The 72,089-nt window shown below is 37.2% G+C and overlaps 1 protein-coding gene across 3 annotated transcripts; it reads right to left on the reverse strand.

The window, feature by feature from the left end:
• Positions 1-783: 783 nt before the first annotated feature.
• Tmem33 (transmembrane protein 33) lies at positions 784-36,177 on the reverse strand. 3 transcript variants are annotated; one of them, XR_013344398.1, is made up of 9 exons: positions 35,984-36,177; positions 35,723-35,792; positions 32,447-32,541; positions 31,755-31,942; positions 27,183-27,250; positions 25,435-25,568; positions 17,725-17,808; positions 11,566-12,704; positions 784-1,763 (listed from the first exon to the last, which is right to left on the reverse strand). XR_013344398.1 is itself a non-coding variant. In XM_026385860.2 (9 exons), the coding sequence occupies exons 2-9, from the start codon at positions 35,765-35,767 to the stop codon at positions 11,730-11,732; spliced, it is 741 nt and encodes a 246-aa protein (XP_026241645.1). In that variant the 5' UTR covers positions 35,768-35,792; positions 35,984-36,176; the 3' UTR covers positions 7,380-11,729. The 3 variants fall into 3 exon arrangements, 2 of the variants coding, with proteins under 2 accessions (XP_026241645.1, XP_026241640.1); XM_026385860.2 differs by lacking the exon at positions 784-1,763 and having other exon boundaries at positions 7,380-11,735; positions 12,584-12,704; positions 35,984-36,176; XM_026385855.2 differs by lacking the exon at positions 784-1,763 and having other exon boundaries at positions 7,380-12,704.
• Positions 36,178-72,089: the final 35,912 nt, after the last annotated feature.

Raw genomic sequence — 72,089 nt, forward strand, 5'->3', positions numbered from 1 at the left:
TTGTTGCTGTTGGAAACAAAATCTGAATTATGTTTAGTCCTTGAGCTGCAAGTTTTATTTTTAATGACAGAACTTGGTGCTATGGAGGGCATTTATCTGATTTCATGCCTGCTGGTATATTTTGAACATAACTTTCAATATCTGGGAATTTTCCTATCTTCCTCCTCAAGGTAGAATGCTGGATCTTGCTTTCTGGGCTCCTTTGCAGCTAGGGCCCATGCATTGTGACAGAGGCTCCAACTAATTATCAGAACATCTTTTGAGAGGTTTCAATTTGAAAGTAATGAAAAAAAGCAAGGCATCTCGTGGAGTATACTCTGGTGAAGGGTTATGAAATAAATTATACCCAGGTCTCAGGGATGGTAAGGATAGAAGACTAGGGGAGTGCCCCAGCAATAGCAATGACTGTTCCCAATGGAATCTGTATCATTCTCAATTATACAGTTTCCAATCCTGATTCTACACTCTTTCCAACTTTTAATCACCAATATCTTTCTAAGAATTCCTCTTATTTAACTGACAGGGAGGGTTTCAAACATTGAGCTTGTATTTAGTGCCTGCTGTGTTCTAGCAAGTGGTTTTTACAATGAGGAAAACAAAATGATTCTTATTCTAATGAAGCTTAAACTCTGGTGAGGAAGACATGATTAAAAAAAAACGTGTATGATAATTGTTATCTGTAAGTGCTGTAAGACTATGAAAAGTACTAGAGAAAAAAATAAAACAAGAAGAAAGACTACTGTAGAGGTAAGAACAATATATTTAGATAGATCAGTCCAGAAAAGTCTCACCAGGTGACATTTGAATAAAGATTTGAAGCAAGTAAAGGAATGAGTGAAATGGATATCAACTACAACATTCTAGACTGGAGTAATTGTGTGCTCAAAGCAGGAGTCTACTTGGCTTATTCAGAGCAGAGCAAGAAACCAGTGTGGCTAGAATGCACCGAATGAGGGGGAAAATAGGAGATGATCAAGAGGAGCTTGGAGATCTGGGGATGGAATTCAGTGTTAAAGTGCTTTCCTAGCATGTGTATGACCCTGGATTTGAATCCTGGGGGCACATAAGCACTGCAAGGACTCTTGAGAGTAGAAGCCACTTGAAGTTGTTGTTGTTTTCCTTCAGGAGACAGATTCTGATGTGTGATTTCACAGAATGATTGTGGTTGCTACAACAAAAATAAAAACTAGGAAGAAGGGAGACTGTTGAGAGCCACAGCCAAAGGGGCCCCAGCAAACTTCCAGCTGCCAGCAAACTTCCAGCTGCCGGCTGATGATTGGCTCACAGTGGCCCCAGCAACATCTAGCTGATTGGCTCCTCCACGGAGCTGCTCATTGGGCTGTTTCCCTGCCCTTCAGACTGCCAGCTGATGATTGGCTCACAGCGGCCCCAGCAACATCTAGCTGCCCTACCCTTCAGACTGCCAGCTGATGATTGGCTCACAGCGGCCCCAGCAACATCTAGCTGATTGGCTCCTCCACGGAGCTGCTCATTGGGCTGTTTCCCTGCCCTTTCAGACCACAGAGCTGCTCATTGGGGGACTTCTTTGGCTCCGCCCACGCGACCCAGCCAATCGGCCTCAAGAGCAGGAGGATTGTGGGAGGTGGTGAGGTTTGTGTGGGTGAGAGGCTTGTGGAAGCTGGTGGTGGCAGTTGGGCTCTGAGGGTTTCTTTTCCTGAGGAGCTGTTTTGCTTGGCGTTTGTAGTTCTAAAAATAAAGTTAGTTTCTTTTGACAAGTGGCTCCTGAATTGTGCCCAGCCAGACTGCAGCAGGAGACAAAAGCAGAAGAAAGGGTAAACTAAGGAAGCTGTTGCAATAATCTAGGTGAGAAATGAAGATAGTTTATTCCATGGTAAGAACTGAAGCAGGCAAAAATGGTCTGATACTGAATATATTTTGAAGGTATAACTGACACAATTTGTAAACAGATTGATTTTGAGACATTCTGATGACTTAATGCTTCTGACAACTGGATTAGCATACGTGTTCTCCCTCAGTAATGACAGAAACCCTCTTAAAAGCTCACATTATCTGATGCATGTAATAAAATATATTATCACTGTGTTGAAATCATTTAAAAATATTTTCAGTGCCTACTATGTGCAAGTCACAGTAATGTGGCAACACCAAACATTTTAAATAGCAAGTTTAAAAAGCACTTTAATATTCATTATTTAACTCACAACAACCCTGAGGTTAAGTATAGCTTTTTATAGAAAAGGAGACTGAGAGCCACAGAAGTAGGTAACTTGCCTCAATTCACCTACTAGTAGTAGTGAGTACAAGACCAAGGTTTGAACACCACTGGATCCTTTAACTCACAGATCAAAGGACCATTTATTACAGATACACTCAGAAGTGGCATTCCATTATCTCCTAAATTTCTTTTTTTTTCTAGTTATATTTTCTACACATGTCTACATATGAACACTAAAGCTCACACTATAAACTGAATTATGGACACACCCCAAAAGTATATGTTGAAACCCTAACGAATATGACTGTATACAAGATGGAGTCTTTAGGAGGTAATTAAGGTTAAGTCAGATTATAATGGTATCTTAACAGGACTGGTGGCCTTAGAAGAAAACAATCTCTCTCTCCATGCATAGTCATTAAAAAAAAAAAAAAAGGCCACATGAGCGTATAATGAGATGGTAGCTGCCTGCAAACTAAGAGGCCTCAAAATGAAACGTCTCTCACCACTGTAAAGGTAAAATTTCTAAGCTGATTCTAAGCTGCAAAAGTCTGAGTTAAAGTGTAAAAGACCGGGCATTGTAAGGTTTCTAAATTACAAGGCCTGGGCTAAAAAGTAAAAGACCAGGTAATGTTAAAATTCCTCTGCTACCCCCGGAACCTGTAATCCCTGTAGCTGTTAGGACAATACCTGAACTGCCCAGTAAATATTTCTCCTGGTCCCCTGGTTGTTTAATAGCTAAGGGCTCCAAGTAGCTCGGCACGTAAACATCCAGGCCACAAATCAATCAGTTTAAATGTGTACCCCGCTTAAGAGTGACCAATCACCCCTGCCTAGACTGTTCCCGCCAATGAATGTACTAATCCTGTCTCAGAGTTGTTGTTCAATTTTCCCACGCCTCATGATGATTTGTTCTGATGTATGCAAAGCCCCCCCTCCAAAAAGTGTACTTAAGCTCTGCTTGACCTCTGCTCTGGGTTCTGGGCTGCTCTATCTTCCTGAGTGAGCCTGGAACCTCAGCATGCTTAATTAATAAATCCCCTTTTGCCAATTGCATGGAGCCAGTCTCTTGTGTGGTCTCTTTCTCCGATGCTCCGCCGGACCCTTACACCACCACCCTGATCTTGTACTTCCCAAGTTCTAGACTGAGGGAGAATTAATTTCTGTTGTTCAAGTCACCCAGGCTGTTAGATTTTGTTATGGCACCACAAATGGAAGAGAAAGGTAGTTTAATCTATAGCGAAACAGTCTTAATTTGGCCAATTAAATACACACACAAAATCCCAAAAATGTTTAAAAATTTCATTTTCAGGTCATATCATTCAAACCACACAGTGTCCACTAGCCAGTGAGATTAAATCACTTTTTAATCTATTCAACTTGTTCTAAGTGTTATTTAGAGCAATGAATGGAACTTAGCTCTAGGCTCTGTGGAACAACAAGTGGTAGTTATACCATGCTCACCAGAGAATCACTGATGGTTTCTTTCATATGAGATGTGCCACAAAAATAAAATCCGTGCCAGATTTCAAACACTGTACTAAAAAAAATAAATTCATTAATAACTTATATACTGTTGAAATAATATTTTGGATATGTTGAATTAAATACCTCACAAAAATAATTTCATCTGTTTCTTTGTACTATGTTTTGGCTTCTTGTTTTGTCAAAAGGAATTGAACTCAGGTCCTTATGCATGCTAGGCACATGCTTTATTACTGATTTACATCTTGAGTCCCTTTTTTTACTGTTTTTATCTGGCTACTAGAAAATTTGAAATCTCATAGGTGGTTGTCATTTGTGCCTTGCATTTTATTCCCACTGGACAATGCTGCTATACAGTCTCTTGGTCCTTTTAATATACTCTATCCTTAAAATGTCAGTCCAACTCCCCTTGGATCTTGCCTCCAAAGGATGCTTTCTACCTTTTTGTGCTCTATCTGGTTGACAGTGGGGAGGTTTCAAAACTTGCCAAATGTGCCATGAGGCAGAGGGGGAAAGTCCTCATGGGATCTGACTACTTGGTAAAATATCTAATGCAGGGCTGGGGTTGTGGCTCAGTGGTAGAGTGCTTGCCTCACATGTGTGATGCACTAGGTTTGATTCCCAGCACCACATACAGATAAATGAATAAAATAAAGGTCTATCAACAACTGAAAAAAAATTTCTTAAATATTTAATGCAGTTAGATTTCTCATTACACTGATACCTTACGTAACATTTTAAAACCATCCTTCTATTAAGGTAGTCTTCAGAGATTCAACATTTTAGAAAATAGGAGTGGCAAGGAAGAAAACACCATCCCATCATCCATGCAATTAATGATTTGGGTCCTGTATCTCCCTATTTTCCAAGTGAAAGCAGATGTTCCTAGTGGTTAAAAAATGTTACCCAAGGTCACAGACCCTACATAGTTACTACTTAAGTCTGAGTGCTAATCCCTATTTAACGCTCTTACCATTAAATCACAATATCTTGTATGTAACCTCTAAAATTTTAAACTTTCTCTGACAATTCAAAAATTTAAAACTCCTGTATAGGGTAAAATGATGGGCAGTCATCATTAAAAGTATCAATTATTACTATACTATACGTCATTTGGAGAATCATTATAGTTGTTTTCTCTTTGGTATATAAGGACATGGGAAATTATGTTACTCAATTTAGTCAATGAAGCAATCCACAGAACTGTTTTAAATTATTAATGATGATGATGACTGCCAGAATATACTGAGTCTTTATATGCAAAGCACTATGATAATATGTACCTTAGGTCATTTTACACAGGGTGCTGATATTTTGTCGTTTTACAGAAGAGAAACGGGCCACACAACTAAAAAACTGAAGCCAGGCCTGCCAGACTTCAGAGCCCTAGAGACAGGCCAGGTTTTACTGCTTTGAGATGATAAGGTTTTATCTGTGCTTCCTAGAAGCTTCATTTAGGATAAAAATCAGGGAACTCTCAATTTCTGGCATATTCTCTAATGAAGACAGAATTGTAATCCTGGGCCACATTTTCTACACATTACACATAAATTGAGCTTTGAGTATTTCATAGACTATTTTTTACCTCCTTATGTATTAATTTGGGATAGTTTAAAAAGAGTATATTTTGGAGAGGACTTCTAAATCATTTGCTGATCTTGAAGATGTACTTCTGGAGAAAACTTCTAAAATTATAGAGGTGGATCTGATTTTGATAAGTAATAGCACTTTTACTTGTCTCCTGCATAAGCTCTGGAACTTTGATGATAAAGAAAATCCAAATGTTGACATAAGGCTTTTGTATTTTTTGGTCTTGACAGGTCCAAAGTTTCATTTCTTTGTTTCTGTACCAGGGATTAAACCTAGGGGTGCTTAACCACTAGGACCCATCCCCAGCCCTTTTTATCTTTTAGACAGGGTCTTGCTAAGTTACTTAGGACCTAAATTGCTGAGGATAGCTTTAAACTTGGTGATCCGCCTGCCTGAGCCTCCCTAACCTCTGAGATTACAGGCAAGCACCACCAGGCCAGGCTAATTTTTTTTTTCTTTGTTTGGTGTTGAGGACTGAAACCAGGGCCTCCTACACACTAAATATACACTTTACCACTAAGCTACATTCCCAGGCTTCAATGTTTTCATTCTTTCTCAGAAAGGTAGTAACTTACAACATAGTGTCACAAAATTTAACTGACACTGACTCATTAAGTATGACTTTGGGTTGAGGACTACCATCAGGAAATGAACATACAATGTTCATACAAAAACCATTAATTCAAAATGAGTAAAATAGCTTGAAAAAGTTTAGTCTTCTAGGTAAAGTAGTAAAACAGTAATTTCTAAATATTTCAGGAGATGAATGACAGTAAAAAATGTTTATTACTATACTTAACTGCTAAATATGAACCTGATACTTCAAAATATCAAGAACCATTATTTCAGATCACAGAATCCCTATTACATGATTGTGTCTTTCATCAGTTAATGATAAAAGACAGACCTATTTTATTCTAGATCACTGCCAGTTTTATTTGTCCTGAGACACCTTGGTATCTATCACTTCTAGAATAGTAACAATTATAGAGCTTCAAAGAATTTAAAGAAAAATTAAAATTCTACAAATTAGTTTTTTAAAAAATTAAATACATTTAAAAAGTAAAATTGGTAATAAATTTCCCTAAATTCTACAATCGAATAATTTGAAAATATTTGTTTTAAAGGCAATTTAATTTAGTAAGAATAATGCTTCTAATACTAAATTCTTAATGGAGTGGCAGAGTCCCAAATTACCCCCTTGTTTGGTTAGCGGCACTTCCTTCCTTTTGCAGAACTGACCTGCTCATTATTCTATTTTTAGTGAGACTGCCAATCAAAGTTCCACATTCACGTTTTCAAAGAAAAATAACTGGATATCCTATCTCCTTTAGAATCAAAATGGGCCTGGCACAGTGGTGCACGCCTACAATCACAGCAACTCAGGAGACTGAGGCAGGAGTATCCCAAGTTCAAAGCTAGACTCAGCAATTTAACAAGGCTCTAAGCAACTTGGCAGGACCCTGTCTCAAAATAAAAAGGGCTAGGGATGTAGCTCAGTGTAAAGTACCCACAGGTTCAATCTCTGGTATCAAAATAAAAAGGTATTAAAATGGAAAAACAGAATTTCCCTACCACTTCCCCAAGAGGGTACAACTATTGGTCTTTGTCCTCCTCTGAGGCTAGCAATATAGGTGAAGAAGTCCTCCTAATTATTATTTTCTCTTTCCATCCTAATATTGTTATAAAGTCACATAAGCCTTCTATAAGGATATTACTCTTAATCACTTCTAGTCATTAACCTAAAATCTAAAAGGCATGTTGATTGTTTATTAATTTTTTATACTGATCTTAAAAAGGATCCTTCTCTTTTAGAGACACAGAAGGGAATATTACTGATAAGCAATGTAAAATGTGAAATGCTTTAAACCAGGAGAAGGGAAAGTGAATGGGGATGAGAATGAAATTTTTTCCCTCCAGTTTTGTTTCACACCTTATTTTTCCAGTTTCTTGTTAGACCTCAAAATCACAGCGTTTCTATTATTTGTAATGGACTGAGGATAAAAGTGCTGTAACAATAAGGCAATTAGGCTCAAAGGAAAGCTGAATTCTAACTGTAAATGTATTTTTGCAACATAACATTTTAAAATCTGCTTAAATCCAGAGAGATTTTTATTATACAATTTGATTTTTACATCAATAAAATCTTAGATATAACAATATAGGTGAAGAAACAATTTAATTTGTACTGAAATAAATATTGGACATACAAAGCACACAGAGTGAAAAAGGGTCACAATATATTACAAGTGGAGACATTACTTTGCTCAATCACCAAAGAAAGCCCTTGATACTTCCAATTTCACACCATCAAATTTATCATTCTTGCTGATTTAAGCAGAACACAAAACAAATATGGATCCCAGGGCTTACTTTCACAGGTACCAGCATGGATAATTTACTACAGTGATCCAATTTGGAAATCAGTAGGGACCAGTAAATCGATGCATAAAAGAAAGAGTGAATGAGGTCCTTTTTCCTTAGTGTCAGCAGGCTATGATTATTATGTTTATTAGATTTTCTTGAAAGAACTTCACATTTTCTCAAATATGCAGGAGACCTATATTTCCCCTCTGAGCCCTACATTAGCATTATGTGTTTTGGTCCTGAATACAGAGGAATGATGAATTTTTCAATTTATTTTATAAATTTCTACAGTGTGGATAGTATTGGCCTGAAGAGCTTAACTCCCCAACCAGTACAATATTAGATATTAAAAATAGATTCAAGAAGTTACTAAGAAATGCTGACATACTATATATACAAAATTTTAATTCAATATATCCCATTATATAGAGCACCAAAAGTAATGCATTTATAAATCAAGCAGTTTTTTATGACTCTGTTTCTAACTTTCGTGACCTTTTCACATTTGTTCCAATATAAACACATCATAAATGTTACCTGTCCAAGACTTTGCTCATTTGGTCTCCAACTTATAAACACATATAGGTAAAAATTAATGTCAAAAGGAATTGTTCTATCTTAAAGTTACAACAGAAAAATAGTAACAATTTAGAATTAAGCTATCATAAACAAAAAAAAAGAAAAAAAAAGGTTAGTTCCAAAGTGATGAACATATCAAAAAGTGGCTGTAAATGGCTATAAAATAAGTAAAATGATTCATGGGCCCTTCTTTTTCCTAAGATATGAGATAATTCCAGCAAAAACATCAATCCGTAACTTTTCTTATTGTTTTCAAAGAAAAACAATCAGCTTTATATTAAAAAATACTGTACTTTTCTTTCTCTTGTCATATCAACTCAAACTCAGTGCAGATCAATTTCTTATATGAACTTCACAAGAGGGAAAAGAAATACCTCACATGGGAACATGTTCCTCCTATTATAAAAATTTCGTAGATTAATTTCTATCAAAAAGCCTCCCAAACTAAGCAGCTCCTTTTTTTATCTTTAATACCAGATCTAATAACTTCCCACTAGAATATAAAAGAGGAGTGCTCACTAAAACAATCTCTAGTAATAACTCCTGGATTTTTAAAGGAATGCCTTTGGTATGCTATCTGTTGAACTATACTATCATATAGTCTCACTAGAATTCTCTAGGATTAGAATTTCAGTGAAGTGCTACAAAAAACTAGTAGTGTCTCTACAACTCACACTTAATTTTCAAATATAGGTACCACTCCTGATATAACATCCCAGAAGTTCAATATGTTTTATTACAATGAAAAGTCTAAATTTTAAGAGGTTTAATTAGCTGTATCTAAGTGTACCTACAAAATGGCGATGAAAATTTTTAAGTTGCATATTTCTACGCATCTGAAAATGAAGAACAATTATTTAACTGATTTAGGCACTTTGAATGGAAAAGAAAAAAAAGAGACGAGGATTTGTATGCGACTTCCAATTGTGGCCTATTTTCCTAAAAAGCACATGTTTGACAGGGTACTTCTGACATTTAGGGATATTTAAAATGTTCACATAGGCTCAATGATAGAACATGAGGCTCTGGGATTAAGAACCAGCACTTAAAGTACTCATGGTAAATGCTCACTAAGTATTTATTCAATATTGAATTAATACACATTAAAAAGGGTCATGGAATTCAGATCCTTAGTTTTATGGCTGACTCAGCACTGTTCCAGTGGCATTTAACCTTCCAATATAACGTGAAAATGGGAGGCAACTTTAGGAAAGAGTGACACCTACTGTTATAAACATAACTGTCTGTGGCTACTTTCTCCCTTGAGGTTTTCATTCTATCAAAACTAAGTGACAGCTCTGAGGCTTTAGAACAGCTATATTAATAGCTGTTGAGGATGTTTATCACAATCCCTTAAAATTAATTTACTCACTGTCACCTGAATGCTTTAAAAATGGAATCTTTCAGTTCCATTTGTCTCATTACATATTCATTTTCCTTTCCAGAATAAATAATATCCATGCCTTAAATTTACAAACCCTAATCTGAATTTTTGATCCTGATTCTTACAACGTAAAGTACTAATAGTTTTTCAATTCCTACTTAGATGACAGAATGTATTAATCTTTCATAACTTCTGGTTTATTATGAGCTTGGCCTGATGTTCTCTGTAAGGGACATTCTTAAATACGAAAACTTAATAATAATAATAATAATGATGATGATGATGATGATGATAATGTTAGCTTCTTCCTTGCTTCCTCCCAGAAGCACTAATCTTGGTGAATTTTATTCCAAGAAAATTTAAATATAAACTATACCTGAGACTTTTTAAATTAATGAGAAACCAAGTATACAAAACAAATGTAATATAGAATGCTTGCTAGAATAATGTATTTTGTATGAGGTGTCCACCTGTCCAAGAGGTTCTAATAAATAATGGCACTATACAATTTCCTAAACAATGAGATATTCTGGATGTTAAATCAACTTCTTTTACACCTGTAAGAAAAAATTAGTTCAGTTACGCAGTAAGATTTAATTTTCCTACTGCATTCATTCTATATACTGTTTTTAGATTTTCTTAATTTTAGAGGTCTACACGTAACACTATAATTTCAGATACCAAATAAGCTATACTTGTACACATTCATTATGCAGAATTTCTAGCAAATCAAATATCTGGTAATGCTCAAACTGTAAAATTAAGTTTCTCATAAATTTGACTATTATTTATATATTAAGTCTTCCTTTAAGAAATAAATCTATTCTTTCCATTCAAACATGAGCATATCAGAAATATTATAATCCTACTATGTGATTTAAAAGCCTTGATTTAAAGCACAAGTATCTGAAATTACAGAAGTTTTAAGTTTAAAAATTTTTTAAAACCACTGTGGATTACTTCCTTTAGGGACATCTTTTTGACCACTGTTAATTTTTAAAATAAAGAAGAAAAATTCAAAATTAATACTTATAGACATTTAAAAGTAAAAGGCAATCAAGGTAAAAATAGAATGCAAGCACACAACAAATGGAAAAACTGGTGCCATCCAAATAAGTTTTAAACTTTAGTTAACAATGGTCCAGGATTAATTTCTAACTCTGGATAAATATTCTACTAGTTACATAAGATGCTGACATAAGAGGAAGCTAAGTAATAGGTATAAATGAACTCTCACAGCACTACTTCTCAAATTCTTCTAACAATTAAAAAAAAAAACAAGGAAAATTTTTTTCAAATAAATTATGCTTTCAGCTGCCAAAATTTCTTGATATAACAAGATAATATTTTAAAACACATTAGAAATCAGTGTGTTTACTTAACATTATAGTCACTTTATTGCTCTAGAAAGTTAGTTTTCAAAACCATCAGATTACACATACAGTGATGAGGCTAGTTGCACACACACAAAATCAACTGTATATTATGAGGTTGCTTCTCCAACATAGTGGATAAATATTACAAAATTACAAAAATAGCTGGTTACAGTTAAGCTATCAAAGTAGAATTTTTCTGGCAATCTAGCCTAAGAATTTCATCTTTCTATAGATTAGAAAGTTGAACAAAAGGAAAACTGATATTACTGATAAATCACTAATGAATGTATTTGAGAAATCCATATTACATGCAGACAGAAGAAAACAGGATACAAAAACATTTATATTATTCTATACTAAAATTGTGCTACGTTTTTGAACATTCCCAATCATGCAACAATAATAAGGATCAGAATGAATTTTATAAAGTAGTTGATGGGAGTTCAATGAACAGGACTTAACACATTATACAACTCAAATCACAGTTGCATAACACAGCCAATTTCTTCATATATATCTATGCATTACAAGACTGAAATGCATACTATTCCCGATTCCTCTCCCAGGCCCATTACATATTACCTTACCTAAAAAACTTTCCACTTAACCTTTCAAATCAGATTTGATGGATAAATATGTAATCTACAGGATATTCTTCATTATTATTTCAGACATGAGTATAGCCATATGCTCAATCTTCAGTTACATTCCTTTCAAAAGGCATCTGACTGCTGCAATTTTCTAGGAAAATTCAAGCCTAAGAAACCAAGAAAACTGAAGTCAAGAACCTGAACTAGGTAATTTTACAAACTATAATACTAATAAACCTATCTGTCCACATTTGTAAAAGGATTTCCTATTTAAGAAATATTTCTCAATGGGTCTTTGAAAGCAAAGTTGTGTCACTACTACTTTCTGATATAAAGTGGTTATGTGACCCCAAATATTTATCCAATTGACTAACAGGCTTACAGTTGAGTTAAAAAAAAAAAAAAAAATCAAAGCCACAGAATTCTTATGGAAATAAAAATTCAGAAGCTCCTAGCATAAGACATAAACTGCCTTTTATAATGATACATCCAAAATAAATCTGTCCTAGCAAAGTAGCACAAAATCAATAACAATTTGAAATAGAATTACAGTGCTTCTGTTAAAATCATCAACCAAAATTACTGAATGGCAAAAGAATACTGTCTTAAAATATACTAAATTCACATGTTATTACCATAATGAATTCATGCCAGATTAGGTTACAAATTAGGTAGAAACAAATTTCAGAACTATTTTTTCAAAAAATAAATGTACTTCATGATACAGGCACAGCAGCATCTAAAAAAATTGATACATTTATCACTAGATACAAACTTCCTTAACCATTAGCAACAGAGCACAGTAAAATTTTTCTCATCAACTTTTGAAAAGGCTTGATTTAACATGCCGGGAAAATGACTATTTTTCCATTGAGATGCATTTACTATGTAAATTATGTAAGTTGAATTGAGGTCAGTGTTAACACCTGGAATTTAGGATACCCTAGAAGTAGTACCAGCTGCTAATAATGCTTATATTATATACATAGCTTAACTAGAAGTTAAACTACGCAACTGTTGGTGCCAGTCTGCTTATAAAGGCAATGCTTTGGAGACAAAGTCTTCTCACGAACAGTGGACAAGCAGGCTTCATTATTATGTGTTCAACAACAATTCTCAGTTCGTTAAACAAGTTCCTGCAAGATAAAATAGTTTTTTTCAAAAACACAAGAAAAAAGCAATATAGTGTTACAAAATGCTGATGAAGATGTTACCCAGTCAACAAAGAATTTGAGGAATGATTAACATAGAATGAATCATAGGGAACACACAAATATATACATCGCCAGGGTGGCATGTAACTGTTGTCCCAGCACTCAAGGAGGACTGCTTGAACCAAGGAATTCAAGACCAGTGGTGGTAACACAGTGAGACCCATCTCAAAAAAACAAACACATCCACAAAAAAACAAAAACAAAAACAACATATATATCCACAATGAAATTCTCAAAATCTGCATTCATATCTTTTTTTCAGCAAAAAAGTTCAAATAACAAACGCATTCTAAAAAATAGCTATTTTGGGCTGGGGATATAGCTCAGTTGGTAGAGTGCTTCCCTTGCACGCACAAGGCGCCACCAAAATAAAAACTATCTCTGAGGACTGAGATTAGGAAAGACTTTCATTCTTTTCTTTGGTAGAGTCAGGTAATATTCACATTTAACTTCGGCAAATTCAACTTGTTCTTAAAAAGAGCAAAAAAAAAAAAATTATGGGTAATTCACACACTACTAAAGAACATATTCTCTCAGAGTTTTCCTCTTCTGTAAATTAAAAGCATGTATTTAACAGAGTTGTAGTGAAGTTTAAATAAGGCAACAAAGATGGTCAATAGAATTTACTTCCCAGAGCTTCTTTCTATTGATAGAACTGGCTCTTTATATTCAGACTAAAGCCCATAAATACACTATATGATCTTATCTCAATCTAACTATCGGCTCATCTCTCGCCACAACTTCTAATTGAGTTATGTTGCATAGATATGCCTTAAACACAGTGTGGACTTTGCCTTTGCCCCACTGTGCTCACTGCCTACAAAGTACCCTTTATTACACATGGTACATGTTACATGTATACTATTTGGCAGGTATATACAAAATCACATATATTGTATTGTAAAATTTGTAAGTGATTTGAAAGAGCAAGAGTATTTTACTATTTGTGAGTTTGACCTTATATGTTGACTCATCCTGCATGAAGATGCGACTCTTGTTTTACTTTTCTGTATCCGTTTTGTGACATCTATGGTTTGAACTTTTTAAAAGTATTTAATATGCTCTCACACAAAGACAGGAATACAATTTGAAAAGATGCACATTCAACCAAAGGCCAGTATTTTCGTTGTTACAGAACCATTATTCACAGTCTCTTTAGCTACCAGACCCAAAACCTGGAGATGGAGGCATTCTATCTCATTCTTCTTCCCACACTCTAAGATGCTACATCCTGAGTATCTTTCTGACATTTTAGCTTTTCCACTAGTGCAGGCTCTGTACTATTCTAATGGGTTTGCACGGGTCATCTTCTCTTCTTGGTAAGTTTATAATACATCTTTTGAAATAACTCTAAATCGGGGGCTGGGACTATGGCTCAGTGGCGGGGTGCTTGCCTAGCACATGTGAGGCACTTGGTTCAATCATTAGCACCACAAAAAATAAGTAAAAGAAAGGCATGCTGTCCATCTAATTAAACTACAAATACATATACATATATGTAAATATATATGTGTAAAAATCAGATCAAACAGATGTTCCCAATCCTTCCATGTACAAACCTCAAAGGCTCCCCGACCTCGAAATAAAATCCACACCCTTTCATGATCTAGTCCTTTCTACCATATATCGTTCTGGGCAAAGACCTTTACCACTTCCCTATGTATCTTCTGAGCTCAGACATCAAATGTTGGTATGGCAAGCACTTTCAGGCACCCTTGTTCCAGGACTCAGGTTCATTCTTTAAAAGACTTGGTTTATAATCCCACTTCCTCAGTGAATTCTCACTTATCTCCTATTCTCTATGCTTTCACAGCACCTTATCATCATACTAACTTAGGAGTCTAATTAACTTGTAAATCCCACAAGGCAGATATTTAATTCTACATGCACCTGTTATAATCATACATTATCAATGTTTTCTGAATAATTCAGTCAAATGAATAAAGCTAGAAAGTACCCTAAAAAATACTGTGGTCATAAAAAAGAAAGAAAAGAGTCATGGTGTTCAGCAGAATCTTCAGTGATGATGAAAATACCAGGTATCTGGGCTGTCCAATACAGTGGCCACCAGTGACATGTGGTTTTTAAGTACCTAAATGAGAGTTTATTGTGACTCAGGAGCTGAGTTTAAAATGTATAAATAATAAATATTATGACAGGTAAAAATGGTATTAACTGAACTGATGTGATACAGCAATCTGTATATGGGGTAAAATTGGGAGTTCATAACCCACTTGAATCAAACTGTGAAATATGATGTATTAAGAACTATGTAATGTTTTGAACGACCAACAATAAAAAAAAAAAAGAAAAAAAAATGGTATTAACTGTCAGTACAGACAGCCTCAAAACCTTTAACAAAAAATAGTGTAGTTCAGAAAATGTAGCTTTATTCCATTTTTATTGATATTTTCCATTACCTTTCCACTGTTATGATTAAAATGTATACTTATAAGCAATCTTTGAAGACATTTATTAGCACATATTTGTGGTAGCTTGACCCACTGTGATCTTTTCATTTTTATTTACAAAACATTCTAAATTTCTAGATGTACTAAAGTGACTTAAGGGTATATGAAAAAAACAGGGTATAATTTGCTAATGAAAAATGAAGGTCAGGTCAGGGAACTAGAAGATAATACCTGAAATGAATGCATGGACCAGAAAGAAAAGGAAAAGACTCATGGAATCAATAAAAATGAAGACTTATTTTATTAAGGAACTCATTAGGATTGTATGTCTAAAACAAACAAGCTCTACTTCAGAAAATATCATAAAAAGACATTGTCTAAAAAAAGCATAAAAAGCCCCCAGAAAGGAAAATCAGCTCATAGAATAAGGGAGCTATTTATTTAGAACCTCAAAAATAATGAGAGTCTAAGCACTTACTTTTTAAAGAAAAAGTCTCAATAGTTTACCCATGCTGGCCTGAATTCTTGGAATCATGGAATCCTATTACCTCACCAGCCTACATAATAGCAGAGACTAGAGGCAGATGTCTGAATAGTCTAAGTACTTTCAAAATATGATTCATTTCACCCTCAGGAGGAGGTTTCCCCCTCTACCAAATGAAGAAATTTAAATTTAAAAAACTTGCCTACAGTCACACACCTGGTAAATGATGGGTCAGCATTCAAATTCAGCTCTTTTAAGTGTACTTGTGATGGTATTATAGAGTTAATCATAACACACTGATTGAATTTCCTGCTGAATTCTACTACATTATTTTAAACATGAAAATAAAAGGTGTGTTAACATTACCGAATTACATTTTAAAATCTTCTAAATGCAGTTATTCATTTTATTTCTACTTCACTTTGAGAACAGAATATATAATTCAGTGTATACTAAACTTCCATTCCTGAAAACTACTAATTTCCTAAAATACTTCTCTGCTTCCCCATTATTCTCATCCAACCCATTCTGTACAAGAATATCAGAATATTCTGAGCATGTTAAAATCATCATTCCCACACATCTAACAGATTTTAAATTTTTTATATTGAAACTCAAGAAGTTTTTGACATGACTCCAATATACCGTCTTATTCTGCTTCAGCAATTTATCATTCTGAATTTGCACTGGAATCAAACTCCTTTACTCAATGCCCCTTCAAACATGGCCTGCACTTTTTTTCCTCTGAACTATGTTCCTAATACCTACCTGCCTACCTAAAATGCTTTAATGTTTTAATCCTTCCAGATCAAATTTAAATCTCTAATTTGGGAAATTTTCCTAGGCTTGTCTATCTTCTGGCCCAATGACCACTCCCACTTCTGTGGACTATAGATAATACGGATAGAAAAAAGCAACCATATGGCAATTCATTATATGTGATCCCTGCCTTACCCAAGGGAGACATGTTCCAGGAGCCTCCATTGGGGCTGTTTTTTTTTTCCCCCATACACATACACCTATGATAAACCTTTATTTATAAATTAGACATTATATATCATGGATATGCTGGACAAAGGGATGTTCACATCCCAGGTGGGAAGGAGCAGGACAGCACAAGATTTCATTATTCTATTCAGACCTATGCACAATTTAAAACTTTTGAATTATTTATTTATGGAATTCTCCACTTTTGGATGACATGTAACTGAAATAAGAAAAAGTAAAACTGTGGATGAAGGGGACTACTGTATATTGATTTGTGAATATTTTATCCTCAACTATTGCTTATTATTATTCAGGACATGTTTTTGTTTCAACTAGGAAAGCTCCTAGAGAATGGGATTTTTTGTCTTACACATCTTTAAATTACCTAACCATAGTAGTGTTTTAAAGGTGGTCAAGATAACCCCAGTTGAATTTCTAAAAAGAAATACAGACGTTTCCAGACTAAGAAATTCCAGTTTTTCAATTTTATGATGGTGGAATAGTGACACATTCAACAGAAACCATATTTTCCACAACTAGAAATATGCTGAATACTCTTAATTGTGAGAGTGTGCAACAGAGGAAAGCTGTAAGCCCAGTTAGCCATTTAATCATGACAGTGAACAACTGCCATAGTGTACTTACTGACTCCTAAGCTGTGATGTTTGGTAGGGCAGGTGTATTAAATGCATTCTTGACTTCACAATATTTTCAACTTACTATGAGTTTATAACGATATAATGTTATCATAAGTCAAATAGCATCTGTACAACTACCTCAATAACCCTAGCTACCACCAGCAGCATGGTGATGCATGCCTGTAATCCCAGCAGCTTGGGATGCTGAGATAGGAGGATCATAAGTTCAAAGCCGCCTCAGCAAAAGCTAGGCACTAAGCAACTCAGTGAAATGCTGTCTCTAAATAAAAAAACAAACAGAGCTGCAAAAATGTCTCTTCCAAGTTCTAAACTGTTAGTCAAATTACTTTTACAAGTTAAAAATACTATATTTCGACAATTCTCTAAAAAACAGAAAATACTTAAACTTATCATCAGCTTACCGACAATATGGATTTCTTCTGGAGGAATATCGAAGAGTCAGAAATCTATAGTAAATAAAAGGCTGGAGCAAACTTCCTTGGCCACTGAAATAAACAAATACAGAGTATTTGTTTATTATACATATACTTTTAAAAGGCAATAGTCAATTCAAATGGAGAATGTATGTCTTCATTTAAATGAAATATATCTAAACCCAAGTTATTTTTAAAAAGGAAATAAAAGAATATAGATGATGGTAAAGAGTAAAATGTCATTGCTTAAACTTTTATAAACATAATCTATAAATATTACCTATTTTGTTTTGGTGGTAATAGGGATTGAACCCAGAGGTGCTCTATTACCGAACTACAGCCCCAGTGCTTTTCATTTTCAGACAGGGTCTTGCTAAGTTGCTCAGGCTAACTTCAAACTTACGATCCTCCTGTCTCAGCTTCCCCAAAATGCTAGGCTTAAAGGCGTACACCATCACACCTGGCCAAGTATTACTTTTGAATTTTTTATTTATTTTTCAATGCTGGGGATTGAACCCAGGGCCACTCTACCACTGAGCAATACCCCCAGCCCTTTTTACTTTATTTTGAGATATGGTCTTACTAAATTGCGGAGGCTGGCCTCAAATCCTACTGTTTTAGCCTCCTAAGTAGCTGGGATTTCAAGTGTGGGACACTGTGCTCAGCTGAAATTATAACATACTAAATAAATCAGTAAGTTACATAAAAGCACTTCCATAATTACCATTGATGAAATTAAATTTTAAGACTTAACACATATTCAAATAAAAAGTACTTTATTTTATATAAACAAACAAAAACTAAAACTATAATGGCAGTGCTGGAGTTGTGGCTCAGTGGTAGAGCGCTTACCTGATAAGTGTGAGGCACTGGGTTTAATCCTCAGCACATAAATAAATAAATAAATAAAGGTACTGTGTCCATCTACAACTAAAAACAAAATATTAAAAAAAATTATACTGGCTCACTAGCAAATTTATACAGCCTATACAAGTATTCTTGGTTAAAAAGCATAATTAAATACCTCAAGAAAGATGTATATATATATGTATATATAAATATATGTATATCTATCTATCTATAGATACGTTTTTGAAACTCCAAGTCTGGAATTCTTCCTAGAAAACTCCATCTGGATTAAAACTTTCATGGAAATAACTAATAAAACATAGCAATGGGGCTGTTCACTGATACAGTACTTGCCTAGCATGTGCAAGATCCTGGGTTCAATGCCTAGTACTGCAAAAATAAATAAAGAAAAAATAAGTTGGGTGTGGTGGGACATGCCTATTATTCCAGCTACTCCTGAAACAGGAGGATCACAAGTTAGGTCATCCTAGACAAGACTCTGTCTCAAAATAAAATTAAAAAGGGCCAGAGATGTAGCTCAGAGTTAAAAGTACTTCCCTAAGCATGTAAGAGACCCTGGGTTCAATCCCTACTATCACCAAAAAGAAAGAAAAAACAACACAAACCTACAGTGGACAGAAAAGTAGTAGGGTGACATAAATTTATATAACACCATTATGTTTATGTAATAGATTTAGTATGCAACTACTTATAATCTTTGTTATAAAAACTATATAACAACTTTGAAAACAGCAGAACATAAATCTATACATACTATTACAACTGTATCTTGAAACTTTTTTTTTTGAGAAAGAGAGAGAGAGAGAGAGAGGGAGAGAATTTTTGATATTTATTTTTTAGTTTTTGGCAGACACAATATCTTTGTTTGTATGTGGTGCTGAGGATCGAACCTGGGCCGCACACATGCCAGGCGAGTGCGCTACCTCTTGAGCCACATCCCCAGCCCTGTATCTTGAAACTTAATTTGGAGGAAATACATTAAGATGCTAAAGGTAGTTTCTTATGCTAATTTTTTAGTCTTTCAAGTTGCATATTATTTTCAGGGGGAGGGGATGTTGAATCAAACTCAGGGGCACTTGACCACTGAGATACATCTCCAGTCCTATTCTGTATTTTATTTACAGACAGGGTCTCACTGAGTTGCTTAGCACCTTGCTGTTGCTGAGGCTGGCTTTGAACTCGTGATCCTCCTGCCTCAGCCTCCCAAGCTGCTGGGATTACAGGCATGTGCCACTGCACCCAATGCATGATATTACTTTTATAGCAAAAGTCCAAACTTACAAACATCACTAAATTAAATGTTACATCCATTTTCTCCAACAATTTGACAAATTAACTTTCTAAATTGAAAAAGTAGGACTAGGGTTGTAGATCAGTGGTAGAGCACTTGCCTAGCATGTGTGAGGCACCGGGTTCAATTCACAGCACCGAATATAAATAAATTTTAGTTGTCAGTGAATCTTTATTCACTGACAACTAAAATTAAAAAATTAAAAATCAAAAAAACAAACAGGGGGGCTGGGGTCGTGGCTCAGTGGCAGTATGCTTGCCTAGCATGTGTGAGGCAATGGGTTCGAGTCTGAGCACAACATACAAATAAATAAAGGTCCATCAACAACTAAAAAATATTAAAACAAACAAACAGGGGCTGGGGTTGTGGCTCAATGGCAGAACGCTTGCCTCATATGGGTGAGGCACTAGGTTTGATCCTCAGCACCACATAAAATAAATGAAATAAAGATATTCTGTCCATCTATAACCAAAAAATATTTTTAAAAAATAAATACATAAATTGAAGAAGTAATGCAAAGAATACAGAAAATGTACATAGAAAATACTCACTGAAAAACAAGTTTCCCCTCATCCAAATTAGCCCTTTCTCAAAGTTTTAGCACAATCTCAAATACACTTCTATTTATGTACACAAGTATACAAAATAGCTAATAGTAACAGCGTACACATGCTAACAGCCTATACTACTGTTAACTAACTTATTATACCTTGGAAAGCATCCCATATGACAATACAGAAATTACCTTGTTCTTTTTATAGGTTCAAATACTCCTTCTTATACTTACTTGTACCATTATGTAACAAGCTCCCTAGTAATGAATATTTAGGATAGCTCCAGTTCACAATTAGGAATAAAATTATAATGATCATCCATTTACCCATCTTTGCATGCATGTACATGTATGTGTAAGACAACTCAAATTATAAGTTCATTTTTAAATATAGTTTTCTAATATTAGACTGTGTGTCTACCATGAAAGGTAGCACACAAAGAATAGTCACTATTTATGATTGCTTTAAATGTTAGCTTGGGTACATTCAAGTTACATATTTAAAAGCATAAGTAGCTTTTCCTTTTAGAAATGGAGGCCTGGGCATGTAACTCAGTGGTACAGCCCTTGTCTAGTATATGCAATACCTTGGATTCGATCCCCAGGCACTGCAAAACAAACAAAAGAAATGGAATATAACTTCATAAACAAATTTTAATTCTTTAAAATAAAGTAATAAAAAAACACAAAACACTGAAAAAAGAACAAAACCCAGAAAGACCTTCCTTGTTCATGAACTAAAAGACTATTGTTGCTGGGTGTGGCAGTGCAGGCCTGTAATCCCAGCAACTCAGGAGACCAAGGCAGAAGGATTGCAAGTTTGAGGCCAGCCTGGGTAATTTAGTAAGACTGACTCAAAAAAGAAAATAAAGAGGCCAGTGGTGGAACACCCCTGGGTTCAATCCTCAGGTATGGCTAAAGAATATTTATATTGTTAAAATGTCCATACCCAAAATGATATACAGATTCAATGCAATCACTATCAAAACACCAACTTCACAAAAATAAGAAAAAAAAAAAAACCCTAAAATTCATATGGAACAAGACTAGAAAAAAAAATATGAGCAAAAAGAACAAAACTGGAAACATCACACTACCTGTTCTTACATATAAAGGAACACAGTAACCAAGACAACGTGATACTTACATAAAAACCAACACAGACCAAGAGAACAGAAGAGATCCTACAAATAAATATAGCCAACTAATTTTCAACAAAGTGTCAAAAACATGCACAGGAAAACAAAAACAGACACTGGAAAAAGGATAGCCTCTATGATGGTGCTGAAAAAAACTGGATATCTACAGGCAAAATGCAATTATATTCCTCTCTCTCTCACCATATAGTAAAGTCAACTCGAAATGGTCAAAGACCTAAATGAAAGACTTGAAACTATCAAAGTACTAGAATAAATCATAAGAGGAACACTTCAAAACACTGGAATAAGCAAATTACTTTTCTACATAAGACCCTAAACGCAATCAATAAAAGCAAAAATGGACAAATGGGATATATAAAACTAAGAAGTTTTTGCACAGCAAAGAAAACATCAACAATGAAAAGGCAACCTGGGAGAAAATAATTGCAAACTATTCAACTGACAAGAGATTAATATACATAATACATATAAGGAGTTCAAAAAACTTAAACAAATGGACATATAATCTGAATAGGTGTTTTTCAAAAGAAAATATACAAATGAGCAAGAAAAAGTGCTCAACATTACTAGCCATCCGGGAAATGCAAATCAAAAACCTGAATGAGATATCATCTTACTCATCAGAATGGCTACAATGAAAAAAATAAAAAGCAACTCTTAAATTCAGCGGGTGAGAATGTAAATTAGTACAGCTATTACGGAGAAAAGTATGGAATTTCCTCACAACACTAAATAAAATTAAAAAAAAAACAGAACTACCCTATGATACAGCTATATTCCACTTTTGAATATATAGCTAAAGTAAATGAAATCAACATATCAAAGGGATACCTACACTCCTGTGTTTGTTGCATCACTATTCACAATAGCCAAGATATGAAAATCAACTGAGGAATCCATCAGCAGAAGAATGAATAGAGAAAATGTGGCATACATATCCAAGTACATACACATAATAATTATTTAGCCACACACACAAAAAAAAATATTGTCATTCATGGCAAAAATGGAAGGAACTGGAGGACATTATAAAGTAATAAGCCCAGCACAGAAAGGCAAAAATTGTATGTTCTCATTCATATGTATAAGCTTAAAAAATTGATATCAAAGAAGATAGTGAAATAGTGATTACTAGAGAATAGGAAGGGAAAAGGGAAGTTGGACAACAGACACCAAAATACAGTTTCACTACAAGAGTAAGTTAAGAGTAAAGAAATCAATAAAGCTATTTACTCTTTAAATATTTCTGGTAAATTCATATCTCCTTTACAATAATGTGAAAACTAAGATGTATGTGTACATAGTAAGTGTTTAAATGAAATCTTTAAGGAGCACAATTTAATTATCTACCAAGAAAAATGAGGTATTTCTCTAAGTTGCATTGCATTTCATTAAAATTATTTTAGTCATTTGTGTGTGTGTGTGTGTTTGTGTGTGTGTGGTGCTGAGGACTGTAACCAGGGCCTCACAAATGCTAGACAAACACACTACCACTGAGTTGCAACCCCAGATCCTTAAGCTAATTGAAGAGGAACAAAATAATTTTGCTTATTAAACAGAATTTGGAGGTTTCGAAGTGTAGACATCAATTACATCCATATCCATATATATAATAAAAAAAAAGTCACCTACTATTTTTACTTTTAGCTCCTTACAGGAAACAAATGGCAGAACCTGGTATTCCTCAAGACCAGGATTAGATAACCCAAGAAAAATGAGTAAGAAAGTAAAGAGGCAAAAAGTTCCTTTTACTAATTAAAGTGTTTAAATGATCAAGATCACACAAGAAAGAGATGAAAATTAGACCTATACATCAAGGGGAAAATACTGAAATTCTTATTTTATCCCTCTTTTTTTCCTTTGACTTAGATTACATTACCCTTTCTGTATGTAACTTCAGTTTTTAGGATAAAACTTAACTAAAAATTGGGATGAAAGTTTTAAAGATGCATCAAATTCCATATTCAGCTTCCTTGCAGATGGAAGAATTTTCAACATTATCTATTTCAATTAACTTTTTTTTTTTTTATGCAGTGCCAGAATCTCACACGTTAGGTAATACTACTAATTTTCTTTTTCATTTGCACTAGTGGGAATTGAATCTAAGGCCTCATGAGTTGCTGAGCCACATTCCTAAATCAAGACTACATTTTCAATGAGGAAATTCAAGATTCAGAATATAAATTAATGGTCAAATCAACTAGAATCCAGGTCCATAACATCCAATAAGAAATCCTGGGCTGAGACAGTAGCTCAGTAGCAGAGCACTTGCCCAGCACATGTGAGGCACTGGGTTTGACTCTCAGAACCACATAAAGATAATAAATAAAATGAAGTATTGTGTCCATCTACAACTACAATAAAATAAATAAATAAATAAAAATCTTTCATGCATCAATCTAGAACTTTATTTAAAGTATATTATCTAGGGGCTGGGGATGTGGCTCAAGCGGTAGCGCGCTCGCCTGGCATGCGTGCGGCCCGGGTTCGATCCTCAGCACCACATACCAACAAAAAGATGTTGTGTCCGCCGAGAACTAAAAAATAAATATTAAAAATTCTCTCTCTCTCTCTCTCTCCTCTCTCACTCTCTCTTTAAAAAAAAACATAAATAAATAAAGTATATTATCTAGTTGGACCCATAACTAAGCAATATGTGGTGACCATAGAGTTTTCAGAGGAAAGCATTACTTAAAAGATAGGAAAAGATGCATTTACATTTAAGGAAATCTACAAAATGTTTAGAGAGACTGCTAAAGAAAGATGTAATTATCAGGTATATACAAATATCATTAGTTTTTCAAGGCAATGAATATGAAATGATAAAATATAAATTTATAATCAATAGTTTATTACAAATCAACAAGATTAGGAAAAACAAGATATGTAGACATTTTACAGGACATTTTGGTATTTCTATTAAACACAAAATGAATTTAGCTTATAATATGGCAAAATGAAGTCTGATGTGTTAAAGAAAACACTAACACCTAAGTGTAAGCAGAAAAAGATGTATACTAAAGAAAACACTAACACCTAAGTGTAAGCAGAAAAAGATGTATACTACATCAGTATTTGGAAACACAAAAATATGGAAACAAAATGTCCACCAATAAAGAAATGGGTAATAAAACAGCACACTCATCTGATATAACACTATACAACCATTAAATGAAACAAACCATGACTGTATATTAGTATAAACAGGTTATGAAAACATTCAAGTAGGAAAAAGCATGGGAGAGACAACTAATAAATTATGATACTTATGTATTTACTACACACTTGTATATTATTAAAGGATTCTTTTATATGTACATATCAAAACTCTTACACCTATAAGAAAGAGAAAACTAAGGGTTGGGGTTGTGGCTCAGTGGTAGAGCGCTCGCCTCGCATGTGTGAAGCACTGGGTTTGATTCTCAGCACTTCATACAAATAAATAAAATAAAGGTCCATCGACAACTAAAAGATTAAAAAAAAACTGTAACTAAGACCTATAATCAAATAATATTTTAACTTTTATCTATAATATCTTGTTCCTTAGAAAACTAAAAATTGAAAAAAGAATCATCCAGGTAGACATATGCCCTGTTTTAAAACTTAAATGCAAGATATCAACAGAGAGATCAATGATATTTTAATGTTCTAACTTTCAAAAGGAGAGCTTTCTTTATTCATGAATTACTTTCCATACCAATGGTACAAACAAAATAAGGAGGCAATCATAGATAACTATTACTATAAGACCATAATTTCAAGCAACATGAAACTTACTATTTTTACTTATTAGCTTTCCAAAAATAAATGATTTTTATTCTTACCTAAAAAGCATAAAAACTGTAGCAGGCATCAAGAAAATTTCATTACAAGCAATGAATTTCAGAATATTTTGTTGATTACCACTTAATTTATCCAAGACAGATCTCAACAAAGGTAAACTATTTGAACCCTTTGCCTAAAACAAAAGAAAATATACATTAGCGATAATGAAGTATTTTTGATAACTCAATTACAGTCACCCTTCAGGAAACATGGAGGATTGGTTTCAGGATACCACTCAGATCCCAAAATCTGCAGATACTCAAGATGTTTATTTAAAATAGTACAGTATTTGCATATAACCTATAAACATCCTCTCTTATACCTTAAGTCTTCTCTAGATTACTTATGATTCCTAATACCATGTAAACTCTATATAAATAGTTGTTAATATTATATCATTTAGGGAAAGAAAGTCTATACCTGTTTACTACAGACACAAACTTATTTTTGCAAATATTTCTTATCTGCAATCAGTTAAATCCACAGATGCAGAACCAAGGGATAACTAAGAGCTGACTAAATTTTCTTTCTTTATAGATAAATAGCACATCCAACAGACAATAGAACCAGAAGTAAGTGATACAAAAATGACTGAAAGTTTACAAACTATTTAAAAATGAAGAATGTATTTTCTTGCTTTATTTTGTGTATCTGAAGTTGAAAACATTAATGAAAATATTTTTCATTCTTAGATGCTTTTGTTTCTTTAAAAAAAGATTATTTTACCAAAAAATGTTATTATTTCTCTCCAATCTTAACAAAATCTGCCTATTCAGTAATACAGTTAAAATATCTGTGATTCCTTAGCTAATAAATGATAGAAATTATGAAGTCCTGGGCTGTGATTGTAGTTCAGTGGTAGAGTGCTTGCCTAGCACACGTGAAGCACTGGGTTTGATCCTCAGCACCAAATATAATAAATAAAATAAAGGTATTGTGTCAATCTACGACTAAAAAAAAAAAGAAAGAAATTATAAAATCCAATGAAGTCTGATTCAAGGCACAAATTTGGATATTTTAATTAAAATTTCAGTGTATATGCAGTAAATCCACCTGGCACACTTATGTTAGGCTTAATGTTCCAATCCAGCAATGAAATAATTTCAGGAAGACAGCAGTTCTTAATATTAGTGTAAAAGAGATTTGGTATAGTCTATCTGGTATGTTGGAATTATACAGTGACTAAATAAGAAACCTCTGACAACTCATCAAATCTTTTTTTTTTTCTTGTACTGAGGATTAAACCCAGGGGTGCTTTACCACTGAGCTACATCCCTAGTCCTTTTTTTTAATTTTAAGACAGCGCCTGACTGTTGCTGAGGCTGCCTTTGAACTTGTGAGCCACTGGAATAATGGGCATGTGCCATTGCACCTAGCAACTATCAAACTTAAAAAGGTTTTTAAAAAAAATTTAAAAATGGAAATTCCTCTGAGAACCAGGGAATAATTTTAAGTACAATCCTTTATCTACAAAATGTACTATATTTGTTTTGTTTTTGTGGTGCTGGGGATCGAACTCAGGGCCTTGTGCATGCAAGGCAAGCACTCTACCAACTGAGCTATATCCCCAGCCCCAAAATGTACTATTTGTGACACCTCAAAAAAAACTTCTAAACTCAAAACTACTAAATCACTAAATAATTCATAACAAGTGTGTAAGAAACAGAGGAACTTTCTCGTGACAAATGCCAGAGTGTCTTAGAACTTAAACTCCCAGGAACCAAAGAAACAGCATTATTTTACTTACATCAAGGACCTTTTTCGTGTATGTGGCAGCGTGAAGCAAAGAGAATAACAAGACTGGGAAAATACTCACTGAAGAAAACAATTAAGGAAAACACAAAATTATCAAGTACTTTGCAAAACAAGCCATGTATTAAGTTCAAATATACAAATGTGAAACACCACCTGCAAAATGAGTTCAGTGAAATGGCTATTGGTTTACTAATATATTTTGAATCAAATGAAGTTTTTGTTTTTTATAAAAAAGAAAGTAAACTATTTCACTTTCTAAAACATCATTATTTTTATGAAGAAAATTAATAGTGAAAAGTTTTTTTCATTTATTTTGGTTAATAAAACATTGCAAATATTTGCTAAATTAAATTAAAATCTAGGCTACCTCAAAGTTTTTGAGGTAATAAAACATTGCAAATATTTGCTAAATTAAATTAAAATCTAGGCTACTTAGTTTTTATCTATGCATGCGGTTTTTAACCCCACAATGGCCATCCTGGCCACTTAAGTTAATCTTCAAACACAGAGATAAGTCTTTTACAGTACTTTCACAGATCTCACCCCAGGTATAAACTACCACGGAACTACATCTCCAGCACATTTAACTTTTTACTTACAGACAGGGTCTCATTAAGAGAATGAAGAGAGTTTGAGGCAATGGTTTAAGGAATAATTCCCAAATTTTTCTCAGTTGAAGATGTTTTATTATTTCTTTCCTACAAAGATCCCATTATATTTTAAGATAACATACCTATAAAGCTGATATAATCTAAAAATAAATAAGATAGTATATATCTGGGGTGGTATATAATCTACTGAAAGTCTCATCAGTTTAATTACAGACATAGAGAATCTCTGTATTTAAAATCATTGATTTGGCTTAATGCCCCAGGGTAAATATACAATTTTCATGCAACATTTTGTAAAACAGAAATTTCTCAGAAAATTCCATTTTCCACCCCAAATTTTTGCCAGCCTTATAATAAAAACAAACAAACAACAACAACAAAAAAAAACCCCAAAAATTGTTATTTCTATGAAATGATAGAGACTATTAGTCAATCATGACTGGTAAAAATACTGGCCCTAAAAATATAATCAGTTTCTAAGAAATGAATCATTGTTTTTCTATACTTGCTGAAGGCTTGACATGAATGGGAAGTGGTAATGCTCTAACAATCTAAGACTCAAATTTATTACATTCTCTGTTAGGACCCAAAGGTTCCAATTTCCAATTAGTAAGCACCTTCATCTCAAGTATTAGAAGAACCAAATCTTGTTAATACAGTAGTTCTCCAAATTAATACCCTGACCAACTCTTTCTTGCCACTCACAAGAATTAAAATGTCAATTACCCAAACAGAGATCTCTCTCTCTCTCTCTCTCTCTCTCTCTCTCTCTCTCTCACACACACACACACACACACACACACACACAGTTTTAAACTTTTTAATGAATCATAAATCCTTTGAAACTGATGAAAGGTATAATCCTCTCTTCTTTAAGGCCCCCTGTGAAACTGTTTTGGCTTAAATAATACAATTTAAACTCTGACATGTATCCAGACTTGAAGATCCATTCAATAAGTAGTAGTATCAGGTAATGAAAACAGAACCCTGAATTGGGATCAAGACACCTGCCTTCCAGTCCTGGCTCTATCATAAACCTCCTTTTCCTTATCCTGTGTCAAATAACAAGAAATCAAAGCCAGAGATTTCTAATGATTCTTTTATTGCTAATGTTCTAGAGTTCATAAATAATTTTTTCCTAGTACTGGGGATTGAACCGAGGTGTACACTACCATGGAGCTACATCCCCAGCACATTTCACTTTTTACTTATAGACAGGGTCTCACTAAATTGCCCAGGCTGACCTCTAACTTTTAATTCTCTGTCTTATCCTCCCAATTAGCTGGGATAATAGACATGTAGCACAAAGCTTGGGAACAAACTGTTAATAACATATTCATAATCTTAGCTCTCAATGTCACTTTTAAATTATTTAGAAAAGATAAGGGGTAAAAAGTTTACAATTTTAACTCTTAAGTACTTGTCATTGATAGAGCAAGGGCAATGTATCACCTTTATAAGAACAAAGATCCGGGCTGGAGTTGTGGCTCAGTGGTAGAGTGCTTGCCCTTCATGTGTGAGGGTTCAGTCCTCAGCACCACATTAAAAAATAAATGAATAAATAAACACAAATAAAGATATTTAAAAAATCAGAATGGCGACCTTTATTACCATAATGCCTTAGGAATCAGATTAGTATTCCTTGACAATTACTAGTTTATGTTATTCTCACTGCTCCCTTTTCCCTCCCATAAAAATTTAAGGAAGAAGAAATCCTTAAACTTCAACATTCCCATGAGAAATGGGTTAGTGAATAACCAACTGCATATAAAAGACAGGTTGTCTTCCCAGTCATGGGTCTCATTTGGCATGACCTCATGACTCACTCAACAAAACTTAACTAAGCACCTGATCTGTGCCAGGCACTGAGCTATACTTCACTTCCATCTCTTTATAAGTAGTGAGGAAATGGAAATTTATTTTGCCAGTATTTAGGTGTTGGAGGCTATATAGGCCACGTATGATTATGGGTTTGTATGAGCCATCACAAGGCAGGGAGGTTACTTTTCTGAGAACTTCAAGAATGCCCAGATTATGCTGACATCCTGCCTTAGCTCAAAGACCTAGGTACAAATGCAGACGAAGGTGGGTACAACCTGCTAAGCTTCAACCAAGTTGTTTCTGCCACCTTCTTCCTGTTTCCTCAAGAAGTTCTTTACACTGAATCCCACTGGTGTTCCTACTCATTTAAATAAAGCCTGGGGACTCCATTTAGGAGTCAGAGCTGGTCTCCATCGGATCCTGCTTTTCACTTATTTTTGTGTATTATTTCTTAAATTTCTCATACCTTTAATATTTCTAATCTGACTCATCCCCCTAGCTTGGGGAAACTGAGTAAACATCACAAAGGTCATGACCTATAGGTAGAGTGTGTGCCTGGCATATACAAGGTCCTGGGTTCAATCCCAGAATGACAAAAACAAAAACTATTTAAAAATGATAATTCACAATATAGGTATCATCTAAGTGGACATTTAGTCTTAGAGAAATATTTTATTATGTTTTCCACTATATATGGTTGTATCAGAAATATTCAAAAGCTCTTAAGCTGGGTTAGTGGTGCACACCTGTAATCCCAGCAGCTTAGGAGGCTGAGGCAGGAGGATTACAAATTCAAAGTCAGCTTCAGCAACTCAGCCAGACCCTAAGCAATTTAGTGAGACCCTATCTCAAAATATAAAAAAGGGTTGGGAATGTGGCTCAGTGGCTACACACACCTGGGTTCAATCCCTGGCACCAAAAGACAAAACAAAACAAAGAAACAAAAAACCCCAAACTCTTACATCAGCACTTCTTAAAACACTAAGTAACTTCCTAATGGGTGAACTATACAAAAAAATTAAGAAACATTAATCTCACAATGCACAAAGGTCCTATAACAAAGAAGCCTATTTCAAAATCTTTAACTTGGTGCTTCCCAAACACAATGAATTGTAGAACTTCTCTCCTTTTTGGAATAATGCCCATTATCATCTGGCAATACTTTTGAAATTGTGAAAGCATACATATTCCAAATTAGTTATTAATTCTCAATGCTACATGGATTATCCATATATATCTATATGTTGTTTCCATACATGTTATCCATGTTTCTACATTACATACAGTAAATATTATTTTAAATTTACTAATCATTTCTTGATAAATTTTCATTTGTTCCTAGGTCACTGAAAGTTAAAAAAGGAAATAGGTGGGCTGGGGTTGTGGCTCAGTGGTAGAGCACTCGCCTCACATGTGCAAGGCCCTGGGTTCGATCCTCAGCACCACATAAAATAAATAAATAAAGTTATTGTGTCCAACTACAACTACAAAAAAAAAAAAAAAGGAAATAGGTGATGATCTACCTTTTTAAAAGGAAGACATCTAGATACCTTCTCAAAGAAGCTATAAATTAAATGAAAGGAAAATATTTGGGGGGAGGTACGAGGGCTTGATCTCAGGGCTTCTTTACACCTGAGCTACATCTCCAGCCCTATTTATTTATATATTAATTTACTCAGAGACAGTGTCTCACTAAGTTACTCAGGGCCTCGCTAAGTTTGTAAGACTGACCTCAAATTTGGGATCTTGCATTATTGGGATTAAAGGACTGTACCACCACATATGCCCAGTTAAATGAAAGAAAATTTTAAGTATTCACAAATCCTATATAAGCTTATGCTTTGAATCTGAACTTTAAAATACCCATTGCTAATCAAGAAATTTATGAAAGAACATTTATAGACAAAGTTTAAAAATCCCAAATCAGCTCTTCAAAGTTTACATTTCAAGCTTTAGCGTCTGAAATTTTTAAAATAAGCATACCTTTTTCATATAAATGAAGTGCCAAAAAGCAAAAACTTCAACTTTACTGAATGCCCTTGTTATTAATCTTTCCTATAGCAAAAAATAATCAACAGATCCCCTACATATTTAGTTGGTCATTTCACTGTCAAAAAAGTAGAAAAGGATACTTGTAACAGGGTAGGAATTGACAAAGATGAGTGAATACAACAGGTAGTGGCAGCTGTCCTCTAACAAAGCTTGAGCCAGAAATGCTCTGCTTAATTGAAAGTGCGGCAATCTTTGATGTAGCCTCAGAGCACTGGTAAGAGCATTTGCCAGCAAAGCACGTTGGTAAAAGCTTGCTGCTTCATGCAACCTGTAAATTACCAGAGGAGAAGTTATCATGAGACATAAACAACTACCATGTCTCTTCCTCCCTTGTGGATTGCATCATAATTGCACAACACCTAACTCATTTAACTATCAATAGAAAAAATTCCTTGAACTTGTTCTATCTTCTTAGAAGCATCATTTCATTCATATATATATATATATATATATATATGCCCAACTAAATTTTATATATATATATATATATATGCCCAACTAAATTTTATAAAGCAGTGATTCTTTGCATCAAGATAAAAAGGTCAAAAATGCAAAAATCATGAACTTGTCTTAACCCTGCACCTACATTTTCGCTCAGATTTTCACCATGCTTAGTTTCACAAATCATAAATCCTTCCAACTGATTATATTACTAAGGACTTGTGTTTTTATCTGTCCCTGAACCTTTTACAATTTAATAATTCTTACACCTAAAAAAGTATTTTATAAAAAACAGAACAATATCAAAGCCAGAATTATGTATAGTACATACCCAAGAAGAGGCAGAACAAACAAAGCAGAGCAGTACACTGTGAACAAGCGAGAAAGCCACATTGCCGTGTCCAGTTTATTGGTCATCATGAATTGCTGTATTTAAAAAGAAAAATATGGTAGTAAATTAAGCCTGCAAATTATGTTAAGAATATATAGTTTATTCATATTCAAAATATTTCAACAACCTTATAATATTTGTTTTTAAATCATTAAGTGAAAACTCTCAAGGCAATTAACTGTTTCACATAAATGCTCAATGACAAGTTAAAAAATTCTATAGTGTTGATTTGGAAAGCACAGGAACCTGGACAGAAATTAAACTACAATTGTCTGTGTTCTTTCAACAGTTGTAATATTGGCTTCATCTATTTAAAAAGAACATTAAATAAGAACTAATTGCTCTCAAGAGAACCAAATGCCTATTCTTAGCAAAATCTCAAACCCAAATAGGTAGGTCTCAGAACTGAATAAAAAGGCAACAACAAATAAACTTTTGAAAGGACAAAGTAAAAACCACAGTCATCAGTCAGTTACAGTTGAACTCATTACTCAGTGGATGATCTGCCTAACATAGTGGAAGTGCTCAACATACAACTATCAGCTATTAAATATCACCTGCTTCTCTGATTATGGCTTTCTGCATCCCCTTAAGGCTCCCCTAAAAGTTTTAAGATGGGATTTGTGCTTTATTTGTCCCTATAAGTTTCAGTGACACTATATTAAACTTCCACATGCATATTTCTTCATTTTTTTCTTATTCTTTTCCTTTGCTGCTTTTCTTTCTCCAGAGTGTTCATTAGCACTAAAAAACGTAAAAATATGCTTTATCATTAAGATGTATTTTATATTCATATTCTAAAGAGAATTTTACATTTTTCAACTACAGTACCACAAATACTGAGATCTAATACAAACATACATGGGTATATGAAGTATAACAAAGTTTCACAAATAATACTTATTCTTACTGTATTAAAAAAAAAAAAAAAAAAAGGCTTCCACAGAGCTAATTTTGAAACTCACTAATGGGTCTATTTGAAGTTTCAGAACAATGCTTTTAAGCAATTTAACTTCATTATCTTTGGGGGGAAAAGTGTAAAAAAAAAACAAAAAACAAAAAAAAAACTTTTTAAGTAAAAATGCACGAACATTTAAAAATTCAAATACATTTTATTGCATTCCTTCTTAAATCATATGTAGGTAATGTCAGAAATATGAAATACGCCTCTTGTTGATTGTATCCTACCTACCACACTATTTCTCCCCTAAATTTAAATGATCAGGAATGGTCAAACAGAAGGATAAATCTAGCTTTCTGTGCTCAGTTCCTCTACAAATGTCCAAGCTCTACATCACAATCTGAAATTTAATTTGGGGATATTTTCTTTTTTTTTTTTTTTAATTTTTTTTATATATTTATTTTATTTTTTTTAGTATTTGGTGGACACAACATCTTTGTTTGTATGTGGTGCTGAGGATCGAACCCGGGCCGCACGCATGCCAGGCAAGCGCGCTACGTACCGCTTGAGCCACATCCTCAGCCCTGGGGATATTTTCTTTAAAATCCATTTGTGTGGGGTGTTCATTTTACCATAAATTGCTGAGCTATGCATTTCATTTTATCACACAATAAAAGAAAAGTCAAAAGGGCATATTTTGGTTCAGATTTTTGAGAGTGACTAGCATTGGTAGCACACATCTATAGTCTTTGCTGCTTGGGAGACTGAGGCAGGAAGGATCACTTAGGCCCATCAAGAGTTCAAGACCAGCCTAGGCAACAAGTGAGACCACATTTCAAAACAAAACAAAAAAGAGTGACCTGGCCAACCATCAACTAGCAGTAAATAGTACAGACAAAAAATATTAATGAATCTTCAGGTAAAAAAACGACTTGAGGAACAAGATACAGAGCCTCAAAAACAACTTCTTAATTACAAAGGGGAAAAAGGCATCTTTATAATGTAGAATCCAGTGGACACTATCTTAATTAAAGAATCAAACTTAAAATCCCCAACAATGGGATAAATGAACATGAAATGCTTCCTCATATGGGGTTGGGGTTGTGGCTCCGTGGTAGAGCACTTGCCTAGCATGTGTGAGGCACTAGGTTGGATTCTTAGCACCACATATAAGCAAATAAGTAAATAAAGGTCCATCATTAATTAATAAAAGAAATGCTTCTTTTTTATAATGTACAGAGAAGAACAAAATAATCATTCATGTGATTCCAGTTTGAGAAGCATTCTACAGAATAGGTCTGGGCTCTAGAAAATTAACAATCTTAGGGCTGTGGATGTAGTTCAGTTGGTAGAGCATTGCCTAGCATGCACAAAGCACAAGGCCCCTAGGTTCAATCTCCCTGGCCACCAAAAAAAAAAAAAAAAAAAATTAACCAATCTTGAAAGACAAAAAAGGGAGGGAAGCAGATATATGACCAGTAAACATAATGCATGCTTTCTGGCAGAACCCCTGAGGAAAAGGAAGGAGCTTTAAAAGACAATTAAGGAAACTTGAACATGAATTGCATATCAGTTTATACCACCTTTCAATGTTAAATTTCCCACACGTGATTAACTTAACGTGGTCATGTGAAAGAATAACAAATATTTGCGGGTTAACAAAGACTTTTAAATGAGCCAGCAAAATTTTAAAGTGTTTATGTAGAAATACTTGCAAAATGTTTTCAAAAAGTAATTCGCCCGATTCACACACTTAGGGTGGAAAAATCAGAGGATAATAAGGCTTCGGATGCAAGTAACTAGGAAGTTGCTGACTGGCATCTTAAAAAAAAAATTACAAAAGCTTGGTACTTTGCTTTGTAAAGAAGTAAGAACAATGTGAAGAAGGAAAACAACAGATGGTTCTGTGCGTCATTTCTACACAATGGCATAAAGTTGACACATGGTTTCCAGTCCCCACGCAAGTGCGCCATGAGGCTAGTGTCACGGCATACCCTTACACGGCATCTTCAACCTTGGGGCCTAGGATAATTAGAGACTGAGGTGTGCGGAAAGGCAAGAAGGACCAATTTCCAGGATACGCTGGTGACAGCCACCTGCTCCAAGACAGTCAGTTGTGGTTTCAGAAGCAAACTTGTAGCTCCCTCTGTAGCTTCCCTTCGGTTCTCCCCTCTCCGCACCCGCACCCGCACCCGCACCCACTCATGCTAGTCCAGAAATCTCAGCGCTTCTGGAACGCTCCGGGTCCTCGCAGTACTTCCTGCTCCTTCCTACCTCTAGCAAATCAACCAACGCGACCCCGCCGGCTCACTTACCACAGCGCCCGCCCCTTGGGGGCCGTTTGGGGTCGTTTCAGCCATGAGAGACACACAGGCACCCGGGACGCTGCAATCGTGGAGAGAAGAAACAAGAAACAAAACATCAATGTCGGGACCACGACCCAGGTAACCTGCTTCCCTCCAGAGGCCCGCCGCGCCCTGCTCCGCTCCGAGCTTTCCAGCCTCCCGAGAAAAAGAGCCTTGCCCGCCCCGTTGCAGTAGACGGTCCCAGAAGCACCCACAGCCACGGGGAAATACCTGTCCCGCACCGCCGAGATCAAAGCGGGTTTTCCAGAAAGACCGAAACGAAGGCGGAGCTTCGGAGCAAGGCCCTAAAGGGCCGAACCAACGCTGCCGGCGCCCGGTTATCTCCGGACCCGGAAGTACCCTTTTCATTTCCGCAAGGTCGAGGCGTGAAGACGAAAGCACCCCGGAGGTGGCCCGGAGCATGACGGGAAGTGTAGTTTTTTCTCTTCGTTTCGACTCCACCTGTCTTTTACTTAAGTAGGGCGAAACAGAGGTATCAAATTTTGCCTCATTCTCCCTGCTCTGATCATGTCCAAACCACAGTATCTCTCTCCTCCTTAATATAGAGATGTTAGATACATCTTTGATCTCTCCCTCAAGGAGCTCACTCTATGGTTCAACCTGCTGTATGACAGGTTCCATGCTTGGCTCGAATGATAAACAGATGATTATGCCACGGTCTGCAGGAGACCCAGACAAATAAGTCGAAATCACAGCATAAAATTGTATAATATGGGCAGAAACTGAGTTAATCTCAAAGAGCACAGAGAAGGAAGGGTGCCTAAATCAGAAGGGGACTGGGAGGTTTCCTGCAAATGGTAATTCTGATCCTAAATCTTGAAGGGGGCCAGAGAGAAGAAGAAGAAGTTGGGTCAAAGGGGATTACAAACAGAGGAACAAAAAGTGCATGAAATAACAGGAGAGGCAGAGGACAAGTTCAGACTGAGCAGAATGAAGGGGATTGTGAAACATTTGGCCTAGAGAGGCAAACAGGGATGTGCTCATGAGAGGACCTAAACTTGATCCTGAAAACCAGAGACCCATGGTATTATTTTAAGCAGATGTGTGACAGCATAAGATTCAGAAAGATCATTGCTGGGGTAAACAAGTCAGTGCTTAGAAGTCTTGTTATTTTTGAAGGTGAACTAAAAAGGACTCCAAAGAATGTGCTAGGGAACATAAGGAAGAAGGAAACTATCTACTTCCCTTATCTCCAGTATTTGTGTAGGTGTCAAAGCAGAACAAACTCAGTTGTGAAGTAAAGTCATGTGCTCATCAAACATTTGAAGAAACCTTTATGTGTAGTTGATGTGCAATCTGTCCTGTGTCTTGTTCCCCTTTGCCTGTAGGCATGGTGTACCCCCAGTTTATTCCAGACTGTGGCACCAAGGGTTACCTGAATAGTAAAATGACCAAACATTCTCTGCCGAGTCCTCCAAGTTCTTTTTGGGGGATTGGAATATATTATACTGGGGCCTTTACAGCCCTGGGGTTAAGCCATCACTCTGGCAGTAGTGTGAAGGACAATAAGGGGAAGCTAGGAGATTAGTTAGGAGGCCCATTACATACATCTAGGGGAGAAGAGATGGGATTCTAGATTGAGGCACTGTTGTGGGGAAAGAGAAGAGGAAAGATGACTTGGAGGCTGCTTCCAAGACTTGGTGACTGACTGGGTATAGGTGTGCGGGAGAGGGAAGGTCATCTGCTGAGATCTAGAGAAGAAGTGTAGGGAAGAATGCAGTAGATGAGCAGTGGATTGAGAATCAAGCATTAAAGGAGTGGAGAGAAGGAACTGACCAGAGACTATAGAACAGTTGATATACTCCTGCCCCTGGACCTGTCAGGGGTCCCTGCTCCCTCAGATGTATACATATCCTCAGGACCCATGGGGCAATCCTGATGCTACTCAGTTGCAACCCAGAAATCAAATGGTGTCTCTCATAATAGAGTAAACTTCTCTTTTTCTAAGGCCATTGCCCAAGTTCAGCCCTTAGGATCTGCAGCCTGGATTACCTGTCCTCCCGCTGAGCTAAAATGTTACTTCCTCTGTACTCCCCAGATATCATTTATTACATGTTTTATAGTACTTGTTACTTCCTAGTACTTCTTATAATTGTCTACCTGCCAGTGTGACTGTTACTGATTTTTTAAATCCTATTATTAAAATATTAACATATTAAATGTTCCTTATTATAAATTCCATATAGCAAGTAGATTGTCATAGAATCCTTCTTAAAAATTTTGCTGAACTTTTGCATAGATAGCAATAAAAGGTTATAATGAATGAGTATAATTCCGTGAATGTTGCTTGATATTTTTAACGAATAAGATGAAAGTGAAACAACTAACACATTTATTAAAACTTTATTCCTTTGATAATAATGTGATTAACATATTTGCTAGATTGAACTCTAGCTTTTTAATATCAGAGGAACATTTACTCATTTTTGTGCTATTCACAATGTAACAGCTACCGACATAATACACTTATAAATTTAATCCATACTGTTAACATTTTCTGCATCACTTTTTATTTATTTAAAGTGTAGACGACCAACAAAACAACTAATCAAGCTCTGATTTGTAGTGTTGGCTGATATTTTCATGGTATAAATACTACCAAGATCTTCTTCAAAGTACCAACATAATGTCTCTGTATATTGGAAGTAGGAAGGTATGGGCATAACACACCAATACAAATTTCCATCATACAGTTATCATGGGCACAAGTAATCTCAAGAGCATGGATAATAAGATGTAGTAATGTAACAGTGGTCCACTTCACCTTTTAAATATAGCTCTTGCTGCTTATTTTTAAAGGGACATGTTTTTCTTTTCCACTTCTCCCTGACCCCTTCCCTAACTTAGAACAGGGAACAAGATTACCTTGTGTTATCTGTGCTCCACAGGAAGGAGATGTCTGCCAAAGAATCTAGGAAGTAAGTATGTCCCAAATTAACAAGTGAATCCTAACACACCATCAAGGTACCCTGGGTCCCCCTACCAGAGCACACCTGGTAGAGTTTCTTTAAAAGCCCCCTGTTCCTTCTGATGGGCAGAATCACAGCCTCAGGGACAGGAGTCCCCTGTATTTCTCCTTTGCTAGTAAAGAAATAAAACTTCTTTTTCCTTTTTCTCTAAACCATGTCCTCATTATTAAATTGACATGAACTGGCATTGGGGACAAGGACTGAGATTTTGATTACAAATTTGGCAACCCAGGTGGGACCAGAGAACAGTCCTTGCTCTGGCTTTCTTGGGCAGACATGGCACTCCAAGCAACTGCACTTCTATGCTGAGGATGAAGGGTGAACTTTTTGAGAGTTCACTGCTGGAAAGTCAGGAGATGGGTGAGTGTGCTTCAGGTGGAACTAGAGGAGCTATATCCCTGGGAGTAAAGGGAGGGACTTAGAAACTCCCAGCAGCTGCTCCTTTTAGCTTTGGGGGAACTTCCACTTTCCTTCCCTGAACTTTACAGATTGCTCCATCTTGGTCTGCTTTGAGAAAAAGGAAACTGAGCCTAGTGAAGTTGCAACACATTGGCCATCTGATAAGCTCCCCTGGTGTGCACAAGGAGACCCTTGATTCCACATGTCTGGTTCTCCTTTAAGGGAACATCTGGTTCCTCTTCATAGGAACATCTATCTGTAGCATTGCTGGTGTAGAAGTCATGGTTCAGTAGGATTGGGAACTTGGGGGGATTTCCCCCTATCTGTTCTGTGTTAGACCAGGACGCAAGAAAAGACCACTGACTCCAATTAAAATCAAATTAAAGCAAGCTTATTATTTCGACCGGCCGGGCTGCCTTGCCCCTCAAATCGTGGGAGCCAAGGACAGCCCCGAGGCTTCTTTGTGGCCCAGTTTTATAGCCCAAAAAGTTACACAAAGGGGGGGGTTACAGATAACAACATTCTGAAGAGCATAACACAAGTTTACATTTTGCTGGCCCCGGCATCAGAATTTATGGAGATCTTAGAGACTCAGAGAGGGTCGTTGTCTGGCCAGGGAGGGCCAGAATTTATGAGGCGTCACTAAGGTTTAGGAAAGGGTTGTTATATGGTCAGGGAAAACCGGACCTGGGTGAGTTCAGGGCACGGGCAGGCATTCCAATCAGCTTTACAACATCAACTAATGGCCAGGCCATACAGACATCCTGATATTTTTACAGAAATCTAATGAGATAACTAGGCTAGGTATATCATTTCTGTTTTAAAGGTTCCTGGCAGCCATGGTTTGAGAATCTGTCTCTGTTTGTCTGTCTCTGTTTTTTGATTGTATCTGTTTCTGACCCTTGAAGTCTTGGGCAATACTGGGTTGATCCTATAGACTGTTTCTTGGGAAAGATCTTGGCCAAATAGGCCACCTATAGATATAAACCTGTCTAAAAAAAAGATGATGTTTTACTTGTAACAATCTGGACTTTGGAATGGTTTTCTGAATTATTGTACAATTTTGTGGTTGTGAGTTGGCCTGTCAGAGACAGAATAAGTGAAAGATTCTGTGAGTACATAATAAGGAGTCTAAACAGTCAAAAACTAAGTTGAATACAAAGAGGTGCTGCCTCTAATGTTCGAGTATAGCAGGACACCAAAAGAGGATTTAATTTTTTTTAAATCTCTTTAACCCAATGCTGACAGTCTGAGCATCTATAAGAACATCAGCCACAGGAATGCTTAGCAATGTCTGGTTGCAATTGATAAGGACCATCATCTAAAGACAGAGCAATGCTTGAGGGTGATGCCAATGAGCATGAACTTGGAACTATATTTAAACGGCTTGTCCTGCCACATTGGAGATCTTCACTCTGAAGACGTCAGTGAGACTGACTGCCTTGCTGTCCATCCCTGAACCCACTCCACCTTTCTCTGACATCCCCCATTGGCTAAGAGAAGTCACATGGCTTCAGAGGTACCCCCCCCCCTCGCAGTTTGGCCCTGGGCAGCTGTGAGTCAGGGACTCCAGTCCTGGAATGAAGAAAAAGAAAAAAGAAAAACTCAGGAAAGAAAGCGACCTGGGTCTATAGAGAAAAGGGCAAAGAGGGCTGGGCCTCTACTCTGCTTTCCAGCCACTCTTTGCCCATGGCAATAAAATTGGAGTTTGAGAACAAGTTTTCAGTTCATTGCTTCTGCAGACAAATAAAATCTATGTAGGCTGTAGGCCTCACTGATTTTCTTTCTGGGTTCCTGTCTCATGGGTTCAAAAAATGAAATCCATGGATGGTGGCAGAGGACAAAAATAAAAGAAATAAAATTAGTTTTGAATGAGAAAAAAAAAAAAAAGATGGAACTCCCCATAATGTGAGGGGGGAAACTGGCAGAAAGCTTTTTGAGAGTATACTAGTCTGGGGACTTAGGCTTCTGGGTAAAGACAGGGTCAGAGTCCAGGCTGCACAGACATTAAAAGCATTGGGCTAATTGTTAGAATCTATGCTGTACAGATGTTGGGAAGGTACCAAGGCTGTTGGCTTGGCCCACGACTTCATATTTGGCTTTTAGTCCTTAAGTCTGAATTTTTGCAACCACCTGTTGAGTCCACTCCCATTTCCATTTTTCTCACCACTCTAGGACAAAGGAGTGGGCTGAAATGCATGACCTCATAGGTTGCCTTTACATTCAAAAAACCTTCTCTGGTGTCCATTACACTCATTGTCTGATGATTAACTAGCTATCTTAATGGCGGTGGAAAAATGAAAGCTGCCAGTCACAAGGAATGTGGCAATAGGCTCCAGCACTATTAAATAATAACCTGGGAACAAAATGGTCTCTCCTTTTGAAGATCTGACAGGATGCCCTATTTAGTCAAAGGACCCTTCTGGATACAGCCCTGCCGGTTGCCCAAGAGCTAAAATAGAAGGGCCTCCCCAAGTCTCCATGAATGCAAGTGCTTGTGTCTTGGCCCTGCTGATTTCTGCAGAGAGAGGTCCCTAACAATCTCTGTGTGGTCAATATGACCTTCACTGGACAAAGTGCCCTAGATACATAGGTATATAAACAGAGAGTCTCTGGGTACGATTGACAGTGGGGAACTCACCTAAAGTTGATGGCATTATGATGATGATAAAGGAGACTGGTCAAACAACCTGTATTCCAACCCTTTGAGTACGAACTGAAAGGAAAAAAAAGATTAAGGCACTTTTTTTTTTTTTTTTCAGTATATGCCAGAGTGTGATTCCTCTCCTAGGGTAAAATTTGTTGTAGAGTAATATTCTCACCCAAAAAGCAACAACTTCATTTGCAAGTGCCTTCCAGGAAAAGAAAATAGAGCCTGTTCTGCTGGAGGTCTATTAGAAGTGAGTGAGGCATTCTAGATCAAAGGGACCCTGAGAAAGGTGATCAGTGTTTTAGGAAGAAATAACTTGCTCCAAGGGAGAAAAAAAAAAATACTCCCTTAAAAAAAGAGGCATTCATTCTCTTTGGACAGTTGTTTAAAATGAGAATTGAGTCAGCTTTGCCAGATATCCTACTCTGCCTGTTCTGCCTGTTAAAAAAAAAAAACTTCACTGATGAGTACCAATTTATACTAGACTTGAGAGCTATAAAATATCAAAGTGTGATGTGCATTACTTTTAGGATTTTTCTTTGCCAGAGAAACAGATGCCTTAAAATTTTGAACAGGCTTGATTTTCATAACCTAAATTTATGAGACTAGAGATATGTATGCATCTGAAACTAAATATATGTTTGTTTTAACCAATAAGTGCTGTCTTTTATACATTGCGTCTGACATAAAAGGGCCACATTGCCATTTGAAAAGCTGGCTTATATCTATTGCTTTAACTAAGTCTAGTTCTGATCATTAACACTGTTCCTAAATGAATAAGAGATTTAAGGCCATTCTTTTATGGTGGGCAGGGGGGGCGGGGCAGGGGGGCCGGAGCTCTAATACAGGGGCACTCAAACACTGAACCACATCCTCAGCCCTATTTTGTATTTTATTTAGAGATAGGGTCTCACTGAGTTGCTTAGGCCTCACCATTGCTGAGGCTGGCTTTGAACTCAAGATCCTCCTGTCTCAGCCCCCCAAGCTGCTGGGATTATACAGGTGTCCACTACTGCACTAGCACTTAAGGCTATTTTTGATTTTTGCTAGTATTACTAAACTCTACAAGCCTATACTATCTGTGGATTCTGAATTTTACTGTGAAAATTGAACTTAGTTAATATAAGGACATCTGCATAATTGTGATGCTAGCTATTAGTTCTTCCTTGTATATTAAATATTCATGTTCTCCTAATATACAAATTTTAAAATATAAAGCTTAGGAAAGCACTTTACCAAGCTGGTGTTTTCCAAATTAAAGTTGTCCGAAATGGTATTTTCAAACTTATAGAAGTAACATTTCTAGGGGTTGGGATTGTGGCTTAGTGGTAGAGTGCTCGCCTAGCACATGTGAGGCACTGGGTTCAAACCTCAGCACCACATAAAAATGAAATAAAAATATTGTGTCCACCTACAACTAAAAATAAATATTTAAAAAAACATTTCCATAAGTTTATATATATTGGAGATTTATTTATATCATTTAATGTTCTGTAGCTGGACCTGTTATCAATAAGATGTGTGTAAAATTTTGTGTTACCTTTTACATTGGGGTGGAAAATTAAATGTATTTTTGAAAGATAATGAAATTCTGACCTGTTTAAAGGTTAATATTGTGAAACGTAGAAGTATTCTGCCACTTTTTCCACAAAAAGAAAGTTAAAAGCTCTCTTAGCCTATCTTTGATTAATGTTTTAGGTGTAATATTGTATTGTGTTATTCGTGAACAGCCCCACCTTACCTGAGATAAATCTCTGCCTCCCACCTTACTCCATGTTAAAATGGCTCCAAAATAGGCTAAACTTTAGCTCATTTAAAGTTGTGTTCAAAAGATTCATTTTTGTTGTAAAGATTAATGTAATCTCAAACAGGGAATATAATGTATAACAAGGGAGGGAGAAGAGGAATAGCACGGATGGTGGAAGGAGACCCTCATCATTATACAAAATACATGTATGAAGATGTGAATTTGGTGCCAATATACCTTATATACAAACAGAGATATGATGAATTGTGGTATAAAGCTGTATTAAGAATTATAATGTAAAAAAAATAAGAGAGCACATGTATAATGGCATAATTTGGTGTGAACATACTTTATATACAGAGTTATGAAAAATTGTGCTGTGAATCGGTAATTATGATTGTAATGCATTCCACTATTGTCATGTATGTAAGAAAAATAAATAAATAAATAAATAAATAAAGTAATGTATAACTAAGTAAAGATTTAAGATTACAAAAGTCATTTTTCCTAGTCCATAGCTATTACACAAATTAAATGTTTGTGTGTGTGTGTGTTTGTGGTGTTGGGGATTGAACCAGGACCTTGTGCATGTGAGGCAAGCACTCTACCAACTGAACTACATCCCCAGACTCCTAAATATGTTTTTGCTCTATTAATTTCATTTTGTATTTTCCTTATAAACATTATAACTGTTGCCTGGTAGCGTTTTACAGAGGTAATGCTTCTTTAAAAAATAAAATCTGGGTTAATTTGAAATAAGCCATCTAAGCCATCACCTACAGAACAGATAGCGTTACAGTTTGTATGTGAAATGTCCCCCAAAAGCTCATGTGTGAATAATGCAAGAAGGGTCAGAGGGGAAATGATTAGGTTATAAGAGTCATAACCCAATCAGTGAATTAATCTCCTGATGGGGATTAATTGAGTGGTAATTGAAGTAACAGGATGTGGCTGGAGGAGGTGGGAAATGGGGTGTGGCATGATGTATCGTACATCATGTACCATCAGAGAAATGAAAAGTTGTGATGCGATGTGTACAATGGAAAGATGGTGGAATGTGATGGACATCATTACCCTAGAGATACATGTATGCAGTCATACATGTAAAAAAAAATATATATATTTTTTTAGTTGTAGTTGGACACAATACCTTTATTTTATTTATTTTTATTTTTATGTGGTGCTGGAGATGGAACCCAGGGCCTAAGGTGAGCACTCTATCGCTAAGCTACAACCCCAGCCCTGAGGCTTATTTTTAAAAGGACAAGTTTTTCTTTTCCTCTTCTACCTCTCCCCCTCCCTAACCTGGGGATGGGAAAGAAGATTACCTTGAGTTACTGTGCTCCACAGGAAGGAGATGTCTGCCAGAGGATCTAGGAAGTGAATCCTAACATACCATCAGAGCATCCTGAGACCCCCTGTTGGGGGACACCTGGAATGTAGTTTTTGAATACTGTCTTTAAAAGCTCTCTGTTTTCTCTAATGGGCAGAATCACAGCTTGGGGACAGGAGTTCCCTGTGTTTCTCCTTTGCTAGCAAAGCAATAAAACTTCTTTTTCCTTTTTTTCAAAACCACATCCTGGGCTGGGGATGTGGCTCAAGCGGTAGCGCGCTTGCCTGGCACGCATGCGGCCCGGGTTCGATCCTCAGCACCACATACAAACAAAGATATTGTGGCCGCCGAGAACTAAAAGGTAAATATTAAAAAATTCTCTCTCACTCTCTCTTTAAAAAAAAAAACAAACCATGTCCTCATTATTAAATTGGCATGAATCGACATTGGGGACAAGAACCAAGCTTTTAGTTACAAGGGTATATATGTCACAGATGTTAATCTTCTGCCATATCCCCCCCCCCTTTTTTTTTTTAAATAGCTCTCCCTGACCCTGACTGGGTGTTAACTTTGAAGGAACAGAGACTGAGGTTGCCTTATGGGCCCTTTTCACAGTTGTGTTAAGCAGCTGGAAGAGAAAGACCGAATGATAAAGAAGCAGGATGCATTCTACAAAGAGCAGCTGGCTAGACTGGAGGAGAGGAACTCAGAGTTCTACAAAGTCACCACTGAGCAATATCAGAAAGCTGCTGAAGAGGTAGAAGCGAAGTTCAAGCGGTATGAGTATCATCCAGTCTGTGCTGATCTGCAGGCCCAAATCCTCCAGTGTTATCGCCAGAACAGCCACCAGACCCTCAGCTGCTCTGCTCTGGCCAACCAGTACATGCACTGTGTCAATCATGCCAAACAGAGCATGCTGGAGAAGGGAGGGTAAACCACCTTAGAGAACATGCAAGCTCCTTCAACATTAATTCCAGAGGTGGAACTTTTTTTTTTTTTCCTAGTAAGAAAAGAACCCAGTTATAGAGAAGACCACTAAAGAGAAGGACCGGAAAATGGACTCAACAGAATCATGTCATGTTTTGATCAGCAACAATTTGAAAGACCAAGGCCTGGCTCAAGGCTCAGTCATCCAAGGACACTGTCCAGTGTTATTAAACCCCACTGATGGTGAATAAAAGACAAGGGCGGCCCTCTCCACCTTTTTGTACTTTCTATTTAACTTCCACTAACCATAAAAGGCTTCCCGAGCCACCAAGCTCCACTCTTTGGTGAAACTCCACTCTCACAGAGCCTGGAGGGTATCAGGAGGCCGAGCTTATCATAGTGGAGGGGAGACAGCAAAAGAGCCACCCACCCGAGCTCAGAGCCTCGGTGGTGCTGGGGGGAGTTGTCTGGACCTGTCTGGGCCGCAGCTAGTTGCTTTCACTCTCTTCCTTTTCTTCTTTGATTTATATGAGAATTTATTTCATTTTAACTTATTATGGTGATCATGCAAATAAGAAGACAGAAAGGAAAGAAAATGTCCCCTTTAACTGGAATAATGTTTATGATTACGAGGAAATAAGGCATTTTTACCAACACAAAGGCCACCTGGCTTATGCAACCTCTGTCATGAATACTGACAACTTTACTTTGCTCATTGTCAATAATAAATATATTTTCTGACAAAAATAAATAAATAAATAAATAGAAATAATAATACTTAGATATAGTTAAAACCACTCCATTCCATTTTCCCAATTATCTAGAATTGCTACTTCATTGAAGTTATTGTATTCTTTCTATTCATGTTTTTTTTTTCCACTTTATTACTGTAATGTCAGGCACAGGTGACCAAAAGAAGGCAGATTAAAAGCTGCTGAACGAGGCTTTATTGAGATTTGCTCCAAGAGAGTCCAACAGAGCAGGTCCAGGTCTGGGGGAATCAAGCAGGGCTCAGCAGGACTGGAATTTTTACTAGGCATAGGGCAGGAAGGGAGGGCTTGGGACAGCAAAAGGAGGGCTTGGGACAGGAAAGGGAGATTTTTAGAGTCCCTTGTCTTACCGGGTTTGGTCAGGGGAGCTTGCTGAGATCCAGGATTGGTTAGGAGACCCTGCTGATTGACAGGTGATTCTGTTGGCACCTGATTGGTGGTTCTTTCGCACATGTGGGTTGCTTGGTGCTTTGTTCCTCAGCCACTTCAAACCAACCTAACAATTACATATTTAATACATGTACAATAAACAACATAAGGTATGATTTTGTAACCCTCAAACCCCTGGACTCAAGCAGTTCATCAATTTCAGCCTCCAGGGTATCTTTTGCATCTTCAGGGATATATCATACTTCATGTATACTCGGGCTACCTGTTTTTCAGTAAAGATTGTAATTTAAAGATGTATCCAGATTTGTAAGCATAGGTTTGGTTTATATTAATTCTAAATTATGAATTACCAAAATGAATTTGTTCGTTGTCTTAGTGAAGACCATTTAGTTTTTCACTTTAAAAATCAATTCTACAGGGGCTGGGGTTGTGGCTCAGAGGTAGAACGCTCGCCTATCATGCGTGAGTTTGATCCTCAGCACCACATAAAAATAAAATAAAGATATTGTGTCCACCTATAACTAAAAAATGAATATTTTTTAAAAAATCAATTCTACAATGATATGCATGATAGCTTAAATAGAGTAATATATTTAGAACTGGATAGAGTAAATATTTAGAACCGGAATAGGTAGGTCATAGGGTATCTTCAACTTTGCATATTAAGTAATTGCCAGTAGCCCTAATTCCTGCCAACATTTGTTATTTTTATTTCAGACTAACTATGTTAGTCTATTTTCAATTGCTTCAACAAAACAGTGAAGTCTTGGAACTTCTAAAACAAGTTTATATAGAAGTCAGATTTGGAGTCTGAAAGTCCACATGGGGTGGCTCCATGGCTAAGTCACAACATGGCAGGGAAATGAGAAAGGAAACAGGAAGTCAAGCACATGGCAGTGGTCTTACTTTATAACAACCTACCAAGTGAGAACTAACTCGCTCTGCAAGAAGAGCATTCATCCCTTTTGAGAGCAGTGCCCCCACTGACCTAATCTCCCTTCAGTAAAAGTTCTACCATCTCTTAAATCACCACATTGGAAAACAAATCTCCAGCACATGAATCCCTTGGGGGACAACCACATCCGAATCGTAACATCAATCTTTTGCATATGATATGCTATTATTGATTCAATTTATGTTTTCCTGAGTGATAGGGAAGCTGGGCATCTTTTCATAAGTTTATTGGTGACCAACATTATTGGTCACTCAGGTTGTCTCTCTGTTGCCTCTTTTTCTATCGAGATGTCTTTCCATTATTACAGATTGTTGAGTTCAATTTTTTGTGTGTGTTGTTAAAATGTTTTGACACTAGTCTTTTGTTACACGAGTTGAAAGTTTTCTCTCTTTCAAAGATGAATAAAAATACTAAATGAATATAGAGAGAGGGAAAAGGAACAGTTTGTCTTGTGACCTTAAACCCCAAACTGAGCCAGAAACTAGCTAAGGCCATGGCTCTGTGAAACAATTAAATTAAGATAAATGAGAAAGGGCACAAACTAGGTTGCTTTCCAAATGCTTCATGGTTTTTATGCCCAATTTATGAAAGATGATACTTTCCATTAAAACTCTTTTTAATAGGTTGACTTAGTTTTGCTGACTGAATCAACTTAGTCATATTAATCTAATAATTGAGATCTTTTGATTTCACCCTGCTTCTGCATTCTCATATGTGCTGAATATAGAATAAAAAGGATCACAGATATGGACTTCCAATGGAGATTCTCAAAAGCTTTTTAAGAAGAAATCATTTGTTTTGAACAGCTAAAGATGAGATAACTGTTGAGAGCCACAGTTTAGTCAGAATGACGCCTGGCATTTTGCCAGAGGTAATGGTTGAAAGGTGACCCTGCTCCAGGAATAGGGCTGCTCCGGGATTAGGGCGGATCCTGCTGCCTTGAGTGCCCATTACTTTGGAGTTCCCGTGGAGTTCTCACGGGGTTCCGGGAGAATTGGCTCCCAGAGCCCCGTGGAGGGAGTGTGTAGAGTGTGTAGAGTGTGTAGAGTGCCGGTGAGAGTTGGGGAATAAAGTGTTGCTGTTTGAACCTACAAGGCTTGGTGGTGGCTTGGTTATTTGTGCCCAGCCAGACTGTGGCAGATAACAATGTATCATCTTGTACTAAAATGATACTTACATATGGCACTCACTTTTAGTTATAGCTACATTTTCTCCTTTTATATTCTCCTCCTGGCACACAGGCATTTCAAACTCAGACAGAATTTTCTCCATTTCTGTGTCATTGTCTTACCTTCAAATAAAACTATAAATGCTGATGTCAGTTCCAGTACAGTATCAGGCAATTGAGGGACCACATAAAGCATACTGACGCTGTAGTACAAGAAGTTAAGAGATTTCTCTGGTTAGTTTCAACTATTGAATGAAGTAATATCTAGTATTTCTTCCTCTGCAAAAGCATCACAAATAATATTGTGTTATGTTTGTGTTGTATTTATGGATAATATATGTAACATTTGGATGATATTCTCAATTTCCCTCTGCTTTTTTTTTTTTTGTATTTTTAGCAATTGACACCTGTCTTCTTTTTTCCTATGTATTTTCCTTCTTCCTTCCTTAATCCTTCTTTTTGATGTTGAGACAATTTCTTAAATTGACATGATTGCCTTAAATGCTTCTGATTGTGAGTATAGCAGTCCCTCCTATGTAAGGTTTTTCTTTCTTCAGTTTCAATTACCTGTAGTCACCATTGTCCAAAAATATTAAATTGAGCTGGGCATCATGGTCCATGCCTATAATCCCAGTAACTCTGAAGGGTGATGAGGGAGGATTGCAAGTTTGAGGCCAGACTCCGCAACTTAGCAAGACCCTGTCCAAAATAAAAAATAAAAGGGGCTGGGGATGTAGCTAAGAGGTAAAGTGCCTTGGATTAAATATATAAAATTGAAAATTCCAGAAGAAATAAATAACTTATAAGTTTAAAATTGCTCAGTTTTGAATAACATGAAGAAACCTCCTGCCAACCCACTTTGAAATGAGGCAGATGATCCTCCTTCTGACAATTCATCAGAAGGTCAATAGTAGCCTAATGCTGTAAGGGTCTGGCAAAGCGTTGGAGGAAGAGACCACAAGAGACTGGCTTCATGCAATAAGCAGGAGGGAGTTTATTGAGGATCCAATTCAGCGCGCTGAGGCCCCAGGCAGGCTCGCTCAAAAAGCGAGAGCAGCCCAGAGCCCAGAGCAGAGGCTAAGCAGTGCTTAAGTACACTTTTTGGGGAGGGTGGGGGGGGGCTTTGAATACATCAGAACAAATCAGCATGAGGCGCGGGAAAATTGAACAACAACTCTCGTACATGATTAGCACATTCATTGGCGGGAACAGGTCGGGCGGGGGTGATTGGTCACTCCTAAGCGGGGTACACATTCAAACTGATTGGTTCGGGCCCTGTATGCTTATGTGACAAACTGCACATGGCCCTAGGCTAAATGGCCAGTAGGGCGTTGTCTTAACTATCTCAGGAATTTAACCCAGGCTTTGCAGTTTAGAAGCAGGTTTACAATGCCTGGTCCTTTACATTTTAACTCAGGCTTTGCAGCTTAGAAACTTTACCCTTTCAATGTTATGTCACAGTGCGTACATCATTCACCTCACTTCTTCTTATCACATAGGCATGGTTTAAACTCACATCATTACAAGAAGGGAGAGTACAGTAACAATAAGATAGTTGAGAAAAAGACCACATTTCCATAACTTATGCAGTATGTTGTTATAATCATTCTAGTTTATTTAGTTATTGTTGTTAATCTCTTTTTATGCCTAATTTTAAATTAAGTTTTATCATAGGTATGTATGTATCAGAAAAAAACATGTAGGATATATAAGATTAGGTACTTCTTGAGGTTCCAGAAATCCACAGGGGGTCTGTGGAATATGCCCCCATGGACAAAGGGGATTACTGTAACAGAAAGGACTACCGAAAAAGAAATTAAGCCCACACAGATAAGTAGGAGGTTAAAGGCAAAATAATACGACTGGATTCCATGACTAGATTAAAGAGTCCAAAAGACATCAAAGAAATCTCTTCTCCCTCTTCCCTTTGAGTCGACTTCATTGTCAAACTGATTTTCCCTCCACATTAGCTCATGTTTCACCATGTTAGCAAGACCAGACCATAGATCAGGCCTCTGCCCAATACTTTTAAATAATAATCCAGGCTTGTATTCTATTAGATCAAATTTGGTCCCATAAAAATTCTTAAACTAATCATTTGGTTTAAGAGCCAGCAAGGCTTGGGTCCTTCATTCACTCTTGTTTTTGTTATGAAGGTTAGTGAGAGGAATGTGTGTGGGATTAGCCAGAACTAAAACTCTGTGTCACTATGAAAAGAACAAGGTATGAATGCCAGGGACAGCAAAAGCCATATAATTCTACCACAATCATCATTTTTTAAATTGATGCTTTTTAATTTTTGCATTTTTTTCAATACCTGCCAACTAACTTCTACTTGAAAAGAGTTTCCATAGAAGGAGGTAAATTCCTAAGTGTCATGCAGCTTATTTTAATTGAAGGTAAGAACATCCTGATGTCACATAATCCCAGAAGCTGAAGCAGTTGGCTATCAATAGGCCATTACTCCTTTTGGCTAGAGGTTAGCTGAGGGAGCAAGAATTGATTCTTGAGTTATTGATGACTTGGCTCTCTCCAGTTTCCAAGTGGGATTCTCCTGAACCATCAAGTTATCAATTTGCTCATTTCTGCTTCCAGCAGTGATTAATAATCCTGTGGTTGGATAGAGCATCTTTGTAATTGCTAAGTGCTGAGTCATTCATCTCATTAGGATTGCATTCCTACTTTCCTTTGCTGTCTGAAAAGTAAGCTCTGTAAGTTCAGTGGAGTAGCTCTTGAGTATGCAGTCTTAATAAAGTTTATTTTCACTTTTCAAAACTGGTAATGTAAGTGAGACTGGTAAGGATTGGTCTGGTCCCCTGGTGTTGATTGAACACCCAGAAAACTCAGAGCAAAGAAGAAATTTTATTTAAAGGATGGAACAGAGAGAGACTCCTCCAGAGAGGAGGTGGTCCAGAGCGGGTGCCTGAGGGAGTGGGGGAATCCTTCCCCTTTATAGATATCAGGTTTCCTTTCTTCTCATGTACCCTCTTCCTACTCTCCCCTTTTGGTAAAGGGCAGGAAGAGAGCCATCCAACGCGTACCTCATTAATAACTCCTTGCTGGGAGGAACAATTCTCTGGAGGCAGGTGACCTTGGCACCAGCTAAGGAGGAGGAGGAGGCAGGAAGTGTCCTGGAGGTATTAGCATTCCGTTTCCTTTTGAACCAACCCCTGTCTTCCTGACCCAACCAGATCATCTATCTACCCTGATTGCTTGTCCCTTTGTTATTATCTCATAAGGAAAAAAATTATGACTTTGGTATAAGCATACATGCAATGGAATGCTGAAGACTCTGGAGCTAAAGGACTTTGTCTTTGACTAGGCTAAGTTTAAGCTCTGGATAACTGATAGCAATGTCACTAGTTCTTGTCTATTATGCTAATTTTCTATTGGTGTTCCAATAAATTATCACAAATTTGATGGTTAAAACAACACATACTCATTGTTTTATAGTTCTGGAAGTCAGAAGTACCATACAGGTCTCAGTAGGCTGAGATCAAGGGCAGGTAGGAATCCATTCCTTTCTGGGGGCTCTAGGTGGTTTGCCTTTTCCAGCTATTAGAGGCCATCCTATTCCTTGGATTTTCCGACCAATTTCTTCATCTTCAAAGCCAGCAATGTTGTTCAGTGGTAGAGTGCCATGGGTTCAATCCCCAGTACTGATGAAAGAGAGCTGACCAGAAGCTACCAGGCTACCTCCAATCCTTGATTTGCATATGGTGTTTTGCTAGATTGAAGGGGAAAAAAATTTATACTGGGGTTGAACCCAGGGGTGCTTTACCACTGAGCTTCCTCTCTAGCTCTTTTTACTTTTTATTTTGAGACAGAGTCTTGCTAAGTTGTTCAGGACCTTGCTAAGTTGCTGAGGTGAGCCTTGAAATTGTGATTTCTGTCTCAGCTTCCAGAGTAGCTGGGATTACAGGACTGTACCACTACACCCAGTTGAAGGAAATTTTAAAGCATTTCTGCTTGAAAAGATAAGGTATCCAATAACTCTTCACGATGGAAGTTATCCTAACTCTATCCTCTTTCACCTCAAATATCTCAATTCACCCTGATAGACTAATTTACTGTACACTTTACCCTACCTTTTGAAACTCAATCACCAAATAGATAAAAATTTCCAGGAGTGTGGAACCAACAAGGAAGTAGGAGACAATGAACTTAATACTTAAATATTGCTAATCTCAAAACCTTTTAATTTGTTACTTTATCATGGATGATCTGGGCAATAACTCTATTGATCAAGATCACACTGTCTAGCTGTGCTTTAATTATAACCAAATCCAAGAAAAATTAAATAAGAAGAATATGAGCCCTACATAATGGGATTTGTAGGCTTCTTGAAAGCTTGAAAAAGTCAGTTTGGGATGCTGAATTATGTTTGAATATATTTACAGTTTGATCAAAGTCGAGTCATTTTTATACTTATTTTTCTACAATCTACATATTTTCTCTCTGTTAGTGAAGAAAATTATTTGTATTTTTAAAAATTTCTTATTTTTATTTTTAGTTGTTGATAAGCCTTTTTTAAAAAAAATTTATATCTGGTGCTAAGACTCGAAACCAGTGCCTCACACATGCTAGGCAAGTGCACTACCACTAAGCCCCAGCCCCAGCCCCCAATTATTTGTATTTTTAAATAATAGATTTACTATGTTTTGATATTTTTATTATGCAAGTAGTATGTAAAAACAAAATTTGAAAAAATTTTAAAAAGAAGTCATTCATTCTGTTATGTAACTACTAACACTCAGTAAGGTGGGGAGGGAAGAATAGAAGTTTACTGGCTTAGACAAAGGGAATGAAGGAAAAGGAGGGGAGATGGGATTAGGAATATAGTAGAATGGATGGACATAACTTCCTATGTTCATATGAATGCATGACCAGTGAAACTCCATGTATGTATATGTCAAAATACACTTTACTGTCGTGTATATCTAAAAAATACGATAAAAAAGATGAAAAAGTCATTCATAGTACAACCATCCAAAGACAATCATTAGTTTTGTTAATGCCCATACTTTTGTTGTGTTTATCTTACATTATAAGAATCATCCATTTGCTTTTCACTAAATATAATAAATTTTATGGCATTGTTAAATTTTTATTGGCTACATAATATTTCACTGGCTAGGTTTTTCATAGTTTAAGCAACATTTGCATATTTGAAATCAAAGGAAAACCTGAATAAACATTCTAGACGTAACTCATTGCACTTGTTTTTAGTTACCTTCTTTTAGTTGACTTTAAAAATCAATAGTTTTAGAGGTCACAGGTGAGCGACTAGTTAGTGTCCTGCTAACTTTTTGAAGATGACACCTCTGAATGGTGACTCATGATGTCTTTTGCCTAAGTTACCTTTTAGGGATCTGAAGTTTGCTTTTGTTGAAATCGCCAAGTCTTTACTTGGGCCTGTTCAGGTGTGCGATGTGTGACTTCTTTGATGTCAGAAGATCAAAACACTCCACCCTCAGATCATGCTGATATCACTATTTTCTGAACATGTGCCCTGCAAAGAGCTTAGCCCTGGTTTGGATAACATAGTGTTGCCTTTATGGATACAATAGGAATTCAACTGTTATGGTGGTTTCATAGATTTTTTATTCAATTTTTGTAAGTCACTAGAAGATTTGTGCATTGAATTAATCTGATAGCCTTAAAGACCATTAGAAATTCTCCACATCAAAATGATCATTATCCATAGTTATAATAATAAACATATACTTATTCCTTACTACCTGCTTACTAAGAATATAGCTTGTAAAAGTAGTCTTGATTCTCTTCAGTAAGCATGTAATAAAAACATATAGAAGTCAATTTTAAGCTCCATTCCATTTCATTCAGATTTGGTTTTCAATATTCCTTCATTTATTCATTAAATATTGAAGGAGCTCTAGGGGGGTACCAGATATTGGTAAAAGGATAGTTAATACCATAGATAAGGGTCCTGTCCTCCTGGAGCTTACATTCCAAGGTCTAGGGGATCATTTCAAGCACGTTAGGATGATACTCAGTACCCTACACTGGGTTATTGAGAAGTACTGCTCCTTTCTGAGCACTAGTCCTCACATGGTAACTAATTAATGTGAACATGAGTACCCCTAAGTCCGATGTTCTAAAAGGAGGACGTTTTAAGGAAACTCAGGAAAAGGAAGTCTTATAGAGACTATCTTGGCAGCAGTTGTAGGCTTCGACCAGGAGGGCAGCCATTCTGCAATAACTCTATAGGGAGGAAGCTAGGAAAATACTCAACATACTTATTCCTGATCTCTTACGAGTGAGCCACATTGACCAAAGCCAAATTGAAGGTAGAGAGCAAGGAAGTTTACCAGCATCCTGCCAGAGCCTATAAACAATGTGCATGACTTTCCTTAAGGTATATGTTAACACTTCAGTATTACTTTTGGATGAAAGCAAAGAAGTATTTACTTTCTGCTGCGGTTTGTCCCTAAAGGGTTCATTCATTGGGAATTTGATCATCATCAGTATGGTGATGTTAGAAGGTGGTGGAAGCTTTAAGAGGTGAGCCAAGTGGTTATATCACTGGACACACTGCCTTCAGAAGGGATTGAGTTATCTCTGGACCTTGCTTAGTTCTCCTGAGAGTGTTGTTTTAAAAGAACAAGCCTAAACTCTCCCCAGTGTCTCTCTGACTTCCTCTCCTACCCTGTGATCATCCTCTTTCATATGTACTCCCTCCATGAGGACATCTGCCATGATGTAATGTAGCCAGGGGGGCCTTTGCCAGAGCCAGTGCCATACTGCTTGGATGGTTTGTCTCAAAACCGTGAGCTAAATAAACCTCTTACTTTAAAAATTACCTACCCTCAAATACTCTGTTTCAGAAACTTACTGCTATACCTTCTTTCTTGATGTAATAAATAGGAGTGATTTTCCTTGTAGACATTGATGGATTTGTTTTTGTTTTTTTTCATGAAAAACAAAACAAAAAGAACAAAACAAAAATCTAAGACTTTTTTTTTTCATTTTTAAGTGTTCAGTGTTAAATGAAGCTACACAGCAGATGAGTTTGTTGACGCAACTTATAGCAGTGCTTTGTAAGTAATTCATGCTAAGTTCCTATTTTATTTATGTTTACATCTTTAATACTAACCACAAAGCTGGATACATACTATGTAGTCCATAAATACTTGCTGAATTGAATTAAAATTGACCATCTGGATATCTGTGATATGTAGAACTGTTAGAGGGAGAACAGACCCTGAACAAAGAAGGGGAGTTGGATTGGGCAAAGGGACTGACTCAACACAAATAGCAAAAATCCCAAACATTCATATCAAACGCTGAGATGACTTGAAAGGAATTTCAGGAATTCTAAATTTGAAAACAGATACTATGTAGTAATAAGAAAACCACTCCTAGTCAACATAGTAGGTTTGAAAAATATTTATATTAAAATACCATGTGCTTTATTTTATAGATTCAAAGGACATTTCTCTTGGCCTGGTCCTTACTTAGAAGTGACTGTTACACTATCCCTTGCAGACACCTGTGCCTTCAGAAGCAGCCCAATGATGTGAAATGTTTTAGTAAATCTCCAAGAGAAATGCAAATTACCCCACCACTGTATGTATTTTTTTGTCTCATACCAAACCTCAGAAGGCTGAAACACATTATGCAGAAAAGAGAATGCAATTCAGATTCAACTACCTGCTCTCGTGAACATTTAACTCATTAACAGTAGCAAGAGTTGAATGTTTAAAACTCATAGGAGACAGGCTTGGTGGCACATTCCGATAATCCCAGTGCTTGGGAGGTTGAGGCAGGAGGATGGTGAGTTCAAAGCCAGCTCAGCAACTTAGTGAGGCCCTAAGCAACTCAGTGAGACCCTGTCTTTAAATAAAATACAAAAAAGGACTGGGATGTGGCTCAGTGGTAAAGTGCCCCTGGTTCAATCCCCAATGCCAAACAAACAAACAACAAAACAAAACAAAACAAAACAAAACAAAAAAAAAACCTCACAGAATGTTAGAAATAAGTCCTCAAATGTCATCTAGCTCAATAACCCCCTTTTCGTGAGGCTGGAGATTGAACCCAGGGCTTCATGTATGCTAGGCAAGTCTGCCACTGAGCTACATCCCAGCTCAACCACTTTCCTTTAATGAATGACTAAACTAAGGATGAGGGATGATGAGTCCCTTCAGTCTTATGATGCCACCTGATGGTGACATTTTAGCTCACTGTCAAGAAAACCCTTCCACCCTCTGGACACCCTGGATCTATGATGGGACACATCCTTAAAACACAACTGGCATATTAAGATATTACCAAATACTCTTTTCCCACACTTGTTCTTGAGTCACCAGTTATTAATAGACTACCAAGAACTGAATTAAGCATAATCCAAAGAGTTCAGGAACTGTGTGTACAACTTGGGCTCTTCAAAAATGGACATAAATTGTCATACGTATATGTGTGTTGACACACATATTTGTATATATACATATTTATAAATATACACACCTTTACACATATATCGTCTCACAAAGTGATATCATCAGTAGCTACATAATAACATACCTATATACAATATAACTAACCATAAATGTATTCAGAAAAGAGAAATAAAGGCAAATTTTCTACTTATCAATATTTCAGTGTGAAAAATTTATCACCCTTTGCTTCTGATACATTCAGTTGTCAGTTCTTAGACTTTATACTGTGTGATAATAAGCATTAAGTCTGTTACATAACAAAAAAACAATATGCCCTGAAATGTTTGTTTAATGTGAAAAATCAAAACATATTTTTAGGGCTGTCCTAGGTCAGTGGGAGAGCACTTGCTTAGCATATGTGAGGCGCTGGTTTTGATTCTTAGCACAGCATGTAAATAAATAATTAAAATAAAAGTCCATCAACAAGTAAAAAAAATTAAGCAAATATTTTTAAAACATGAACTTTTACTGAAAGACATTTACAGGATCATCTTCTGCCAAATGTTAGTGATATATATATAGATATATATAGATATATATGTATATGTATATATATATATTTTTTTTAATTTAATTTAATTTAATTTTTTTGGTATTGGGGCTTGAACAACAGGGTCAGCCCTTTATCACTGAGCTATATCCCCAGTGCTTTTAATTTATTTTTTGTATGGAGACAGGGTCTCACTAAGTTGCTCAGGCTGGCTTCAAACTTGTGATCCTCAACCTGTGGAATCACTGGGATTATAAGTGTGCACCACTACACCAAGCAACTTAAATATTTTCTTAATTGTAGATGGACACATTACCTTTATATTATATATCTATCTATCTATATTTATTTATTTATTAAAATTATTTTTCACAGTTTTTTTAATACCTTTATTTATTTATTTTTATGTGGTGCTTGAGGATCGAACCCAGGGCCTCACACGCCTAGGTGAGCGCTCTACCGCTGAGCCACAACCCAGCCCTATGTTATTTATTTTTATATGGTGCTGAGGATTGAACCCAGTGCCTCACATGTGCTAGGCAAGCACTCTACCACTGAGCCACAACTCCAGCCCAGCTTAACAATTTTTCAACAAGGGAAAGAGGGTGTGTTCATAACTGTGTATGTACATCACACTGATGTCCAAACAATAATGTGAGGTAGAGATCAGAAAATCAATTCCACATGAATTGGTTCTGTTTTAGAGTATTTGAATTATAATGACTTCTTTTCTTTCTCAGTGGTGCTGGGGATTGAACCCAGGGCCTCGTGCATGAGAGGCAAGTGCTCTATCTACTGAGCTATATCCCCAGCTCCAAATTATGATGATTTCTAATGATATGTGTTTTTTGGTCTTTGTGCTTCTGACAAACATACACAGATATAGATACACAATGCTATAGCTAAAACACACTGGAATATTTGCATTATTACCAAAAAAGAACTGTTACTAATGAAAAACATTGTTTAGTGATCATGGTTTGATTCTTGATTATGAAACTCTATGGTAGCATAACCAAGTGGTTAAAAGCAGGGACTTGCATTGTTACTTCCTACCTACCACCAGGGAAAATTAGTTAATGTCTTGGTGCCTCAGTGTCCTCATCTACAAAATGGGGGGAATCACAGCGTCTACTTCCTAGAGTTGCTAAGATTTGTGAAGTCCTTAAAACAGTGCTTAGTTTTCTTCCACCATGCGACCAGCGCACTGGTTTCATTAAAGAGGTTTGTGGCATAAAAGTTAGCTAGTGAGATCAAAATAAACACACAGACTCAATTACCTTTTTCTATGACCAGGTCTGAGACGGCCCTCCCTCTGGCTCACACCTCAAACCACCCAGTAGGGCAGCAAGGCTTACTCAGGGCTAGTAGGAGAGAGAGAGAGAGCACGCCAGGGAGTGGCCTTTTATTGGGGAACAAGAAATTCAGGGGAAAATTCCATCCAATGAAGGTCGAGGAGGGCAGCACTCCAAGGTCAGGGTCAGTGATTGGCCTCAGGGTCAGTGGTCAGGCACACCCCCACACAGACAGGCTCTCGCACCAGGAGAGGGTGGGGAAAGCTCTGACACAGTTTAGCCAGAGCTCCTCACACCCAATCCGGGAGATGCCCAATCACGTTCGAGAATGGCTCTCCATAGTTTTCTGTAAGTGCTAAGTAAAAATTTGTCATTATTATTACAAGGTTATCCTCTAGAAGGATTGATTGCCAATGATTGGCTCCAAATATTTTGGGTGGTGGGAAAAGGTATTGTCAAGTTATTGTATCCATAATCATTGAGCAAAGTTCTCTGTTCTCCCTAACTCTAACAAGTCCACAGATCTCTCTCCTTTACTATCATTCACATAGAGATGATCTTGGACTCTGATATTTGCATTGCTTGTTATTTGAAAACAGCATTTTTTTTTTTTTTGTACTAGGGATTGAACTCAGTGGCACTCAATCCACTGAATCACATCCCCAGCCCTTTTTTTCTATTTGATTTAGACAGGGTCTCACTGAGTTGCTGAGGGCCTTGCTAAGTTGCAGAGACTGGTTTTGAACTTGCATCCTCCTGCCTCAGCCTCCTGAGACGTTGGGATACAGGTGTGCAGCATCGCACCTGGATGAAAACAATATTTTGATAAAAGATTTTATTGTGTGAATCTGGTTTTGTATCAACATCTTATTTAGTTTGGGATGCAATAACAAAATACTGTAAGCTGTGTGACTTAAACAGCAGAAGTTTATTTTCTCACCATTCTAGAGACTGGATGTCCAAGACTAGGGTACCAGCATGGTTAGGGTCTGGTAAGGCCTCTCTTCTGTAATGCAGGTGGTCACATATTGTTGTGTCTTCACATGGTGGAGACAGAGCAGCAGCTCTTTAGTGTCCCTGCTTATTAGGGCATTAATCCCATCATGGGCATCCCACTCTCAAGGTCTCATCTAAATGTGAGGACCTTACAAAAGCCCAAATTACATTGAGGGTTAGGATTTCAACATTTGAGTTTTGGGAGAACACAATTCAGTCCATGGTGATCATGAAACCCACATGTCCAGATATATGTTTCTTCCAAATGTTTGTAGATGACGACAGGGTCACAAAAAGAAAAGGAGAGAAGTGTCTTCTATACCTCTGCTCTTCTTTCTTCTGTTTTCTTTTTTTCAGTACCGGGGATTGAACCCAGGTTATCTACCATTGAGCTATAGTCCCCTTTTTTAAAAAAATTAAATTTTGAGACAGGGTTTCAGTAAGTTGCTTAGGGCCTTGCTAAATTACTGAGTTTGACTTTGAACTTGCAATCCTCCTGCCTCAGCCTCTCGATTAGCTAGGATTACAGGCCTGCATCACTGCTCCCTGCTCTTCTGCTCTTCTTGATGTCTTGAATAACATTCCTCTTTTGTGGAGTTTACTGAACCACATTCAAGCTTTCCTCTCAAATTACTTGATAGAAGAAATACTTTCAATAAATCGTTGTGTCTTACTTTCAATAAATCATTGGAGTTAACTGTACTACATATATTTTTGTTAATTTTTAGTAGCAAAATAATTGAATCATGTCCTCTCAAAAAAGATATGTCCCAAATCTCAGTATTTCAGAATGTGACATTATTTGTAAATTGGGTCTTTGCCAATGTAAATAGTAAAATTGAGGTCAGCTGGGAGCAGGGTGACTTGGGTGGCACGCACCTGTAATCCTACCTCCTTGGCTGAGGCTAAGGAGGATTGCAAGCTCAAGGCCAGCCTTGGCAACATAGTGAGATCCTGTGTCAAATTAAAAATATATACATTTTTAAAAAGGGATAGAGATGTGGCTCAGTGGCTGAACACTCCTGGGTTCCATCCCCGGTACCCCACCCCGCCACACACAAAGAGATAGTGAAGTAGTCTGGGCCCCTAATCCAACTTGACTAGTGTCCCATGTGAAGACAGAAAATTAGGGGCTGGGGATGTGGCTCAAGCGGTAGTGCGCTCGCCTGGCATGCGAGCACCACATACAAACAAAGATGTTGTGTCTGCAGAAAACTGAAAAATAAGCATTAAAATTCTCTCTCTCTCTAGAAAAAAAAAAAGACAGAAGATTAAAGTGATTCCTCTACAAACCTGATGCCAAAGATTGCGGTCAAGCTACCAGAAGTCAGGAAGAGGTCAAGAAAGATTTTACTACAGGTTTCAGAGGGAGAATGACCCATCTGTTACCTTGATTTCAGTTTTCTTGCTTCCAGAACTTTGAGAAAACAAATTTCTGTTGTGTTAAACCAGCCAGTTTGTGGTACCTTATTACAGCAGCCTTAGGAAATTAATACGTTGTTCATCTTCTGGAATGGGATTGTAGGGAAATAATTAGGAGCACTCCAAATTCTTATTTTAAGTTTGTATCTATCCTTTCCCTCCTCCTTTCTCATGTATGGTGAGAAATCAAAAGGTCATCAAAATTTATTATTTGTTTTTAAAATTCACTTTGCTGGCAAAATGAGTCACATAGCAAGTAAGACACAACGACAAGATAAATATGTTGTTTTATTTAATCCAAGGAGATAAAGAAAGCGTTTGCTGCATAGCATGGCTTATTGCCAGAGGAATTGTTGGAAAAACAATTTTAAGTATGTTAAAAATGACATTTACAGAATCAACTATCAAATTATTTGTGGAATACATTTAAAATTAAATTTCCTTCTCTAGCCCCAATATCAAAGAACATTATTAATATTGTTTGCAATATTAATTATGCAAAGTAGGTGGAGGATGACAGACTCACAAATAAATTGACAATTTAGATAGAAAATACTCACTCTGAAAAGTCTGAGCAGTATCTTTGAAGTACTGCTTCAGATACAGGAAGACTATTGAAGAATCACAGAGGTTTCTAAAGACTTGACACTTTCCTAAATAGTTTTCAAGATTTAAACATTTCTTTACACCCTGTCACATCATTAAACAAAACATACCTTCCAATGACTTTCATAGAAAAATCCAAGAATACCCAAGTCAAAATCCTTTGTGTATAAATAACTTCTCTGAAAACAGGAAGTCCTCAAGGGAGAAGATATGTGCAGAATAAGCAAGATCAAATTGAGATCAGACTTACAGGTTAGCATTCATTTATCTGGTAATGAAAAGTGATAGAACTAGACAGTCATCTATTTTGCCCCTAAAAATGCTCACTGATAAAAAGTATACTGGAAAGGTATGATCAGGATAGTAAACAGTGTGTATAAATAAATAAATATAAATATAAATATACACTATGTCATTTACATATATATATATATATATATATATATATTTATATAAATGTTTAAATCTTGAAAATGATTTAGGAAAGTGTAAAGTCTTTAGAGTTGTTGGAAAAATATTTTAAGTACATTAAAAAATAAGTTTACAGAAAAAAATTATATATATATATTTTTTTTTTCTTTCTTCTTTATAATTCTGAGGAAGCATGGTCATCTCCTCCTGTCATGCAAGCTTGATCTGGCACCTATTAGCCACTGGGAAGCAGTATTAAAATGACCAAAGGCCCAACTTTTGTGGAGCTTGCATCATGGCAAATGAAACAGAAATAAATATGTATTGTTCTATGATATGTTCTAACAACTTACCTAAAGATTTAATCTTCATGATTGAATTGATAGATTATATCATATGAAGAAGTGAAATGGATGATTTCTCAAATTTGTAAACTTAGGACTATATTTTAATGTCTAACTCCTCTGAGATCATTATGAGTGATCACTTCTGAGATCAATAAAGTGTGTATACTGTTAATGGGCTTTATTTAGCAGCTTAATTTGAAAGAAAACCATAGGGCTGGAGATGTGGCTCAAGTGGTAGCGTGCTCGCCTGGCATGTGTTCGAGCTGGGTTCGATCCTCAGCACCACATACAAATAAAGATGTTGTGTCTGCAAAAGATAAAATAATAAAAAAATTCTCTCTCTCAAAAAAGAAAGAAAGAAAGAAAGTCATGGATGTTCTTGAGAATTCAGTTGCATTCAGTTCTTTCCATCTATAGCAAATGTAAACATATGCTTTTTGAGGGGCCTCCCTCTTCACACCACTGTATACTATTCTGTTAATGTTGCATAGATAAGTTTTGGAGTCCATAAATGTATTACATGAATACAGTTCAACAACCAATGTTTTCTGGGCGCAGGGACTATGCCTGGAATCCCAGAAACTCAGGAGGCTGAGGCAGGAGGATTGCAGGTTCAAGGCCAGCCTCAGCAATTTAGGAAGACCCTGGCTCAAAAAACAAAGAGTTTGGGATATGGTTCAGTAGTCAAGCACCCCTGGGTTTGATCCCTAGTACCCCCATCCCAAATCAATTTTTTAAAGACATGACAAAAGAATTTGGGTCCTTCTGCTCCCTCTTAGGGTCCTACAAAAAGCTGCTAGAGAAAACACATCAGATTTTGGTCATTTCACAGGTCACCTCATTTTCCTTATGTTTCTTGTTACGTTGTTCTGCAGGCTTCCAAACTTTCAGTCCAAACTGTCCACCAGTTCAAACACCACTGCCAAATGACTTAAGAAATCAAGACAAGCTGGGCATGATGGCGTATGTCTGTAATCCCAGCAGCTCTGAAGGCTGAGACAGGAGGATCGTGAGTTCAAAGCCAGCCTCAGCAACAGTGAGGTGCTAAGCAACTCAGTGACACCCTGTCTCTAAATAAAATACAAAATAGGGCTGAGGATGTGGCTTAGTGGTCGAGTACCCCTGAGTTCAATCCCTGGTACAAACACACACACACACACACACACACACACACACACACAAATGAAATCAAGACAGTAATTGAACATTCCAATAATCTCAGCAAGATCATTTGATCTTTATATAAAGAAAAGGGCTCAGTGGTGGAATTCTTGTGGACTTTTTCTTTTTCATTTCTCCAACATACTAGAGATATCAGGATCTTAGTAGCAAGTCTGTTTTTGCTTTGTTCTGTTTGAGGTACTGGTGGGATTGAATCCAGCTGTACCCCACCCCTGAGCTACATCTCTAGCCCTCATTTTAAAACTTGGAGAGAAGAAGGTATTTCTAAGTAGCCCAGGCTGGCCTGGAATTTGGGACCTTCCTGCCTCATCCACCCGAGTCACTGGGATTACAGGTATGACACATGGCTCCCACCCACATATGGCTGATCTAAGGAGAAAAGAATTTTATTAAAGAATATTGAACAACTCCCCCAGACAACAAGGCTTAGAGATTCCACAGTCAGAATCATGTTCTGGGACTGATTCCATGAAGCCACAGTTGTGACCAGGTTAGGCCCAGATACCTCAAAACTTGAATCACCATTACCACCCACATTTTACTGGACTCTTGAGCTAAAACCAGACCAGCTGGGATGTGGCTGAGTGGTAGCAGCCCTTGCCTGGCATGCATGAGGCCCTCGGTTTGATCCCCAGCACTGCAAAAAAAAAAAAAAAAAAAAAAAAAAAGACACTGACAGCTCTTTGAATCCCATGTACCTGCCCTATCTGCCACTCTCTGCTACCCAGGTTTTCCTCAGATCCTATGCTGATGCCTGTGTAGCACTGTGCAGCAAAGGCTGCAGAAAGGGCTGAGACTGTGGCATCTTCAGATACCAGGGCAGACTCCAGAGTAGGAAGGGCCTCCCTCAAGGAAGGGGATTTAGATAAAATGGCAGAATTACCTCCCTCAATAAACTGGAAGTTGGGTCACTGTGCCTTGATGATCTAGTATGTGAGCTGGAATGGACTTGAGACTTTTGCTCTCTTAATTATAAACACAGTAAAACTAACCAGCTCTGAGGAGAGGGTGCTTTTCTACTGCGGTCCCTCCAAGCAGCTCCTTCAGACATAACTTAGCATGGTGAGGTTCCATGCCAGACATCCATAGTTGTTTTTTTTTTTCCTGATTGTTCTAAGGATGGAACCCAGGACCTCACACACTAGGCAAGCAAGCGCTCTGCCTCTGAGCAACCCCCCAGCTCCAGAGTGAGTGAGTTTCTATCTAAATTGTCAATTTGTTTGTGATCTTCCATCCTCTACCTACTTTGCATAATTAATATCATCCACAATATTAATGTTCTTCGATATTGGGGTTGAGAATGAAAATTTAATTTTAATTTGTATTTCACAAATAATTTGATATACTTGATCCTGTAAATGTCATTCCAGTCTCATTCCCTCTAGGCTCTCAGTGTATCCGGAGCTCTTTTCTTTCACCTCCCACAGCACTCCTCTGCCTTGCAATGTCGTGCACTGTAAACACATCTGATGTTTGGTGCACACTCCAGGTCCCCCCTGAGGAGGAGTTAGTGCAGGAGTCAAGGTGGGCTGGAGCTTGGAGGTTGGAGCTATTTGCCTCACAACTGACATAAAGATAAGACATTGTCAGTTTCATTATAGAGATGCGAATTTTGTGAGAGTAAAATGTGCTCCCCTCCCCCCTAGGAGTCCCCTTTCAGGTTGGCTACCTTTTGAAATGTCGGTTCAGAGTACAGGCCCTGCAGCCAACCTTCCAGTTGTATGGACTTTCTAGTCGCATGATGCCCAGCAAGCAACTTTACAGACTCCCCAGGGTTGCTGTGAAGACTACTGTGTTGATATTTTAAGGGGCTAATAAGGGGGCCTGGTGCTCCCTAAACCCCACAATAGTAATAGTTATTATCATCACAATCCTCTGGAGGGCAGCGTCCTTCTCAGTGCTCATCAGCATTGGCCTCTGCCAGCCCCTCTCCCAGGGCCTTGCTTGGAGACTTCTCAAGTTTATTGAAGTGAGATCTTGCATCTGGAAGGACCCAGTTAAGGGGAGAATGGGAGAGGCAGAGTGGTACGTGGCGGTGAAATCCTATCACAGCACTAAGCATCCTGAGGCAATCCAAATTGTAGGACTTTCCCTTCTGGGGCAAAAGCTGGTGATGGAGCCCAGACTCTTGGTAGTCATGTCAAATAATTGATCTAGGAAGGAAAAGAAAGTGTCCACCTGAGTCCAGAGAACTTACTTGCTCAGTGTGATGACTTAGAATGTACCTAATTTTGCTGCAAGGAACCCCATATCAACTTGTTTAAGCCTTTTCAAAAATGGCATCTTTCATATGCACTGGATGCCCAAGGTCTTGTTCAAACTGCAGATTCTGATTCAGTAGGTCAGAGTGAGGCCTGAGACTGAAATTCTATGCCTCATTCGTTTTTTCTTTTTCTTTTGGTGGTGAAAGGTGGAGAGAGGTGTCTCATTAAGTTGCCCAGGTGGCCTTGAACTTTTGGTCCTCCTCCCTCAGCTTCCCAAGAAGCTGGGATTATAAGTATGTGCCACTACACCTGGCATTATATTCATTTCTAATGAATTCCCAGGTGATGCTGATATGTTACTGGACTATAGACTATACTTAGAGTAGCAACGATATACAACATGGGTAAAGAGGGAAATAACACATGTAATTTTTTTTCTCATCATTGCAAGATAAAGAGATGTCCAGACCTGGGAAAGTTCATTCGAACTTGAGTTGTTTCAAGATATGTATCACTGAGGAAGGGTTTTGCCACAATGCATCTCCTTTACCATTTCCAGCCATGTGACAAAGGAGGAACTGTTTATGACTATGTTGTTATGTGTGAAAGAAAAATAAACATTTATCCAGGCCTTAAGATGAATTGATTTCAACATGAGTTAAAGCACTTTAGCAGATGAGGACAATCTGAAGGTTCAAAAAAGTAGTAAATTACATTTCTGAAAGAGTTTATCACAGACCCCTGCAGCAGAATCATCTAGTATATATGTCCAAATGCTGGCTCCTGGGCCCCACCCCAGATAAAATGGACACAACCCTTGAGGGGAGGGAATCTTTAATAAGGAAACATCTATTCGGGCAATTCTTCTTTCCCCACCCTTTTCTTTTCCCTTGCCAGCTCTGGGAATTGAACCTAGCCTGGCTAGGCAACTGCTCTATCACTCAGCTACACTTCCGTCCTCAATGGAAAAGAATTTCATGATATCACTGGTACTGGGGATTGAACCCAGAGGTGCTTAACCACCGAACTATATTCCCGGTCCTTTATTTTTAAATTGTTTTTAGTTGTCAATGGACATTTATTTTATTTATTTATATGTGGTGCTGAGAATGGAACCCAGTACCTCACACATGCTAGGCAGCGCTCTACCACTGAGCCACCACCCAGCCCATTTTGAGACAGGGTCTTCTTAAGTTACTTATAGCCTCACTAAATTGCTGAGACTGGCCTTTGAAACCTGCAATCCTCCTACCTCAGCCTCCGTAGTCACTAGAATTATAGCCTGCACTACTGTGCCTGATTCTTATGCATGTTAAAATTCAGGGAAACTTTGAGATCTCTGATAAAAACTGGGTATCATCTGATGAACTCAAAATGCAATGAATTGATGAGAGTGTTGAGTGACGGACATCCCCAATCCTGATCTTATCCTAAGATATTCTGATTTTAAATTTTTTTTTAAACCTAGATTCCACAGGAATATTTGGATTCATGTAAATACCCTTAGAATTCACAGAGAATCTGGTCCTATGCTTGCTGTTTTTAAATTGACATTTGGTGAAAACTATTGACACACATATAATATAGTCAAGTCAACGTTATTTCTACAATTTGTATGCACAGTGGAGTTCTGAGTACTTTCCTCTTCTGTGTAGCAAATGTAGAGTCAAATAGTTGAGTGAAGCAAATTTCCAACCAAAACCCACAGTTCTGTATTTTGGAAGTATCTTCCCTGCCAATCCTGAATTAGTGCTACATCCATGGAAAAAGAAGAGCATCTCCTGGAGAATGGAAAAGAATTTCATGATATCACTGGAATGAATTCCACCCTCGACTAAGAGACTGTTCAGTGAAAACAATAGCCATTTGGGCATCTTTTTCAGCCTGACTAAGACTGTAATCCCTGCAGGCCCAGCACCACTGAGCTACAATTGTATGTATGATTGTGTGGTGTCTTAAAGGCATTTTCTGTGTAGTTTTTTTTTTTTTTTAATCAGAGAACAGCAGAAGTTTACCAGAACCAAAAATACTTTTCTTCACATTGTCAAGTGGACTTTCATGCTTTTCATCCATTCTTCAGAAAATGAAAAGCTAATGCCATGTAATCACAATTTCCTGGGATTCTGAAAAACCATTAAAGAGCCACATTGATGCCCTCTGAATGGACACACTGTAGCACGTTTTGGATTGGCTCTGTTCTGGGGGTTCTTGACACTCATGCTCAAATCAGAGTTTTCAAAGGTTTCTTTTGTATCCAAAACACCCAGACTGTCTGATTTCAACCATGCATGTGCTTCTGGGTGAATGCAGATGGTAAGTTTTTTTTTTCTTTATTCTTTGGTGGGAGGACTTAATTAAAGCTTATATTAATTATATACATACTTCGGGCTGAACAATTATTATATTTAATTTTTTGAACGTGTGTAAAATGAAATGCTTTAAAGTTACATCTTCCGTTGGAGTGTTCCTCCTGGATTGTTCTACATTTTCTAAAGATCAACCAAAGACCACATATAATGAGCTTTATTAAAAACAGGGACTAGAGGACAATTCCTGGCACTGTTAATGTTTAATTTTTTTATAGCTTCATTTTATTTACTCATTTTTTTTAATGTGGTGCTGAGGATTGAACCCAGTGCCTCACACGTGCCAGGTGAGGGGTCTACCACTGAGCTACAACCCCAGCCCTATTAATGTTTAATTTAAAGACAAAGCAGCACACCTCTCTTCCTAGATGTTAGGCTGAAGGTTGAAACCATGCTATTCTTCTTAGGCCACTAATGCAGCTTTCTCTTCCCATATTCAAAAATATCTCTGAAGAAATAGTTTCCAAGAGCCTTAGTGATTCCCAGAAACATGGTTGTATAAAAACAAAAATGACTTGTGATGTACTCCTAGGTATGTCCAACGATCAATCTCCCCCATTACTATTGATTGCATACTGAGCACCATGTCAGGCATGGAGCCTGTTACGGGAAGCCACCTGTGGGTGAGACGTGTGAGGACCTTTTTCTGCACTGTAGCCAGTGAGTGGGGAAAATCTGGAATGTCCTGTGATGATCCCATAGGGTAAGATCGCCCAAATACACATGAACTCCCACTCAGCCCTGCTAAGAGGGCCCATGCAGCTCTGGAGATGGGTATAACCTGCTAGGAACCAAGCAGCTTACCTGCCCCCCCCCCCACCTCTATCCTGTTTTGGTGAAGAACTTTCCATAGAATTTCTTTGATGTGTTTCAATACAAATAAAGCAAGCCGGGCTCCCTTGTTGTTAGAAGCTGGACCCTGTCGGGTCAGTTTTGTCCACTTTGAAACTACTTTTCTGTGTCCTGGGGTTATTTAATTTTTTTTTTGACATTGATGTACCTTTATTTTATTTATTTATCTTTATGTGGTGCTGAGGATCAAACCCAGTGCCTCACGCGTGCTAGGCAAGTGCTCTACCACTGAGCACCACCCCAGCCCACTGTGGATATTCCATAGTCCTACTTTTCTTAGCTTTTATTTCTGAGCCAGCCCATGCCTCTGGAGGGGAATCCGTTCCCTTGCCCATGCGGGATGTGGGCCATAGCCTGTGTAATAGTAGGTTAGTTTTAGATCTCCAGATAGAAGGAATTAGAAGGGAGATCAAACCCTTGCAAAGATCAGGCTATACATGAGTCAGGTGGGAGAGTTAGAGAGCCACAGCACCAGTGAGCCTGGTTCTGGGTGGGTAGGCAAGTCCACAAAGGCCTGGGACTGAAAGCAAAAATCCCAACTGCAAGGGACAGAAACAATATGGGTTACCCAGGGGTGCCTCAGGACTGTGTTTGCTCTCCAGCCACCCTTGGAAGGGTGAACTCATGGGATATGAAGAGTTTGTTGTATAGGACTCACTATGGTGTCATGGGCTGTTAGTGTGAGCTATGAGCATTTGAGCACAGGAGGGGACTGGACTGACGTTGCCTCCCTGACTGGGCTGTGGGATGTGTGTGTCCTTTGCTCTGCCTTTGATCCCACACAGCACCTGAGATGGGTGTGGCCTTCCAAGATGTCAGTCAATCTGCTGACCACAAGACATCATGAAGCTAGATTTAACCACCTGAAACCTGACCCCTTACTTTATTCAGAAAGAACATTCCATCGAACCTCCTTTTGTGTGCCCCCTATAAATATAAAGAATCCAGGTGCAAACTCTCTCTTTTCCAATGGACCTCTAAGGTGGAGAGTCGTTCGGATTTTGAAACGGTATTTCTGTGTGTTGTGTGCTTTTGCCGTTTTCTGAGTTATTGATGTAGCCAGATTTTGTGAACCCAGCATAGGTCGCCAGTCCAGCTAGTTGGCGATACTCTAGAATATGACCCCAGTGATTTTCCATAAATCTTCTCAAGATCTTCCTTAAATCCAGTGTCAAAGAACCCCTTTAAAGTCTGGGGATGCAGCTCAGAGATGGTAAACTTGCCTCACGTGTGCAAGATCTACTAAGTGCCATCTCCAGCATGGCAAAAAAAAAAAAAAAAAAAAAAAAAAACCCAAAAACAAAAAACAATGCCTTTAAGGGCTTATATGTAGGCATATGGAGCTGGTTCATCTGACATGGATGAGAAAATTTGACTCAGAAAAGTGAAACAAGAAACATAATCTCCTTTATCAAACTGAGTAACACCTGTTTTGATCTGGAAGTGCTACATGTGATTCTAACACATGTGAAAAATTTTATGTTATTCTGAATATAAGAGACAACCAGATTGTGTTTCTGTAGGATCTATCCTACATCCCACTTTTGTGAAAAATACATGAAAGGCAAATAGACTGAACAATCCAAGTGCCCCTAATATGTACAATGCCCCAACAGGTGTCACAACAGTGAGGATAGTGGAAGGTACAGGAAGGGAAAGGACTTGGTATAGGTTGGTTAGGTTAGTTATACATTTTTGGTGCTGGGGATTGAACCCAGGGTCACTTAACCAATGAACCACATTCCCAGCCCTTTTTATTATATATTATTTTAAAAATCAGTGATTTAAAAATATTTTTAGTTGTAGATGAACAAAATACCTTTATTTTGTTTATTTAGGTTTTTTTTTTTTTTTTTTTTTTTAATGTGGTGCTGGGGATTGAACCCAGTGCCTCACACATACTGGGTAAGCACTCTATCACTGAGCCACAACCCCAGCCCACCCCAGCCCTTTTTAACACTTTATTTTGAGACAGGGTCTTGCTGAATAGCTTAGGGCCTTGCTATGTGGCTGAGGCTGGTTTTGAACTTGCAATCTTCCTACCTCAGCTTCCTGAGCTGCTGGGATTATAGGTGTGCACCGTTGTACCTGGCCCTATAGGTTAGTTCTAATCTCCTATGATTTCTCCTCTGATAACATGTGAATAGCAATGCTGAGGGGAGAGATCCTGTGGAATTCTGAAGTGTTCTGTGACCATAATCGAGAGCCTTTAGCATAGGACTAAGAGCATGCTTTTTGGAACCCAATTATTCAGATTAAATTCTATTTCTGTCATTTTGTAGCTGTGTGACAATTCTGTTTCCTTACCTGCATATACCTGTGATATCAGACATATCTATCTCATAGGAAAGGAGAAATGAATTTAAATATCTAAAGTA

The sequence above is a fragment of the Urocitellus parryii genome, chromosome 10 (assembly GCF_045843805.1).
Source record: "Urocitellus parryii isolate mUroPar1 chromosome 10, mUroPar1.hap1, whole genome shotgun sequence".
Lineage (NCBI taxonomy): Eukaryota > Metazoa > Chordata > Mammalia > Rodentia > Sciuridae > Urocitellus > Urocitellus parryii.

Excerpts from the sequence above, each read along its gene's own strand:
- Tmem33 (XM_026385855.2), bottom strand. The coding sequence starts at position 35,767 with ATGGCTGAAACGACCCCAAACGGCCCCCAAGGGGCGGGCGCTGTG. Across the intron at positions 31,943-32,446 it reads TTTGTTCTGCCTCTTCTTGG|GTTGCATGAAGCAGCAAGCT; the intron begins GTATGTACTATA and ends GGTAATTTACAG. Across the intron at positions 27,251-31,754 it reads CAATTCCTACCCTGTTACAA|TGAGTATTTTCCCAGTCTTG; the intron begins GTATCCTTTTCT and ends TGTTTTCTTCAG.